This window comes from Triticum urartu, chromosome 3 (assembly GCF_003073215.2).
Source record: "Triticum urartu cultivar G1812 chromosome 3, Tu2.1, whole genome shotgun sequence".
Taxonomy (NCBI): domain Eukaryota; kingdom Viridiplantae; phylum Streptophyta; class Magnoliopsida; order Poales; family Poaceae; genus Triticum; species Triticum urartu.
The window spans coordinates 565,534,379-565,606,467 of record NC_053024.1 but is presented as its reverse complement, the minus strand read 5'-3'; positions in this window follow the sequence as shown (position 1 = coordinate 565,606,467).

The window sequence follows — 72,089 nt, the reverse complement described above, 5'->3', positions numbered from 1 at the left end:
TAAATCATGCTCTGACTTCTTCACATAACGGTTCACCATACGTGCATGCTATGGGAATCACAAACTTTAGAACAAGTATTTCTAAAATTCACAACTACTCAACTACCATGACTCTAATATCACCATCTTCATATCTAAAAACAATCATCAAGTATCAAACTTCTCATTATTTCAATGCCTTTTTATGATAGTTTTTATTATACCCATCTTGGATGCCTATTATATTAGGACTAATTTTATAGCTAAGCAAATTACCATGCTGTTCTAAAGGACTCTCAAAATGATATAAGTGAAGCATGAGAGATCAATAATTTCTATAAAATCAAACAACCACCATGCTCTTAAAGATATAAGTGAAGCACATAGAGCAAAATTTTCTAGCTCAAAAGATATAAGTGAAGCACATAGAGTATTCTAACAAATTCTGATTCATGTGTGTCTCTCCAAAAGGTGTGTACAGAAAGTATGATTGTGGTAAAATAAAAATCAAAGACTCAAATCATACAAGACGCTCCAAGCAAAACACATATCATGTGGTGAATAAAAATATAGCATCAAGTAAAGTTACTGATAGACGAAGACGAAAGAGGGGATGCCTTCCGGGGCATCCCCAAGCTTAGGCTTTTGGTTGTCCTTGAATTATACCTTGAGGTGCCTTGGGAATCCCCAAGCTTAGGCTCTTACCACTCCTTATTCCGAAATTCATCAAATCTTTACCCAAAACATGAAAACTTCACAACACAAAACTCAACAGAAAATCTCATGAGCTCCGTTAGTATAAGAAAACAAACCACCACTTCAAGGTACTGTAATGAACTCATTATTTATTTATATTGGTGTTAAACCTACTGTATTCCGACTTATCTATGGTTCATACCCCCCGATAGTAGCCATAGATTCATTAAAATAAGCAAACAACACATGAAAAAGAGAATCTGTCAAAAACAGAACAGTCTGTAGTAATCTGTAAGTTTCGAATACTTCTGTAATGCCAAAAATTCTGGAATAAATTGGTGGACGTGAGTAATTTGACTATTAATCATCTGCATAAAGAATAGACCTAATCGCACTCTCCAGTAAAAAATGGCAGAAAATCTCATGAGCGCTAAAGTTTCTGTTTTTTACAGCAAGATCACATAAACTTCCCCAAGTCTTCCCAAAGGTTCTACATGGCACAAACACTAATTAAAAGCATAAAAACACATCTAAACAGAGGCTAGATGAATTATTTATTACTAAATATAACCAAAAATCAAGAAACAAAAATAAAATTGGGTTGCCTCCCAACAAGCGCTATCGTTTAACGCCCCTAGCTAGGCATAAAAACAAAAATAGATATAGGTATTGTCACGATAATGATAGGGCAAATCACAAAAACTCATCTCATCCTCCCTACGTTCAGCGGAAAGTTTTCTTTGTGGCAAGCAAAAGTAATCAAAAGGGCTAAATTTAATGGGACAAAAGGCCGCAAGATCAAGCTCGGGAGGTATTGATTCCTCCTTTGGCCCCTCATATTGCTCAACCAATTCATCATTATAAGCTAAATTTAATGGGACGAAAGTCCCCAAGATCAAGTTCAGAAATCCTCTCAACTAGCACGTTGGTAGAGACCTTTTCTCTAAGGTTTTCATTAAAAGCAACATGATCTAGAGATCATAAATGCATTATGTCTTCTTGATAAAAAAAGATTGCTTCTATGGGGGGACGGCCGGCATCCACCCTGTCGGTGTCAAAAACGGCGGATCTCGGGTAGGGGGCCCCGAACTATGCGTCTAGGATCGATGGTAACAGGAGGCAGGGAACACGATGTTTTTACCCAGGTTCGGGCCCTCTCGATGGGAGTAAAACCCTACTCCTGCTTGATTGATATTGATGATACGAGTATTACAACAGTTGATCTACCACGAGATCGTAGAGGCTAAAACCCTAGAAGCTAGCCTATGGTATGATTGTTGTATATGATCTATCGACTAGCCTGGCCTCGGTTTATATAATGCACCAGAGGCCTAGGATAACAAGAGTCCTAGCCGAATACGCCGGTGGGGAGTAGTCCTTGTCTTGATCACCAAGTCTTGTGGAATCTTCCATGTATGCGGCAGCTGTCCGAACTAGCCCATGAGTATACAACCATGGGGGTCCTCGGCCCAATCTAACAGATCAGGAGACGATGTGGTGAGTACCCCCTAGTCCAGGACACCGTCAGTAGCCCCCTGAACCGGTCTTCAAGTTAGGGACGCTCCTCGATTCTTCCGAACTGTTCTTCATCTTCGGTTGTCGGTCTTGAAAACTGGTTCAACAAATCTTCTCATCTTCAATCTTGAGGATCGCCGAAATGCATTCAACGAGTTTACACGTCGGGTATCCGAGGAGCCCCTTTAAGTTTCCGGCCTTTATCAATGCCTTGTTATTTTTATGCCACACCTCGGGTTTGAAGTTGTTCCCGGGAGGCAGTGTCCTCTTGCGTCCAAGCTCTAACGCCGGACTGCATTTGAGGTATCTTTTGCAGCCGAGCACCAATGTCGGACTGCTTCCGAGCTCTAACGCCGAAATGTATCCGAGCTCCAACGCCGGACTGTGTCCAAGCTCCAACGCCGGACTATATCCAAGATGTGATAGATCATCTTGGTCCAAAAAAGTTGAAGGAGTTTAGTCGAGATTAATGCTAGAAATGCACTCTATGGAGCCAGCCACTAGCGCCCGAGCTTTATGTCGGACTGCTTCCGAGGTGGTGCACCACCCCGACTGTGGGCCAATTTTTTGTCAATATTTTTTATTGGTGTAATTTATTCTCTGCCGAGATATATTGCTAGTAACCCTCAATGTGTGTATTGGTTTAAAACCCGAGATGCACTTGAAGGATGATGTAAGACCACTGATCCCAGTAGTCGCTGAGATTCAGGTTGATTTGCAAAATCGGCCTGAGGATCAAGTCCTAGCTCGGCAGAATACTTCGGGATACAAAAAGCGGCGTGCTCAGTCCTCGAGACTCAAGTTGGGTGTGGTCGACCAACCTGAGGATCATAATCTCCTCGGAAACTGTATTGCACTTAAAATTTTCTGCATTGGACAGGCAATGAAGTAGCCCCCGAGACACTGGTCGGGTGGCAACACCAGATTAGGGGATCGATGTGCCCCTTTAATATTTGTAAATAATAAGCCTGAAGCCCAGTAGCCCCCGAGCCTTAATGCGGGCACGGGTGGCCGAATTAAGGATCGATATCCATAGTAAAATCACAAATTATGTGTAATGACTCTATGTATCCAAGTACTTTACATCCTTAATGCTCGGATCCGCATTGTACAAAACTTTGTTGACCGACCATCGGCTTCCACCTCCTCGGCTAGTAGCCGAGGAGTGTTTGTCCTACTTTATAAAGCCTTTATGAGGGCAAAGATTTACGACAAACAAGGCAATCTGGCCATACGGTTTTATAAACAATGGTACACAGAGATATATGTTATATTACTGTTTAACATAAGAAATGTCTTCCAAAGAAAATAGTCCCGCTATCGGTTACTTTCTTTGGGTTGTCATGCTAAGCATGATCATGAAACCTCAGCTCTAATGTAAGAGCAAAATATTAAGGATTTAGTTTGGGAGGCTAGTTAATAGCCCCCAGTAGTGTTCGGCGACAGTCGAGGTCAAGCCGTAAACACTTCGGCCATTGTTATGAATGGCCCGTCATTTAACACCGTCATCGGATTGCTGACCAGTTTACGCTTATTGTGACAGTCAGTTTTCAGCTTTCTCCACTGAGGTGCTTAACCATGTGAGCTGGAAGCATAATCGCAGTGGTTCTCCCTTTGCACACCTAGCCGAACAAAGCAGAACATAGGAGGCAAGCGCAGGAGCCGGGTAACCCAACTATTGACCGAAGACACAATTCGAAACCAATGCATATATAGTGAGATCCGAGAATGTTTTTGCCGAATCTATGAAGGTGTCCGGCATTGCACTGTGAGACTTGTGCTGGAAACACACAAATAGTTTAAAAGTGCTAAAAAGCTTGGAAAACCAAAAAACGTCAGAAAAAACATGACGTCCGAACAAGATCAAGTGTTCGGTGCCAATCCGAAAATTGGAAGAGAAAGAAAAAATTGTGCTTCTATCGTGTTTTGACAATGACCAAGAAGAAAACACATTTACAGCTCATATATAAATGTTAAGAGCCCCCAAGTGACTTGGGTAAGAATTTTATGTATAATGATTGTATGTACCAAAGTACTTATATCATATGTGTGTTCACCCGAACTTTAAACGCGTCTTAACCGACCGTCGGCTTCTCCCTCTTCGGCCAAGGGCCGAAAAGTGTCACGTACTCCGCCTGTCGAGAGTATCGAGGGTGTTTCCGATGACCAGGCAATCAGGCCATAAGGCTGTAATAGACAAAGCGTGCTCAGGGAACTTATGCTATATTACTAACGAAGTGTAAGAAGCATCTTCGAAGAAAATAGTACCCCCACCGATACCTTTCTTCGGTGCTCATTATTACTATGAGACTTGTGCAATAGATTTTTTGTACTCATGAGTTCCGTTGTGTGCCGACCATGATTGAAAACAATAAGAGCGCTAGCTTTCGGCTTCACCCAGTCTAAGGTCAGAGCTCGGATGACCCAGTCGTGACAATCGCAGAGGTGCTCCCTTTACTCCCTAGCCGAACAATCGGAATGTAGGGGTAAGCACAGGAGCCAGGCAACCCAGCTTGCAAATTGCGTAGGTCAATATGGTGCATATTGTGGCGTAATACACGAACAAGGAACGAAGCCGTACAAGTATAATCATATGCATCAGGAAAAGCTCCATCAAGGGAGCCCCCAAGTAAATGGTGTATTTGAATTTGTGTGTCACAAACAAAGTTTTGACAAGGAGATTATCTACAAGCAATTTTTTTTCAAAAAGGTATAATGCTTGGTCGAACCGAACACAAGTTAAAAAATTATAACTTTGAGCATGAAGGCAACTTAGCTAGTTAATGTGTTCGGTATTGATGACGCGGCCCGAGCTTGATGCGGGACAAGGTTCCATCCCCCAAGCCGGTCCCAAGGTGGTGGAGCAAAGAGCTCGGCACTCCGAAGTGGTGACATAGCACGGTCAATGCGGGCCGGCAGAGTGATGCCGAAGTCCCTGGCATGGGGTAATGAAGTGTTGACGAAGCCCCCCGTCCAGCCGAGGTGACGTGGTATGTCAGTACGCCGAGTTGACGATACTGCCCAACCCGGATCATTTTCCTGTGCAAAAAAATAGTGCAAACCAGAGATAATAGTAATAATAATAATTAAAAAAATCGTTGCATAATAAATAATTTATGCAAAGTGAGTAATAAAAGAAATATGGCTTGGCGCCGGAGTCAATGTCGAAGCAGGGCGTCGGCGTGATGAGGTAAAGGCGTGGCAAAGCCTGAATTCACAGGTCGGTCCGAGTTCCGGATGCGGCGTTCGCCGGACCATGTACGGAAACTGACCAAACCACCATGCGACCATCGTTAGCGGCCATCATTTGATAGACCTGTGTACATATGATGAACAAACCAGAGTAATAATTCCTCGGGAAAAATTAACCCGAAAAAGCAAAAAAAATACTAGGATTAATAGCACCTGGTTTATTTGTTGTAGCAATCCGAAGAAAGGTGATTTCAAAAATTGGGACTCGATCCTCACACCCATTGCCTGATGGGAGATAAAGCGATGGTATGGCGATGCTGGAAAAGGTTGGCTCGCTGAGGCAAATCCCTTGGTCCAGCTAACATGACAGAGCTGGTCGGCTAGTAACGCCGAAATCTCCGGAGTAGGTTGATGAAGAGATGGCGAAGCCCCCGGTCCAGCTGAGATGTCAAAGCCTCGATGTCAGCCGATGAGTCAAAGTAGGTCAGCGTGATGGACACCAGCTTGAAGAAGCAATAGTGCAGCCCTGCCCATGCAGGTCATGACGTGGTCGATGCCGGCTTGATGAAGTGACCGTGCGGCGATGCCAGTATGCCCACTCCGTGTAATCGGTGGGGAAGCGACGTTGGTGATGATTTATCCTTCACGATGCCAGACTCTTGTTCGGCTTGCCAAGACGATGATCCGAAAAAGTTGAGCTCGGCTCAACAAAGTGACGACGTATCTAGCGCAGGTCGGCAGCCTTGGAGCAATATTGCCGGACTGGTTTGACACCAGCATGATGATGAAGATGACCTCAGGGAAGGCTTAAAAATTTACGGGCACATGTTTAAAAACAACGCACAATACCCTAGAAGAGAATTCCTCTAAAAAGGTTGTCCAATATCACGTTCATAAAGAAACATGAATTCGGGTCAGATCCGTATTCACGCAGAAAACAGATCCGAAAATTGGTCCACTCATCGGAAGGTTTCCGGAGTTTGAACCGTCAGATCGAGCCGAAATTTGGAGGGGTGGTAGATATGGGAATTCCGCAGTAGATGAACGGCTGGATCTTCCAAAGGACCTCTGAGCCGAGCTCTGGAGACCACGCCCTAAATTCGTCCAGATTCTCGTCCAGATTTGACAGGGCTTCGGTATATCGTAGTTTGTCGAAGATTACTCTATGGAACTCGACGAAATTTTCCAGGATTGTTGTAGACTCGATTCCGCACAATTCCACTAAAGCGATCGTTAAAACGACACTCGAGGAGGCGGTAGCGGCAGATACGCTTTCGCTGTCCAGAAAAACAGCACGGTCGCCCAAGGGCAATGTTGACGTTGAGCCCCCGGGCTCCGTGGATGATTCCTCCATGATCTTGATAGAGATCAGAGTTGGTGTTGATGAAGGACCTCTTCCGAACATGACGATCGGAGGCAGGGCACAGTCCTCAGTCAAGCCAAGGTGACCAGTCGAGCCGGTGACGAAGATGTCGACGTCGTAGTTAATCTGCGGACGAGCCATCGATCCTTTTGTCGATCACACAGCGGAAACTCCAAATGAAAGCACCAATGTCGGTGTAAAACCGGCGGATCTCAGGTAGGGGGTCCCGAACTGTGCGTGTAGGATTGATGGTAACAGGAGGCAGGGAACAGGATGATTTTACCCAGGTTCGGGCCCTCTCGATGGAGGTAAAACGCTACTCCTGCTTGATTGATATTGATGATACGAGTATTACAAGAGTTGATCTACCACGAGATCATAGAGGCTAAAACCCTAGAAGCTAGCCTATGGTATGATTGTTGTATATGATCTATTGACTAGCCTGGCCTCGGTTTATATAATGCACCAGAGGCCTAGGATAATAAGAGTCCTAGCCGAATATGCCGGTGCGGAGGAATCCTTGTCTTGATCACCAAGTCTTGTGGAATCTTCCATGTATGCGGCAGCTGTCCGAACTGGCCAATGAGTATACAGCCATGGGGGTCCTCGGCCCAATCTAACAGATCGAGAGACGACATGGTGAGTACCCCCTAGTCCAGGACACCGTCACACCCTATAATGCATAAAAATTTCATTGGCTTCTCTTATTATAGATCTGAACTCATGAGCTAAAAAGATGGTAGCTGCTCGCTTAATAGAAGAATGCTCAATATTGGAAAATTCTAGAAAAATCTTTTGGATGCAGGGGTGCATATGAATAAATTCTCTTTCAAGTTCAACTATGAGCGAAGATATAGCATCCGCAAAACTACTAGTTCTATGAAGAATAGACCCTCCCATGGTGGGTAAAGCACCGGCACAACTAAAGAAATCTTGAATAACTCCTTTTCAAATAATATTACCACTACCGATCCTAAACCTTTTAGTATGCAAAATAGTTGGTTCTTCATGAGGATAATCAAAAGCATCAACATTTTCCATGTTATTACCACTATCCTTATCAACGATAACCTCCCCAATTTCAGACATGATGGCAACAAATTGCACAAAGAACAGGAAAAAAGCAAGAACAAGAGCGAACAAAAAGAGGGCGAATAAAATGGCAAGGGTGAAGTGGGGGAGAGGAAAACGAGAGGCAAATGGCAAATAATGTAATGCGAGGGATAAGAGTTTGTTGTGGGTACTTGGTATGTCTTCACTTGTGCATAGATCTCCCCGGCAACGGCGCCAGAAATCCATCTTGCTACCTCTTGAGCTTGCGTTGGTTTTCCCTTGAAGAGGAAAGGGTGATGCAGCACAGTAGCGTAAGTATTTCCCTCAGTTTTTGAGAACCAAGGTATGAATCCAATAGGAGACTACATGCAAGTCCCTCGTACCTGCACAAACAAACAAGAACCTCGCAATCAACGTGATAAAGGGGTTGTCAATCCCTTCACGGTCACTTACAAAAGTGAGAACTAATAAAAATAATAAGATAAATGTTTTTGGTATTTTTGTTGTATAGATTGGAAAATAAAGATTGCAAAATAAATGGCGACAGAAATAGCTTGTTGACAGCAGAATAATATAATGGAGAATAGATCCGGGGGCCATAGGTTTCACTAGTGGCATCTCTCAAGATAGCAAATTCTACGGTGGGTGAACAAATTAATGTCGAGCAATTGATAGAAAAGCACATAGTTATGAGAATATCTAGGCATGATCATGTATATAGGCATCACGTCTGTGACAAGTAGACCGAAACGATTCTGCATCTACTACTATTACTCCACACGTCGACCGCTATCCAGCATGCATCTAGAGTATTAAGTTCATAAGAACACGGTAATGCATTAGGCAAGATGACATGATGTAGAGGGATAAACTCAAGCAATATGATATAAACCCCATACTTTTATCCTTGATGGCAACAATATAGTACGTGCCTTGCTGCCCCTGCTGTCACTGGGAAAGGACACCGCAAGATTGAACCCAAAGCTAAGCACTTCTCCCATTGCAAGAAAGATCAATCTAGTAGGCCAAAACAAACTGATAATTCGAAGAGACTTGCAAAGATATTTAAATCATGCATAAAATATTTCAGAGAAGAATCAAATATTGTTCACAGATAATCTTGATCATAAACCCACAATTCATCGCATCTCGACAAACACACCGCAAACATAATTACATCGAATAGATCTCCAAGAGAATCGAGGAGAACTTTGTATTGAGATCCAAAGAGAGAGAAGAAGCCATCTAGCTAATAACTATGGACCCGAAGGCCTGTGGTAAACTACTCACACACCATCGGAGAGGCCATGGTGTTGATGTAGAAGCCCCCCGTGATCGATTCCCCCTCCGGCGGAGCGCCGGAAAAGGCGCCAAAGATGGGATCTCACGGGTACATAAGGTTGCGGCGGTGGAAATAGGGTTTCGTGGTGCTCCTGGATGTTTTCAGGGTATATGGGTATATATAGGAGGAAGAAGTACGTCAGTGGAGCTCCGAGGGGCCCACGAGGGTGGGGGTGCGCCTACCCCCTGGGCGCGCCTCCCTTCCTCGTGGCCTCCTCGCTTCTTTCTTGACGTAAACTCCAAGTCTCCTGGGTCATGTTTGTTCCAAAAATAACTCTCCCGAAGGTTTCATTCCGTTTGATATTCCTTTTCTGCGAAACACTAAAATAGGCAAAAAAAACAGCAATTTGCACTGGGCCTTTGGTTAGTAGGTTAGTCCCAAAAATAATATAAACAGGTATATTAAAGCCCATTAAACATCCAAAATAGATAATATAATAGAATAGAACAATCAAAAATTATAGATACGTTGGAGACGTATAAGCTTGGTGACTCGCCCGAGCCCCCAACCCCCCCCCCCCCCCCCCCCCCCCGCCCCGCCCCCGGTGGAGGAGTTGGAATCTGCATCCCCGCTGCTCCGCTCCCCGCCTCCCGGCGTCTTGTCCCTAGAGGCCCCTGCTGCCGGGTTCTCCCCGCCTCCAGAGCCCTCAAGTCACCCCCTTCCGTGACCTCCGCCTTGCGTAGGCTCCTCAATCGTCTGTGCCAAGATGACCCTGCTCCCGGCTTCCCCGACGGTGGTGACTGTTGATGAGTCGACATTGGTGACTACTCTGGTGGTCCCCACCCCTCCCCTGCGGTCGGCCACCTACTCCAGGCGGGGCAGCTCATCCTCGTCCCCGGTGATGGCCTCCCACCGCAGCGCTCGGCTGGACATAGCTCGGCCGGACGGTAGCCCGGCCCTCCCCATCCCCGAGCGAGTGGAGCGCGAGGCTGCGGCTCACAACCTCGAGACAGGTACCCCCAGACACTCCTGCTAGCTCTTCTACTTGCCTATTCTCTGCCCTTGAGGTGGCCCCGCCCGGCCACCTTGCGGAAGTTGCGGTGGATGTCGCGATAGTTTTTCGGGGAGAGGTCGCCCCCCTTGTCCAAATCGAGGCCATCCGGGCCCGAGAGATCCTGGACGGTAGACTGGCTGAGGCCCACTCTCGTCTGCTTAACCCCCTCCCCGACCCCGGCTCCCTTCATAGACGTAGACCCACCTACCCAGCAAGGTAGGCCTAGTCACTGCCTCGTGCTTGGAGACTCAGAACTCTGCGGCTGCACCCGCTCCGGACGGTGGCCCTTCACGCGGTGAGCACTTCTCATGTCGTGGGGTCAAGCAGCCCCCCGATAGCCCCTTAGATGCAGACCTCTTCTGGAATATCCATGGCTTCGGCTATGATGGCCGCCGCTGCCAACTCATCGAGTACATGCGGGACGAACACATTGACATCGTAACCATCCAGGAAACCATGTGCAAAGAGTTTGCCCTGTCCAAGCTTGAGAGGCTTAGCCCCCACCTATTTGCGTGGCACAGGCTCCCTTCTAGTGGGATTGCTGGTCACTCAGGCGGCATCCTATTAGTTGTCAAGGATGCCACCTTCGATGTGGGTGGGATGGACAGGGGCGAGTTATTTGTTAGCATGGAACTCTTTGAGCGGTCAATAAATCTCAAGTGGGAGATTATTATTGTCTATGGTTCAGCGGACCATAGTTGATCTGCCTCCTTCCTCGAGTAACTTAGGCGGAAGGTGTCGGCCGCCCCCTTGTCATTTGTAGTGGGTGGCGACTTAAACCTTCTCCGCTTAGTGGAAGATAAGAATAATGACTGGGTCAACTTCGCTCAGATGCAAATGTTCAATGACTGCATCGTGGACCTTGGTCTTCGCGAGCTTGACAGGGTAGGTGCCAGATATACCTGGACCAACCGCCAAGCGAACCCAACCTGCTCTGTCATGGACCGGGTTCTTGTCTCGCCTGAGTAGGAGCTGCACTCCCCCCTTGCCTCTCTTCGAGCCATCACTCATATTAGCTCCGACCACATTGCTCTTCTTCTCTCCTCCGAGAATGATCGACCTCCACCCCCCTAGATTTCCGTTTGCAACATTCTGGCTCCACCAGAACGGTTTCACCAAGGCCGTCCGCGGTCGGTGGGAGGACTCACAGCTTGCCCCACACCGTGGCATGTCGGCGGTGGAAGACTGGCACTTCTGTGCCAAACGCTCACGACAGATCATGAAGGGTTGGGGCACTAACCTCGGGCGCGACCTTCGCGAGCGTAAAAAATCTATTCTCACTGCCATTCACACCTTGGATGTCCGCGTGGATTCGATGGGTCTCGCCCCTGATGAATGGCTCCTTCGTTATAACCTGGAGGACCAGCTTTCGGTCATTTAACGAGGAGGCTTATTGTCGCCTGAGAGGGGCCCAAAGTGGGTACTAATGGGTGATGCCAACACGGCTTACTTCCAGGTCATTTCCAACGGCCGTCGGCTACGTAACTCGATCGCACTTCTTTGGGAAGGCGAATCCCTTATTCAGCGGCTGGCCGATATCCGGGCCCATGTTGATGGCTTCTATAAAGCCCTATTCTCGGCCTCGCCTAGGGGAGGCCTCGCCTTAGCTCCTACTTTCGGCAAGGGGAGCAGTGTGTTTCGGCTGATGAGAATGCGGCCCTCACGGTCCCAGTCTCTGAGTAGGAGGTCTGGACTGCCATTAAGGGCATGAACCCCACCTCTGCGCCGGGCCCAGATGGGCTCCCGATTAAGTTCTTTCAAGCTTTTGGAATGTCATCAAACCGGAGGCGATGGCCAAATTTGAGGAATTCTCTATGGGTGCTTGTGATCTCTGCCGCCTTAACTATAGGGTCATCACCCTCATCCCCCAGGTCCCTAGCGCGGCGGATATCCGCCAATTCCGCCCCATCATAGTGATCAATGTGATCTTCCGCATCCTGGCAAAGGGGTACGCCAATAGGGTGACCCCTTTGGCCAACCGCATCACTCATCCGGATCAGTCGGCCTTCATACATGGACGTTTCATCCTTGATGGAGTCCTTGTCTTTCACGAGGTCCTCCATGAGGCCCGGTCCAAACACCTCAAGGCTGTCTTCCTGAAGATTGAGTTCCATAAAGCCTACGACACGGTCAGTTGGCCCTTCCTTCAGGAAGTATTGCTCCGGAAGGGATTTGATGACTGTTGGGTCACGAGGGTCATCCATATGGTCTCCTTGGGGAAAACCATGGTCAATATCAATGGGGAGATTGGCCCCTATTTCCCTACACTATGTGGTGTCAGACAGGGCGACCCTTTCTCCCCATTCCTTTTCAACATGGTCGTCGATGCCCTTGCGTCTATCGTCGACAAGGCAAAGACAGCCGGGCACATCCGTGGTATTGTTCCCCACCTTGTCGGCGGCAATGGGGTATCTCTGCTCCAGTACACAGACGACGCCATCATTATGGTGGAAGGGTCGATGAATGATATCATGAACCTCAAGTTCCTCCTTCGGTGCTTCCAGCAGTTCTCGAGTCTCAAGATCAACTTTGATAAGAGCCAAGTCATGGTGTTGGGTTACTCTCTGGAGGAGAGTCAGAGTATTGCCAACCGGTTCAACTGCCTGCTGGGTTCCTTCCCCACAACCTACTTGGGGATCCCCATTAGTTTTTCCCGGCTGTCAGTTGTGGATTTGCGCCCCTCGGTCCTCAAGCTTCAACACCGCTGTCGGTGTCGAAACCGTCGGATCTCGGGTAGGGGGTCCCAAACTGTGCGTCTAAGGCGGATGGTAACGAGAGGCAGGGGACATGATGTTTCACCCAGGTTCGGGCCCTCTTGATGGAGGTAAAACCCTACGTCCTGCTTGATTTATTCTTGATGATATGAGTATTACAATAGTTGATCTACCACGAGATCGGAGAGGCTAAACCCTAGAAGCTAGCCTATGGTATGATTGTCTGTTCGCCTACGGACTAAAACCCTCCGGTTTATATAGACACCGGAGGGGGCTAGGGTTACACAAGGTCGGTTACAAAGGAGGAGATATACATATCCGTATTGCCTAGCTTGCCTTCCACGCCAAGTAGAGTCCCATCTGGACACAAGAAGAAGTCTTCATTATTGTATCTTCATAGTCCAACAGTCCAGCCAAAGGATATAATCCGGCTGTCCGGATACCCCCTAATCTAGGACTCCCTCAGTAGCCCCCGAACCAAGCTTCAATAACGATGAGTCCGGCGCACAGTTGTCTTCGGTATTGCAAGGTGGGTTCTTCTCCATCTTCCGAGCGTTTGTAAAGCAATGTCCGGTCCCATAAATGTTTGGACCTCTTGGCTTCTGTGCCCAATAAGGGCTATCTCCCATGCGTCGAATGAATACGAGGCGCCAGGGCATTTTTACATTCACCCCCCTAGCCAGATAAATATATTGTCTATTAAAGGGATGGGGATCCTTAGATCCAATCCATACCCTCCTCCCCCAGTAAGAATCCATCAGAGCGCGTTTCAGAAAGATCCATTCCAGCATGGCCGACCTCTGCAGCTCCTCCTCCCGCCCCGTAGCCCTAAGCTCGGTGATTGGGAGAGGTGTTCAGTCCCGCATAGTCGATTAGTCGAACTGCAGACTAAGGGATTTCTCTCTCTGGCGTATATGGTGCCCGTTCGAGCCGGGCTTGCCACCTATAATGGCGGGGAGCAAGCGGAGAGCTTTCCCTGCCCCTCTATGGGGGAACGGGTCTGCCTTGTTCCCTATTCATTAAGGGGACTCGGATTTCCAATTCATCCGTTCCTCCGTGGGCTCCTGGAGTTCTACGGCCTCCAATTACACAATTTCACTCCCGCCTCCATCCTACATATCGCCGGCTATGTTGCTCTCTGTGAGTTGTTCCTGGGCTGCGAGGCTCACTGCGAGCTGTGGAAAAGGCTATTTTGCCTCGTCCCTCGCACACAGAGGGGGTCACTTTATCAAGTGGGCGGAGCCGAAATATGGCGCATCGCCGATACCAGATACCTGTCCGGTACCCCGAAGAAGTCGTCCAAAGACTGGCCCTCCGAATGGTTTTATATGGAGGACGTTCCCCTCCCGGACCCTGTTCGGCGGGGTCTTCCTGAGTTCAACAATGCTCCTCTGAAGAAACGCCGAAGTTGGCGGCCACGAAGCCCCCAGGTGGAAGACAATGGAGAAGTCCTCTATCTGATGAACTAAATTAAAGCACTGGCTCGATCAGGATTGACAGTAATCGAAGTTATGTCGATTTGTATAATGCAGGGAGTGCAACCACTTCAATATCGTGGACACCCCATGTGGTGTTTTAAGGGGGCGGATGATGCCACCCACTGTGGGCGTAAGGGTCCGGACAATGCTGCCGCTTTAGCGAAAATTCTATCCGAATTGTTCAAGGGTGAGGAAGAGGAGTTCACCAGCATCAAGCCACGGGATGGACTCTCTCTGTACAATCCTCCAAGCTGGGTAAGTTATATCTCCCTACTCCCATTTCTCCCGCATTCTTTGTCGTAAGTATTCACCTCTCCACTTTGCGGCAGGAACTGCGAAAAGCCATAAAGGAGGTCAGCAGCCCTTCTCCACAACCAGAGGACCCTGACCGGGCCCTCGACTCTAGACTTAAAGAAGATCTGGTTATATTCGTGGAGCTGATAGACCGGTAGTTCTATCAGTTAACCTGCGATGATGCCATGGTGGCCATTACGGCCGAATATCCCGGACTGCTCCCTGCGTCGCACGTAAGAAAAACCAAAAATCCCAACTCCAAAAACTAGGATCCCCTTTTAGACACTTCACCCACAATATACACATGGAATTTTTACAGGGAAGGCATTCGGGATGCCCTGCCGAACCCGCAGCAACTCGCCAGCAAGAGGCGCCGAGCCGGGTAGGCCAAAAAGGAAGGTGGTCAGGACGGAGATGCCGGCGCAAAGGTATGACAAAAACCCCGCTCCGTGGTTGTCGTCTTTCTCAAAATATAATGACGTCCGTGTTTCTTTAACAGAAAAAACGCTCGCCGGAATATGTCCGGCGATGTTACTAATCACGCTTCCACCAGTCGGTCGCCAGGACCGGACATAGAGGCGGAAACCGATATGGGGCGGGCGCCGGATACTCCCCCTACAGAGGATGCGGATAGATTATCCGCTACAAACTCAGAAGTGGAAAGCGCCATGAATCATAGGCGCCGTCGGGCCGTACTCCGTGACGCTTGTTTCTCACCAGAGGCATTTGATGCCTTCAATTCTGGAGAGGCGTACCTCCGAGCTGCTCAAGATGGTATAGCCAGGGCCACGGATCAGTATGTAAAGGATGTATAGGTAAGTAAATCTGACGATTTATATGTATCAGTAGCCCCTAAGACTTGAAACAGTTAGCAGAACTGATTTAAGGATCATATTTATTGTGCAGGTTCTTACAGAGAAGAATACTAGGCTGTCACAGGAGCTAGAGGAATGGAAGACCCAAATGCGGGCCGCTGTTGCCGCATTTCAGGAACCAAAAAAGTCACCCGCTGGTAACATTTACTTTAAAGAATGATGGTTACCATATAGTGTGCGGCGTGGCTGTAGATCTAACAATGGATGTTGAAGATGAATCCGGAGAAAATCCGGAGGACCAGCATGTTATGCGACAGCTAGAAGCTGGCAAACGCGTGCTGAATGAGGTTAGGCGGGAGAAAACAATCTCCAAGACGCCAATATCAAGCTGAGCATGGAACTAAAAGACATTCGAGCCCAGCTTGCAGACTCCATGAAGGAGAATATGCGGCTTCGGCGCGGCATTTTTAGTAAGTGCTTGAACGAATCCTTTTAAAGGAGTTCGGCGAAGAAGTCGACTAACAACATTGTGTCTGTAGGTATGCTGACGGGTCGTCCCGCGGAGGAAATGTCCGAGTTTGCGGGTGATCTTCTAGCCGAGCTCTCACATCTGCACGAACAAGTTTGGCAGGTGATGCAAGGTGTTGCCCAGGCTTTGTGGCCATCCGTCTCCCTGCCAAAGGGCGTTGCAGAGCTTACGGAGAAGCTCAAGGGAGCACGGTGGCGCTTCCGATTATGGAATATATTGGCCTATCGATAGGGTGCCAGAGAAGCCTGGGCCATGGTGAAGACGTGGTATACCAAGGCAGACCCAAATCACATGGCCGAGGGCGGACTTGTGGGGCCCGACGAAAAAGAGATCCCCGTTAGCTTAGTTTATGGGCAAGTAGAATTAGCCACAAAGTATTCCCAACAGGATTGTAAGCTAGACCGCCTGTTGGATGGTATAGAAGAGGAATTTAGTCGGTCTGCATGACTATGTAATTAAAGTTACATGTATAATGCCTTCTAGCCGGATTGTAGATCATTTGTCTTGGCGGACCTTTTCGCTTCAACCTCGGGACCCGACAGTCCAGAGTGTATCCGAATACCCGCTTAGTTATATAAGAACCGGGGTATGCGTGGAGACCAGGCGTAGGGGTCATTAGTGCTTGCACAGACAAGTGCCCAACTAGTTATGTTATATTACATGGGTAGTAAGAAACATCTTCCAGGGAGAATAGTTCCGTTAAGGGTTCCTTTCCGTGGGTAAGCATGCCCTAAAGTGCATGCCCGGACTGCAATAGGAAACACAGGAAAAACATCTGGGGGCAGATATGGACAATAAACAAAAATCATCTTTTGTTCACCGACCGAATATTCCCTTAAGAACGCTAGCTTTCGGCTTCACCCAGTCTGAGGTACACATCCGGCTGACCCGGCAGTAATAATCGCAGAGGTGCTCCCCTTATGCCCTAGCCGAATTAACGGGAACGTAGGGCATAAATACAAGAGCCAGGCAACCCAACTTGGCCAAAACTTAAGTCATATTGATGCATATAATGGCGAAAAAGGTACATGCGGAAGCATGACACATGTGCGGGGCCTGAGGCCCAGATAAATAATTAAGCTTCTATGAAAGAAGCCCCCAGGTATGATGAGCGCGGCTAGCGCATCTATAGTGTGCAAGCGAGGCACAAGTTGGCCCTTGAAGGCCTAGAGAAAGAATAAAAGAAAGGAAGAAAGAAAAACATGACAGATAATGTATGTGCAAAAAATGGACAAAGGGAGGGGACGAACATAGAGTCCGGTGCTAGGTGTAGAATCTTTGGAGCTTGGCCACGTTCCATGGATTCGGCTCGAGTCGACTAGTCGATGCATCCCGCAGTAGGTACGCTCCACCGGTCAAAACTTGGTCAATAATGAAGGGACCTTCCCATTTGGGCTCGAGCTTGTTCTTTTTCTTATCCGGCAGGCGTAGAACTAGTTCGCCAACGTTATAAGTTTTGGCCTGTACTTCTCTGCTTTGGTATCTGCGAGCCTGTTGCTGATAAAATGCGGAACGGGCTTTGGCTACGTCACGTTCCTCCTCCAGGGTGTCCAGACTGTCCTGCCAATTGAGCTCGGCTTCTCTTTCTTCGTACATGCGCACTCGAGGTGAGTCATGAATTATGTCACAGGGCAAGACTGCCTCTGCGCCGTACACCATAAAGAAGGGTGTATATCCGGTACTATGATTCGGCATGGTCCGTAGCCCCCAGAGTACGGAGTCGAGCTCCTCTACCCAGTGCGTGTTAGACTCCGTTAAGGAACGCACTAATCTGGGTTTAATGCCGCTCATTATAAGACCGTTTGCTCGCTCGACTTGGCCGTTGGTTTGTGGGTGATAGACTGAAGCATAATCGAGCTTGATGCCCATTTTGCTGCACCAGAGTTTTACCTCATCGACTGTGAAGTTTGTGCCGTTGTCAGTGATGATGCTGTGGGGGATGCCATAACGGTGTACGGCCCCAGATATGAAGTCTATCACTGGTCCGGATTCGGCTGTTTTAACAGGTTTGGCATCTATCCATTTGGTGAATTTATCCACCATGACCAGTAAGTATTTTTTCAAAGATATGAAGTCTATCACTGGTCCGGATTCGGCTGTTTTAACAGGTCCAACCATGTCAAGCCCCCAGACCGCGAAGGGCCATGTAATGGGGATTGTTTGGAGGGCGGTGGGTGGCATGTGGCTTTGATTTGCAAAGAGCTGGCAACCAGTGCAACGTTGGACCAAGTCCTGTGCATCTGCCCGGGCCGTTGGCCAATAGAATCCTGTACAGAAGGCCTTGCTTACAAGAGCCCGGGCTGCGGCGTGGTGACCGCCGAGTCCGATGTGGATTTCTACCAAAAGGTTCCGCCCTTCCTCTTCGGAGATGCACCTTTGAAGGACTCCGGTAGTGCTTTTTTTATACAATTCTCCCTCATGGACCCTGTAGGCCTTAGATCGCCGCACTATGAAGCGTGCCTCATTTTGGTCCTCCAGAAGTTCCTGCCTAGTTAGGTAGGCTAGGAATGGTTCTGTCCACGGGGCTATAATGGCCATCATTACGTGGGCTGAAGGTGTTATTTCAGTGGCGGAGCCTCCGATTGTGTCAGAGTGTTCGGTATCGGGCATTTTGGCCGGGTTTGGACTATTGTTACCGGTGTCCCCTTCCCATACTACGGATGGCTTGAACATCCTTTCCAGAAATATGTTGGGGGGGACCGCATCGCGTTTTGTGCCGATGCGGGCAAGGATATCCGCCGCTTGATTGTTTTCCCAAGCCACATGGTGAAATTCGAGCCCCTCGAACCAAGCTGACATTTTTAGGACGGCGTTTCGGTAGGCCGCCATTTTCGGATCCTTGGCATCAAAGTCTCCATTTATTTGGGATATTTCAAGGTTTGAATCCCCACGCACCTCCAGGCGTTGAATGCCCATGGAGACTGCCATCCGAAGACCATGCAACAGAGCTTCGTATTCAGCTGCGTTGTTGGAGTCTGTATACAATATTAGCAGTACGTACTGAACGGTATCTCCGGTTGGGGACGTCAGGACGACACCAGCCCCTAGACCAGCCAGCTTTTTAGAACTGTCGAAGTGCATCATCCAATTGGAGTATGCGCCGTACTCTTTAGGGAGTTCAGCCTACGTCCATTCGGCGACAAAGTCGGCCAATTCTTGCGACTTAATGGCTCGTCGAGGTTTGTATGTTATGTCGAACGAGAGGAGCTCAATGGCTCATTTAGCAATCCGGCCCATAGCATCGCGGTTGTTTATAATATCATTATGTGGCACTTCCGAGGCTACTGTAATCGAACACTCTTGAAAGTAGTGTCGCAGCTTCCGGATGCCATGAATACCGCATAGGCTATCTTTTGATAATGCGGGTACCGTGATTTGCATGTAGTGAGGACAGTGGATCCATAGTATACCGGCTTTTGAAAAGGGAATTTATGTCCGTCAGCTTCTCGTTCGACGACGAGCACTGCGCATACAACTTGATGAGTTGCCGCAATGTACAACAGCATTGGTTCGCCGATGTTTGGTGCAGCCAGGATTGGGTTGGTTGCCAAAATGGCCTTTATTTCTTCCAATCCGGCAGTGGCAGCGTCCGTCCACTCAAAGTGTTCAGTGCGGCGAAGGAGGCGATAAAGGGGTAAAGCCTTTTCTCCTAAGCGGGAGATAAAGCGGCTTAGAGCCACCACGCATCCAGTTAACTTTTGGATTTGTTTGAGGTCTCTTGGGGTAGCCAACAGTGACAAATCTTGGATTTTGGTCGGATTAGCTTCAATACCTCTACTGGAGACAATGAAACCCAGGAGCTTTCCAGCTGGTACGCCGAAAACGCATTTTTCTGGATTGAGCTTGATGTCGTATGTTCGGAGGTTGTCGAATGTGAGCCTCAAGTCGTCTATCAAAGAGTCGACGTGTTTGGTTTTGACGACCACATCGTCTACATATGCCTCTACTGTTTTGCCGATTTGTTTCTCCAGACATGTCTGAATCATGCGCTGATATGTTGCACCGGCGTTTTTGAGCCCAAAAGGCATTGTGTTGAAACAGAAGGGACTGTATGGTGTGATGAATGCCGTTGCGGCTTGGTCGGACTCTGCCATAATGATTTGGTGGTAACCGGAGTATGCGTCGAGGAAACACAATGACTCGTGTCCTGCGGTAGCATCGATAATTTGATCGATGCGGGGGAGGGGGAAGGGATCCTTTGGGAAAGCTTTATTGAGGTCCTTGAAATCGACACAAAGGTGCCAGGATTTATCCTTCTTTGGTACCATCACCAGGTTTGCTAGCTAGTCCGGGTGTTTTAACTCTCTGATGAATCCGGCCTCCAATAACTTGGCTAGTTCCTCTCCCATGGCCTGTCTCTTAGGTTCGGAGAAACGCCGAAGAGCTTGCTTGACCGGCTTGAATCCCTTTAGGATATTGAGGCTATGCTCGGCCAGCCTGCATGGGATCCCTGGCATGTCTGAGGGGTGCCAGGCGAATATGTCCCAATTCTCGCGCAGGAACTCTCATAGTGCGGCGTCCACGGCGGGGTTTAACTGTGCCCCGATGGAGGCTGTTTTTGTAGGGTCCGTTGGGTGGACTTGGAATTTGACTATTTCATCCACTGGTTTAAAAGAGGTGGACTTGGATCTCTTATCGAGTATCACGTCATCCCTGTCCACTATGGAGCGTAGCGTGGTTAATTCCTCGGCCGGGAGGGCTTCGGATAATGCCTCGAGGGCCAGTGCGGCTGTTTTGTTTTCGACGCGGAGTGCTGTGTCCGGATCACTGGCGAGGGTGATGATTCCGTTGGGCTCGGGCATTTTGAGCTTCATGTACCCATAATGGGGTACGGCTTGGAAGATCGTGAATGCCTCACGTCCTAAAAGGGCGTGGTATCCACTGCTGAACGGGGCCACTTGAAATGTAATTTCTTCGGACCTATAATTCTCTGGTGTACCGAATACCACATCTAGTGTGATTTTCCTAGCGCATCGTGCCTCCCGACTGGGTATGATTCCCCTGAAGGTTGTGCAACTTTGCTCAATGTGGTTCCAGTGTATTTCCATTTTTTGAAGAGTTTCCTCATAGATGAGGTTTAATCCGCTGCCGCCGTCCATGAGTACTTTGGTGAGTCGAAAGCCGTCCACAATTGGACTGAGGACCAGTGCGGCTGGTGCTCAGGCAGTTCGGAGTTTAGGTTCATCACTAGCATTGAAGGTAATAGCAGTGTCACTCCATGGATTTATTGCTGGTACGTGGCAGATTTTGGCCATGCTGCGGAGTGTTCGCTTGCGCCTATTATTTGACGCAAAGGTCTCACAGACTGTTAACACTGTATTGTTATCCACGGGATGGTGCTCTGTGGCATTTGGGATAAGAAGATCCTCACCACTTTTGGCCACCTACCAGAGTATCCAACATGCTCTAAGGCTGTGCGTTGGTATTGTATCTGCTGTACTATGAATTTTGCAGGGTCCGTTAAGCCATCCCTCCAGTATGGTTCCATGCCCTATAGAGGATTTTTGTTTCTTTGCAACTAGCTCGGGTGCCTTACGATAGTGCACCCTTTTACTTCGGACTGGGTGTGTATTCGGAGCCGGATTATCCCAAAATTTTGTTTCGGTTTTCCAGGCGTTTTCCATCGCACAGTACTTTCGTACTATGTACGCCAAGTCAGCGAAGCGTGATATGTCACGGCGACTTAAGGCGTTAAGGATTCCCTTGTCCGTGCAATTATTACAGAAAAGTGAGGCTGCATCTTCCTCGCGACAGTCCTTAACCTTGTTCATCACAAGGAGGAATCTGGCCCAATAATGATGTACTATTTCATGGGGCTTGAGGGAGTCCTGGATTAGGGGGTGTTCGGGTAGCCGGACTATACCTCCAGCCGAACTCCAGGACTATGAAGATACAAGATTGAAGACTCCGTCCCGTGTCCGGATGGGACTCTCCTTGGCGTGGAAGGCAAGCTTGGCGATGCGGATATTCAAGATCTCCTACCATTGTAACCGACTTTGTGTAACCCTAACCCTCTCCGGTGTCTATATAAACCAGAGAGTTTTAGTCCGTAGGACAACTTCATCATATAACAATCATACCATAGGCTATCTTTCAGGGTTTAGCCTCCTTGATCTTGTGGTAGATCTACTCTTGTACTACCCATATCATCAATATTAATCAAGCAGGACGTAGGGTTTTACTTCATCAAGAGGGCCCGAACCTGGGTAAAACATTGTGTCCCTTGTCTCCTGTTACCATCCGGCCTAGACGCACAGTTCGGGACCCCCTACCCGAGATCCGCCGGTTTTGACACCGACATTGGTGCTTTCATTGAGAGTTCCTCTGTGTCGTCGCCTTCAGGCCCGATGGCTTCTTCGATCATCAACCACGATGCAGTCCAGGGTGAGACTTTTCTCCCCGGACAGATATTCGTCTTCGGCGGCTTCGCACTGCGGGCCAACTCGCTTGGTCACCTTGAGCAGATCGAAAGTTACGCCCCTGGCCATCAGGTCAGGTTTGGAAGCCTAAACTACATGGCTGACATCCGCGGGGACTTGATCTTCGACGGATTCGAGCCACAGCCAAGCGTGCCACACTGTCTCGATGGGCATGATATAGCTCTGCCGCCGAACAGCGCCTTGGAGGCCGCACACGCATCGGTTCCGACCATTGATTCGGAGGCCACTGCACCAATCGAGGATCAGCGGTTGGACGCTGCCTCATGGGCTGCGATCTCAGAGGCGATCGATCCGAACTCCAGCCCCGCACTCTGCATAGCCCGTGACTCCGAGGAGCCGGATTCCTCTCCGAACTCCGAGCCCCCCGCGCCCCCGCTGATCGAATCCAATTGGGCGCCGATAATGGATTTCATCGCCGCGGACATCTTTCAGCACTCACCCTTCGGCGACATCCTGAATTCTCTAAAGTCTCTCTCTTTATTAGGAGAGCCCTGGCCGGACTACGGTCAGCAAGGTTGGGATACGGACGATGAAGAAATTCAAAACCCACCCACCACCCACTTCGTAGCCACTGTCGACGACTTAACCGACATGCTTGACTTCGACTCCGAAGACATCAACGGCATGGACGACGATGCAGGAGACAAACAAGAACCAGCACCTATAGGGCATTGGAAGGCCACCTCGTCATATGACATATATATGGTGGACACTCCAAAGGATGGAGATGTCGATGGAACAGCGGTGGACGATACCTCTAAGAAACAGCCCCAGCGTCGGCGTCAGCGGCGCCGCTCTAAATCCCGCCAAAGCAAAAACGGTGATTCCGGCACGGGAGATAATACTACTCCGGATAGCACCGAAGAACACCCCCTCCAGCAAAATTCGGCACAGGAGGACAGAGAAGCCAGCCCTCACGAGAGGGCGGCGGACCAAGAGGTTGGGGACGATAATTATACGCCTCCCTCCGAAGACGAGGCAAGCCTCGACGACGACGAGTTCATCGTGCCAGAAGATCTTGCTGAACAAGAGCATTTTAAACGCAGGCTCATGGCCACGGCAAGCAGCCTCAAGAAAAAGTGACAACAGCTTAGAGCTGATCAGGATTTGCTAGCTGACAGATGGACTGAAGTCCTTGCGTCCGAAGAGTATGAACTCGAATGCCCCTCCAAGAGTTATCCAAAGCGCAGGCTGCTACCCCGACTAGAGGAGGAAGCACCTACATCACCAGCGCATGACATGGCCGACCGGCCACCTCGTGGCCGCGACAGAGAGGCCTCTTGGCCCTCCACTCAAGCCATGCCCCGGCACTGCATCAAGCATACTAAGGCACGGGAAAATGCGCCCGACCTGCGCGACATCCTGGAGGACAAGGCAAGGCAAACAAGATCGATCTACGGATCGTGCAGGCGCCCCACGGCACGTGACGGTGATCGTCACTCCGGACGAAATGAATCCGGCCAGGCCGAACTCAACAGACAAAGCTCCTTCGAGTTGCGTCGTGATATAGCCCAATACTGAGGCGCCGTACACCCACTATGCTTCACAGATGAAGTAATGGATCATAAAATCCCTGAGGGCTTCAAACCCGTAAACATTGAATCGTACGATGGCACAACAAATCCTGCGGTATGGATCGAGGATTATCTCCTTCATATCCACATGCCCCGCGGCGATGATCTACACGCCATCAAATACCTCCCACTCAAACTTAAGGGACCGGTCCGGCATTGGCTTAACAGCTTGCCAGCAAACTCAATCGGTTCTTGGGAGGACCTGGAAGCCGCATTCCTTGACAACTTCCAGGGCACTTATGTGCGACCACCGGACGCCGATGACCTAAGCCACATAATTCAGCAGCCAGAAGAATCAGCCAGGCAATTCTGTACACGGTTCCTAACAAAGAAAAACCAGATAGTCGACTGTCCGGACGCAGAGGCCTTAGCGGCCTTCAAGCATAATATCCGTGACGAGTGGCTGGCCCGGCACCTGGGACAGGAAAAGCCGAAATCTATGGCAGCCCTCACGACAGTCATGACCCACTTTTGCGCGGGAGAAGACAGCTGGCTAGCTCGCAGTAACAACTTAACCAAGAACACTGGTAATTCGAATACCAAGGACAAAAGTGATAGGTCGCGTCGGAACAAACAAAAGCGCTGTGTTAACAGCGACAGCAACGAGGATACGGCAGTTAATACCGGATTCCGAGGCTACAAATCCGGTCAACGGAAACAGCCATTCAAAAGAAAAACTCAGGGCCCGTCCAGTTTGGACCGAATACTTGACCGCTTGTGCCAGATACATGGCACCCCCGAAAAGCCAGCCAATCACACCAACAGGGATTGTTGGGTGTTCAAGCAGGCAGGCAAGTTAAGAGCCGAAAACAAAGACAAGGGGCTGCATAGCGACGACGAGGAGGAGCCCAGGCCGCCGAACAACAGTGGACAGAAGGGATTTCCCCCGCAAGTGCGGACGGTGAACATGATATACGCAACCCACATCCCCAAGAGGGAGCGGAAGCGTGCGTTACGGGACGTATATGCGATGGAGCCGGTCGCCCCAAAGTTCAACCCATGGTCCTCCTGCCCGATCACCTTTGATCGAAGGGACCACCCCACTAGCATCCGTCACGGCGGCTTCGCCGCATTGGTTCTAGACCTAATCATTGACGGATTTCATCTCACAAGAGTCCTCATGGACGGCGGCAGCAGCCTGAACCTGCTTTACCAGGATACAGTGCGAAAGATGGGCATAGATCCCTCGAGGATCAAGCCCACCAAAACGACCTTTAAAGGCGTCATACCAGGTGTAGAAGCCAACTGTACAGGCTCAGTTACACTGGAAGTGGTCTTCGGATCTCCGGATAACTTCCGAAGCGAGGAGTTAATCTTCGACATAGTCCCGTTCCGTAGTGGTTATCACGCACTATTCGGGCGAACCGCATTTGCAAAATTCAACGTGGTACCGCACTATGCATACCTCAAGCTCAAGATGCCAGCCCTAGAGGAGTAATCACGGTCAATGGGAACACTGAACGCTCCCTCCGAACGGAGGAGCACACGGCAGCACTCGCAGCAGAAGTACAAAGCAGCCTCTCTAGGCAGTTCTCCAGTTCGGCCTTCAAAAAGCCGCACACTGTCAAGCGCGCCCGGAGTACCCTACAACAAGACCGCCTGGCACGTTTCGAGCTAGCGTAGCAATGTGGCCCCAACCCTAGCCCTCGCGATATAGCGAAACCAGCGCTTCGCGTACATAACTACGCTCTTGAAATACCATGGGCACAGGGGAAGGGGCACTATCACGGCACGCCCGAAATACGGCTTAAACCGCACCAGGGGCTGCTGGATTCCTTCTTTTTTTCTCTTACTCTCAGGACTCCATACTTCGGACAACCCGTTCGGCAATTCAACTGCCGCACAAATGATGCAAGATCCAGGGAAGCAGACAAGCCATGCCGCATTATAGAACTCCCAGGTGGTCTCTATTGCGAGCAGTATACCTGTTTTTTTAATATAATTCCACGGCCTGCCCCTGGCCAGGACATGTTAAATAGTCCAATTTATTTTGCCTATCACACTATTTGTATCATTCCGCTTTCATAGCAGCCTTTCTATAAACAATGCATAGCTTTTTGTCTATTTTTTGCATTACCCTCTTTTTATATATATGTTTATTAATAATATGCTGCATCCGTACACTGTGGTACGGCAAAATACGCCAGGGGCTTCAGTACCCATCAATATGGCATGAGAAGTCCGTCCACTTTCACAAGTGCGGCACCCCGAACTTATAGAACTATATGCATCGGCTTCGAATCATGATTTGGGTCAATAGTTGGGTTTGCCCGGCTCCTATGTTTTGGTGCCTTACGTTCTGCTATATCGGCTAAGGTAGCACTAGGAGAACCACTGCGATTGTGCCCCAGTTGAGCTGGGCCGAGCACCTCAGTGGAGAAAGCTAAAACTGACTGTCATGATGAGGCGAGAGACCGGTCGCTGTTCGAGAGGTTTTTCGAGTCCTTAAAGGCTTATGCCGCTTCGAGTGAGGAACCGGCTTTGTCCAGCCAAGGCGTGGATAGCGCCCCGAACTCGGTCTTCCAAATACTAGGGGCTTCGCCGAAATTTAAAATTATAGAGTTCTATGGCTAAGTTAGAGTGTTCAAGCATTATAGTCTGATTGCCTTGTTCGTTGTGCTGACCGCCTCCCTCGACGGACCCAATCATGGGAAAAAAAGAGCGCTCAGGTTTATCCCGAACACCCCAGCACTAGTGGCATGGGGGCAGAAGCCGACGACTGGCCATCTCTCAATTTTTTGATAAACGGCCGCACAGAAAGTAATATTTTAAATTCAAGCATTGCTTAGCGCATATGAACAAGTTTTCAGCGCACAGGATAACACGAGCGAGTTCATTCAAAAATTACATCCTTGGTACATTCATCCGCCACAAGGCGGGCACCAGCAAGAACATCCTTGTAATAGTTCTCGGGCTTGCGATGCTCCTTCCCCGGCGGCGGCCCGTCCTTCACAAGCTTCTCACCGTCCAGCTTACCCCAGTGCACCTTTGCATGGGCAAGGGCCCTACGGGCACCTTTGATGCAGACGGAGCGCTTGATGACCTCGAGCCTTGGACAAGCCTCCACCAGCCGCCGCTCCAGTCCAAAGTAGCTGTCGGGCAGGGCCTCTCCAGGCCACAGCCGAACTATGAAGCCCTTCAGGGCCTGTTCGGCCGCCTTGTGGAGCTCGACCAGCTGCTTCAGCTGGTCGCTCAAGGGCACAGGGTGTCCGGCCTCAGCGTACTGAGACCAGAACACCTTCTCCGTCGAGCTGCCTTCCTCAGCTTGGTAGAATGCGGCGGCATCGGATACGCTGCGGGAAAGATCTGCGAATGCCCCTGGAGAGCTCCGGATTCGGGTAAGTAACAAGTAGTTTACTTTTATATGTCTGCTTTGCATATAGAATGCCTTACCCGCCGCTATCTTTTTCACCGCATCCAATTCCTAGAGGGCCTTCTAGACTTCGGCCTTGGCAGATTTGGCAGTTTTAAGGGCCGCAGCAAGCTCGGACGCTCGCGTCTTCGAGTCGAGCTCCAAACTCTCATGTTTTTGCATGAGAACCTGAAGCTCTCCCCGCACCTCCCCGACCTGCGCCTCAAATTTCTCCCACTCGGCGCGCTCCGTGGCCGCTTTCTTCTCGGCCTCGGACAGCGCCTGCTTGAGGGTCGCCACCTCAGTTGTGGCCCCTACAATAAGCAGTATACTCCTGTCATTTTTTGCAATTGTGTCTTCCTATAGGCATTTTTTCTATAAGGTATCTCTTACCTTCTTTCTCCTCGAGCTGCCGTTTGGCAAGGCCAAGCTCTTGCTCGGTCCGCTCGAGGCCCTGCTTCAGGGCACCCACCTCCGCAGTCAGTGCGACGATGGCCAGCAGCGAAGCCTGCATACGTATATTGACTCCTTTTTAGTTAGAATCCTGCGATATTTAATAGATCCTCTATTCGGCTTTTCTTTCCGAATGCCAAACAGAGCATCAGGGGCTACTGTCTATACGGTAATATTTTTACATATTTTTACTTACCTCGAAGCCTGTTAGAAGGCTAGCACAAGCTTCATTCAGTCCGCTTTTGGCGGACCGAACCTTCTGGACCACCATACTCATGATGGCACGGTGCTCCTCGTCGATGGAGGCGCCCTTAAGCTCCTCCAGCAGATTGTCTGGCGCTTCCGGTTGGACGGAGGATGCCAGCTCAGTAGGCTTGCTCCTCTTGGCAGGAGTTCGCCTACCGCGGTCCGGAACCGTTGATGATTTCGGCGCAGTGTCCGGCTTAAAGCCGGACTTGGAGCCCAGGGGGGTCTTGTCCCCTTCACTCCTAGAGTCCGGGAGGTCGCCTCATGGCTCCTCCTGGACCACCTCCTCTCGCCCCGGAGCTTGTCGCGACGCCACTTCGGCGTCATCCGCAGCACAGGGGGAAGCAGCGGGCGGAACTGAATTCACGTCCGATGAATCCAGGGAGCCGCTCGACGACTCGTCGAGCCCGTCCTTGGGCGGTCTGCATGATTACATCCGACGTTAGGGAAAGCTGTGAAACAAAAGGAATATCACGAGTTACTCTGGTATCCGAACACTTACGATCTCGCCGGATGCTTGGCCCTGTCCGGCCACTCCTCTTCGTCCTCGTCGGCGTCGGGGACGTAGTCCGGTGGAGGGGTTTTCCTCTTCTTGGACCCCTCGGCTTCCCCTACTGGGGCGGCCTTCCTCTCCTCTCCTCCACCGCTGGAGGGGGAGAGGTTTCTTCTTCCTCCTCCTCGTTTTCACGGGAGGAGTGCGTCTCGGACTCGTCGGACGACGAGTCCGACACCACCATATGCCGGGAACTCTTTCGAGTCCCCGTGGCCTTCTTCTTCTTGGCTTCTTCTCCAGCAACACATAAGGTGCCGGAACCAGCAGCTTCTCTAGGAGAGCAGGGGCTGGGTCTTCGGTCAAGGGAGCTGTACAGTTAATCTGTCCGGACTTCTCCCGCCAATCCTGTCAAAGGTGAAGGAGTTTAGATCCCGCATAGAGTCAAACTATGGAAAAACTTAACATCCTGTAAAGGATGGAAATATCTTACCTCGCCAGCAGGACGCTGCGAGCTGAATCCGCGGTCTTCGGAGGCGGATGTGGGAGCCTCGGCGCCTTTGGTTAGCCCCCTCCAGACATCTTCGTACGTCGTGTCGAAGAGCCTGCTTAGAGTTCGGTGCTGCGCCGGGTTGAACTCCCACAAATTGAAGTCCCGTTCTTGACACGGAAGGATCCGGCAGACGAGCATGACCTGGATTATGTTGACAAGCTTGAGCTGGTTGTTCACCAGGGATTGGATGCATTTTTGCAGTCCGGTCAACTCTTCTTTGTTGCCCCACGACAAGCTCGTCTCCTTCCAGGACGTGAGCCGCGTAGGGGGTCCGGATCGGAATTCAGGGGCTGTGATCCACTTCGGATCACGTGGCTCGGTGATGTAAAACCACCCTGACTGCCACCCCTTCAAGGTCTCCACAAAGGAGCCCTCGAGCCATAGGACGTTGGCAATTTTGCCCGCCATGGCACCTCCGCACTCCGCCTGGTTGCCACGCACCACCTTTGGCTTGACGTTGAAGGTCTTCAGCCAGAGGCCGAAATGGGGGCGAATGCAGAGGAAAGCCTCGCACACGACGATAAACGCCGAGATATTGAGGATGAAGTTTGGGGCCATATCATCAAAATCTAGGCCATAGTAGAACATGAGCCCGTGAACAAATGGGTGGAGAGGAAAACCCGGTCCGCGGAGGAAGTGGGGAAGAAATACTACCCTCTCATGGGGCCTTGGGGTGGGGAGAAGCTGCCCCTCCTCGGGAAGCCGGTGCGCGATGTCTTTGGACAAGTATCTGGCCTTCCTTAACCTTTTGACATGGCCCTCCGTGACGGAGGAGACCATCCACTTGCCTCCTGCGCCGGACATTGTTGGAGAGGGTTGAGGTAGGAAGTGCGAACTTGGGCGCTGGATCTCGGGTGCGCAGAAGATGGATAGGCAAAGGAGGAAGAAGGCATAGGTAAAAAGGTGGATCCTTATCCCCTTATATGGGCGGATGCGACTATGCGTCCCCACCAGCCTAGTAAAACTCGCTTGCCTCCCAAGCGCCGTGATAAGTGGCGTGGTTGGGTTACCCACGTCCGTATTAACGAGAATCCCGTAAACAAAGGGGGCACGATCTCTGCTTTGACAAGACGTGCCAAGGAAACCGCCTCGCAAAACACGCTGAGGTGGAGAAGTGAAAACGATTCGAATAAAGGCTTGGCCGTAGTGTGATGTCACACTGCGGAATACGTCAGCAGATTAGATTTGTGTTAATATTATTCTCTCTATGGCAATACGTGGAAGCTTATTTTGCAGAGCCGGACACTACTCTTGGTGTTTACAAACTTTTATGAAGAATTTGGAGGAGGAAACCGCCTTGCAATGCCGAAGACAATCTGCCCGCTAGACTCATCGTCATTGAAGCCTGGTTCAGGGGCTACTGAGGGAGTCCTGGATTAGGGGGTGTTCGGGTAGCCGGACTATACCTCCAGTCGAACTCCAGGACTATGAAGATACAAGATTGAAGACTTAGTCCCGTGTCCGGATGGGACTTTCCTTGGCGTGGAAGGCAAGCTTGGCGATGCGGATATTCAAGATCTCCTACCATTGTAACCGACTTTGTGTAACCCTAACCCTCTCCGATGTCTATATAAACCGGAGAGTTTTAGTCCGTAGGACAACTTCATCATACAACAATCATACCATAGGCTAGCTTTTAGGGTTTAGCCTCCTTGATCTCGTGGTAGATCTACTCTTGTACTACCCATATCATCAATATTAATCAAGTAGGTCGTAGGGTTTTACCTCATCAAGAGGGCCCGAACCTGGGTAAAACATTGTGTCCCTTGTCTCCTGTTACCATCCGGCCTAGACGCACAGTTCGGTACCCCCTACCCGAGATCCGCCGGTTTTGACACCGACAGGGCTCTTGCCTGATGTGGGAAAGATCGTTTATGTTTGGGTGGGTGGGTGGATTTGAGTCCGAACCCCTACCCGATCTAAGACCCAGGGGCCGAGGAGTTTCCAATCTTGGAAGTTCGGGTTCCAGAGTGTTACCCGATAAGTCTGGCCTGCTGCCTGATTCTAGGTTCAGGGCTTGGGTGATGTCCTCCCGCAAGCGGGTATCCAGCTCGAAGAGCTCAAGAATCCAGACATAATTAGTCCTCAAAATAGAGGGAGAGTTGCCACATTGTTCCTCCACCACCGCAACGTGATGGGTGACCGGTGGAGAGTTAATCTCCCTTTGATCGGGTTTAAGCCCAATCCGATCATAGTCTGTAGCGACTCCCAAGGCGGCGATGCGATCCAAGAGTTCGTTTAGGGAAGAGAGCTCCATTGGATCCATCTTCTCGGCGACTTTTGAGCCGATGTGGAGGCTGTTTTTGATGACCGGAGAAGTCATCGTCGGTGCAGCGGCCGAACGGGCAGTCATGACGAAACTGCCTAGCCGGAGAGTTTGGCCGACAGCCAGAGCTCCCCCGGCGGTAACGTTGCTTTTAACAACGAGACGAGGCATCCTTCCTTACGGCGACGTCACAGAGGAACTCTCAATGAAAGCACCAATGTCGGTGTCAAAACTGGCGGATCTCAGGTAGGGGGTCCCGAACTGTGCGTCTAAGGCGGATGGTAACAGGAGGCAGGGGACACGATGTTTTACCCAGGTTCGGGCCCTCTTGATGGAGGTAAAACCCTACGTCCTGCTTGATTTATTCTTGATGATATGAGTATTACAAGAGTTGATCTACCACGAGATTGGAGAGGCTAAACCCTAGAAGCTAGCCTATGGTATGATTGTTTGTTCGCCTACGGACTAAAACCCTCTGGTTTATATAGACACCGGAGGGGGCTAGGGTTACACAAGGTCGGTTACAAAGGAGGAGATATACATATCCGTATTGCCTAGCTTGCCTTCCATGCCAAGTAGAGTCCCATCCGGACACGAGACAAAGTCTTCAATCTTGTATCTTCATAGTCCAACAGTCTGGCCAAAGGATATAATCTGGCTGTCTGGATACCCCCTAATCCAGGACTCCCTCAACCGCATTGAACCCTGGCAGGGTAGATGGCTTTCGAAGGCGGCTCGAACGATCATCATGAACTCCTCCCTGTCCAGCGTTCTTCTGTTCATCATGAGCTTCTACAGCCCTCATGAGACCCTTCACCATTAGATTGGCACGATCCAGGCCTGCTTCTTCTGGGCAGGCGAGGGAGACAAGCATAAATACCACATGATCTGCTGGCCTGCGATATGCAAGCCGCGCGACCAAGGTGGCCTCGGCATCATGTCCTCCAAACACATGAACATTGCCCTCCTGACTCGATGGCTATGGAGGATCGCCAACGGTGAGGGTGGTCTCTTGCTGCAGATTATCCGAAACAAATACCTCCGCGGTCAGCCTCTCGCCTTCTGCCAGAGGGCAGGTGGCTCCCAATTCTGGCAGTCCCTCATCCAGTTGCTCCCTGTCCTCCAGATTGGGACCTCCATCGATGTTGGATCGGGATCCTCCACGCTTTTCTGGTTCGACAGGTGGGCGGGTGAAACACCCTTTGCGGCGCACTTTCCAGACTTGTTCGATATTGCTATGGACCCTCGGGTCTTCGCGGAGACGGCCCTTATTGACTTAGGGTGTCTCGCGTTTCGATGGCCATTTGGGCCCACGGACTCGCATGCGTGGATCGAACTCCTGGACATTGGTGCTCTTCACGAGCCAGACCTCGCACGCCCACATGATCTCGTGTCCTGGCGCCTTGAACCTTCGGGCACCTTTTCCACCAAATCCCTATACCGGGCCATCATCCCCACTCTTGCTCCGGAGCCATTTATCGCGATCTGGGAGATCTGACTCCCCCTCAAGATCCGGATTTTCCTATGGCAATGGATCCGTGGGCGTGTCCCGTCCGGTGTGGAAGTGCTCAAACGCAATGGCCCCAGAGACGGGTTATGCCCCTTGTGTGGAACGCCTGAGGATTCCAATCACATCTTCTTCTCCTGCGTCCCGGCCCAGTTCCTTTGGAGTTTCCTCCGCGAGATGGTCGGCGGTCAGTGGTCCAACACCAACTTGCCAGACCTCTTAGTCGAGCTTCAGGCTTCACCCTCTTCTAGCCGCCACATTAGGTGGCTGGAGATTGGGGTCCTTGCCTGGACTTTGTGGACAGTTCAGAATAAGATTGTGATTCAATGTGCTCCCCTTCGACGTGCGACTGACGCAATCTTTAAAATGTGTGGTTCCTTGCAGCTATGGCGGTCACTTAGCCACCCTCAGGATCACGACGCCATCAATGTCATCATTATTTATCTGCGTGCGATGGATATTCGCTTGGCGCCACCGCTCCCTCCGCCACCTCTAGAGCCGGACTAGGCGGCCTGTCCGCGTCGCGTTGATGCTTGCTGTTTTTTCTTTTCTTTGGGCTTGTTGCGTTGTGCCCTCAGCAGAACCTCATACTATTTGTCGTGTTGAGACTCTCTCTGTGTGTGGTTGTGAACATTGTTGTACTCATTGGTTGTGGTGGTAGTTTGCTTTATTCATAAAAGTGGGGCGAAAGCCTTTTTTCGGTAAGTACATTGGAGGAGATCTTGTTTTTGAACCAATGCACTTTCTAGTTGCTTGTATTCATTTAGTGTTTTGTCGAAATGAATCATAATGAGTGTTAGCTAATTGCCCATGCGCTGCCACAGATGCATACATATTCTAGTGATTCAACACTAATTATATCTTAAATATGCCTTAACATCCATCATATTCTAGATTTTGGTAAGATTTAATTTGATTTGAGTATGGGTAGGGAATGCAAAGAAAGTATTGATTTAGTTAAGATTTTGGTAATATTTGATTTGATTTGGGTATTCGTAGGGGGAAGGAAAGTTTCGAGTTAGTTGAGATTTTGGGAAGATTTGTTGATTTGTTTGAGTTAATGCAGGATGTGATTTTGGTAAAGTATCGATTTGGTTTAGATTATTTCAAAATACTCTATTTTTGTCGATTTTAATTTTATGCGACATCGGTTGAGAGTACCATAAGTTCAATAGAAAACCAAGGAGGGAGGGATGCGTGGGGACGGAAAACCCGAGGGAGGAGGGCAAGAGCCGGCACCATCTCCCCTATAATAATAGAGATAAAGTAGCATCTATTAGCCTCACATGTAGAATGCATCCACGAGTCGCCTCAACCAAAAACTTAAGTTGGGTTACACACTTATACTTTGACATTCACCTTTAAGTGTGGCTCCCTCTCACAAATGTAGATAAAAAATGAGCTACACATTTTCTTAGTCTAAATTGGCCTCATGGCTCTGATGCCATGTAGAAGTGTATGCCCCAATCATTTCATACAAAACCTGATGCTGATAGAGAAAGGAGGGTTCCGCACTTATACTTCAACATCCGACGATGGAGAGGTTGCAGTGGCGCGCCATCGGCCCGTTCGGGAGAGTGAAAACGGCCGACCCAAAGATTTTGATGTAACATCTTTATTTTTCAAGGGCATTTGTACTGATGGTTTGATTAATAGAACAACATGATTTTTTGCCAAGAAAATATTATAACATTTATATTTCCATGTAATGTTATCATTTATAAATTGATGGTTAGAAACTATACTACGAACAATGCATGTTTAGTAATTATTTGGAGTTTTGCTTTTAGGATTCAGTGCCTTCTATTTTGCGACTTTGGAATGTTTAGTGTGTATGATCCATCTACAAAATTTACATGTAGCAATACTACATCAATTGTTTTTCCTTTAGAATATATTCTCACTAATAAATACTTAGTTCAATAGCAAACTATATGAAACACCACATGTTGTTGTGGGAATGTTTTCCAATTTATTTAAATGAGATTTGGTCGTATGAAACATGATTATTTGAAGTAATAATATGAGAACTAAGACTAAGAATACATATTAATGTGTTTGATTGTTGTATAGTTATAACATTTATTAAATACAAATCACAATAGAATGAAAATTCCCATGCATGTTTGCATGTTGAGGTGACTTTTTCTTACGCATATAGACTTTTTTCATGTATGTTGAATGTTGAGGTGGCATTCTTACATGTTGAGAAAAATATATTACTGGAGCTAGTTATTTAGATGTAGCAGATGCAACATTCCAACAGAAGATATATATACACTAGCATCCTCGTAATTTACTACGTAGTAGTTCATTTTGTGGTAACTAATATTATTCCGCTACTGAACAGTATTCTTATCCCTGTTGCATTGCACAAATCATAAAAAGGGATTATATGGTTATTAGTAATGACCTAATTAGAAATTGTTCTTCCGAGTTGCCTAATAGACCACAAAACATTTTCTTTATTTTAACAATAAACCAAGATTTAAAATAGTGGGCTATGACAAATCATGGTAGCCGTCCGAATCAACTAAATGGCACTATAACGGCTATAACTGTTATACTCCACTATTTTTTCCATGCAATCATCCAAGCTCCTTATTTATATAAAAAGGAACGTTTGTGTAAGAAAATAAAATTAAGTAAACCAGTTGCACATTTGTAAACCTAACTAAAACACATACAATTTCTGACACGATTATTGTTCATTTGATACTACAAGCGCAGACGAAAGTACAGTCAAAGATAGCTCGGTAGATGCGGCAATCATCGAACGACGGAGTGCTGCTCGACCAGCAAGCGCAGACGAAGGTAACGTCAAAGATAGCTTCTCAGCATGGTTGCTCGGCATTCTCAAAGAGAACTTGGCCAGAGTAGTAGTAGACTGGTGCTGGCGAGCATAGTTTTCAGCGTCCTGTGGCCGGCACCCTCCACTTCATCAACAAAACCATTCGAGTCAGTCAAAACCATGCCATGTTATTAGAAAAACTACGAAAAGCGGTATTAGGGACTAAAGTTATCTAGTTTGAGAAATTCAGGGCCTAAGTTTTGTTGGTTTTGAAGGTGAGAAACCATCTCTACACATTTGATAGAGTCGAGGGACTAAAAATATACTTATACCCCCAAAAGAAGTATTGACAAATCAGCGGTTATCCGGCGCGAATGACTCTTTTGGAGTGATACGATAGTGATCATTCACGCGAGTCGCGAGGTATGACGTGGGCCAAGGCCAGCCAAGGAGCGAGGCGAGATGGTTTCCAACGATTTTGTAAGCTTCCATTGGGTTTTGGGAAGCTTCTTGCCGGTTTTTTAGTTTTCTCTATTTCCTTGTTGGTTTTCTATTCGTCTTTTTTTACTTTTTTTTCAATTTTCCAATTCATGTTTTTTTGAAAAAAAATCTGATTTTTTTCAAATTTGTGAATTTTTAATTCAAGAATAATTATTAAGCTCACGAACAATTCTGAGTAGGTACATGTTTATAAATTCATGATTTTTTTAAATTCATGAATTTTATATAAAATTCGCACACAACTATTGGAAACTGTAAACATTTATAGAATTCATGGACATTTTGAATTTGTGAACAATTTATGAAATTCAGGAACAATTTTTTAGAATATTTTTTTGAATTCATGGACTTTTTGAATTCACAAACGTTTTGAATTCATGATTTTTTTCAAATTCATGAAAATCTTTTGAATTCATGAACTTATCCAAATTCCTGCACTTTTTTGAATACGAGATTTAAAAAAATAACAAATATTGTTCAAATTCTCAAACATTTCTTATCTTTATTTCACTGCCGAGCTTTTTTGGTTCTTCCTCTTCTTTTTCTATTTTTCTCTTTTGTATTCCTTAAAGAAGTCCAGCGTGCATTTTGAAAATTGTTCAGTATGTATTAGAAAAGAATTCGCCGTATATTAGAAAATAACGGTACTAGGGAAATGCTTATACACAGGAGCTTACCAGTAGCGTTTTTACAGACAAAGCGCTGCTGCTACTTAGCAGTAGTGATTGGGCTGTACAAGCGCTGCTAATATGAGCATAGCAGTAGCGCTGAAGCTGTAAAACGCGCTACTACTAAAACTGTCAGGCCGTTCCAGGGTATGCTAGGGGTACTAGTAGTGCTCATTGGAAGAAAGCGCTACTACTACTTATTTTAGCAACATCGCTTTTTACAGACCAGCGCTACCACTAAAAGCCCTTATCCAAACCGGCCCGCATGCATCCTCTCACTCTTCCCCTCACACTCTCATCGATCGTCTCTGTCGCCTCTGTCGTGGCCGTCGCCGCCGTCGCCGCCTCTGTCGTCGCCCTCCCCGCCGCCATCCTCCTCCTCCTCCACCCCAAGGTCGATCCCTCCCGCCTCCTCCTTCCTCTCCGCTGATGGCCCCCTCCTTCTCCATCTCCGGCGGCCCCCTCCTTCCTCCTCCCTCTCCTACTCTCTCATCCTCCTCCCTCCTGTTGGGGAACACAGTAATTTCAAAAAAATTCCTATGCACACGCAAGATCATGGTGATGCATAGCAACGAGAAGGAAGAGTATCGTCTATGTACCCTCGTAGACCGTAAGCGGAAGCGTTATGACAACGCGGTTGATGTAGTCGTACGTCTTCACGATCGACCGATCTAGCACCGAAGGTACGACACCTCTGTGATTTGCACACATTCAGCTCGGTGACATCCCGCGAACTCACAATCCAGTAGAGCTTCGAGGGAGAGTTTCGTCAGCACCACGGCGTGATGACGGTGATGATGATGCTACCGAAACAGGGCTTCACCTAAGCACTGCTACGATATAACCGAGGTGGATTATGGTGGAGGGGGGCACCGCACACGACTAAAAGATCAATGATCAAATTGTGTGTCTATGGGGTGCCCCCCTCCCCCGTATATAGAGTAGTGGAGGAGGGGGAGAGGCCGGCCCTCCTAGGCACGCCCCAAGGGGAGTCCTACTCCCACCGGGAGTAGGATTCCAACCCTTCCAAGAGTAGGAGTAGGAGAGAGGGAAGTAGAAGAGAGGGGGAAGGAAAGCCCCCCCCCCGCTCCTTGTCCAATTCGGACTAGAGGGGGAGGGGGCGCATGGCCTACCCTGGCCGCCCCTGCTCTTCTCCACTAAGGCCCAATAGGCCCATTACACTCCTCGGGGGGTTCTTGTAACCCCCCGGTACTCCGGTATTTGTCCGAACTTTCCCGGAACCTTTTCGAAGTTCAAACATAGTCATCCAATATATCGATCTTTATGTCTCGACCATTTTGAGACTCCTCGTCATGTCTGTGATCATATCCGGAACTCCGAACTACCTTCGGTACATCAAAACACATAAACTCATATTACCGATCGTCACCAAACGTTAAGCGTGCGGACCCTACGGGTTCGAGAACTATGTAGACATGACCGAGACTCATGTCCGGTCAATAACCAAGAGCGGAACCTGGATGCTCATATTGGCTCCTACATATTCTACGAAGATCTTTATCGGTCAAACCGCATAACGGTATACGTTGTTCCCTTTGTCATCGGTATGTTACTTGCCCGAGATTCGATCGTCGCTATCTCAATACCTAGTTCAATCTCGTTACCGGCAAGTCTCTTTACTCATTCCGTAATGCTACATCCCGTAACTAACTCATTAGCTACATTGCTTGCAAGGCTTATAGTGATGTACATTACCGAGAGGGCCCAGAGATACCTCTCTGACAATCGGAGTGACAAATCCTAATCTTGATCCATGCCAACTCAACGAACACCATCGGAGACACCTGTAGAGCACCTTTATAGTCACTCAGTTACGTTGTGACGTTTGGTAGCACACAAAGTGTTCCTCCGATATTCAGGAGTTGCATGATCTCATAGTCATAGGAACATGTATAGTTATGGAGAAAGCAATAGCAACAAACTAAACGATCATCGTGCTAAGCTAACGGATGGGTCAAGTCAATCACATCATTCTCTAATGATGTGATCCCGTTAATCAAATGATAACTCATGTCTATGGTTAGGAAACATAACCATCATTGATTCAACGAGCTAGTCAAGTAGAGGCAGTCTAGTGACACTCTGTTTGTCTATGTATTCACACATGTACTAAGTTACCGTTTAATACAATTCTAGCATGAATAATACACATTTATCATGATATAAGGAAATATAAATAACAAATTTATTATTGCCTCTAAGGCATATTTCCTTCAGTCTCCCACTTGCACTAGAGTCAATAATCTATTTCACATCGTGATGTGATTTAACACCAATAGTTCACATTTTATGTGGTTAGTTCACATCTCCATGTGACTAACACCCAAAGGGTTTAATAGAGTCAATAATCTAGTTCACATCGCTATGTTATTAACACCCAAAGAGTGATCATGTTTTGCTTGCGAGAGAAATTTAGTCAACGGGTCTGCCACATTCAGAGCCGTATGTATTTTGCAAATTTTCTATATCTACAATGCTTTGCACGGAGCTACTCTAGCTAATTGCTCCCACTTTCAATATTTATCTAGATCGAGACTTAGAGTCATCCAGATCGGTGTCAAAGCTTGCATCGACGTAACTCTTTATGACGAACTCTTTGTCACCTCCATAACCGAGAAACATTTCCTTATTCCACTAAGGATATTTTTGACGGCTATCCAGTGATCCACTCCTGGATCACTATTGTACCCTCTTGCCAAACTTATGGTGAGGTACACAATAGGTCTGGTACACGGCATAGCATACTTTGTAGAACCTATGGATGAGGCATAGGGAATGACTTTTCATTCTCTTTCTATTTTCTGCCGTGGTCGGGTTTTGAGTCTTTAATCAACTTCACACCTTGCAACACAAGCAAGAACTCCTTCTTTGACTGTTCCATTTTGAACTACTTCAAAATATTGTCAAGGTATGTACTCATTGAAAATATATCAAGCATCTTGATCTATCTCTATAGATCTTGATGCTCAATATGTAAGTAGCTTCACCGAGGTATTTCTTTGAAAAACTCCTTTCAAATATTCCTTTATGCTTTCCAGAAAATTCTACATTATTTCCGATCAACAATATGCCATTCACATATAGTTATCAGAAATGTTGTAGTGCTCCCACTCACTTTCTTGTAAATACAGGCTTCACCGCAAGTCTACATAAAACCATATGCTTTGATCACTTTATCAAAGCATATATTCCAACTCTGAGCTGCTTGCACCAGTCCATAGATGGATCGCTGGAGCTTGGTCACTTTGTTAGCACCTTTAGGATCGACAAAACCTTCTGGTTGCATCATATACAACTCTTGTTTAAGAAATCCATTAAGGAATGCGGTTTTGACATCCATTTGCTAGATTTCATAAATGCGGCAACTGCTAACATGATTCGGACAGACTTTTAAGCATCGATACTAGTGAGAAAATCTCAACGTAGTCAACACCTTGAACTTGTCGAAAACATTTTTTTGACAATTCGAGCTTCGTAGATATTAACACTACTATCAGCGTTCGTCTTCCTCTTGAAGATCCATTTGTTCTCAATGACTCACCGATCATCGGGCAAGTTAATCAAAGTCCATACTTTGTTCTCATACATGGATCCCATCTCAGTTTTCATGGCCTCAAGCCATTTTGCGGAATCTGGGCTCATCATCGCTTCCTCATAGTTCGTAGGTTCGTCAGGGTCTAGTAACATGACTTCCAAAACAGGATTACCGTACCACCCTGGTGCGGATCTTACTCTGGTTGACTTACAAGGTTCGGTAGTAACTTGACCAGAAGTTTCATGATCATCATCATTAGCTTCCTCACTTACTGATGTTGCAATCACTGTAACTAATTTCAGTGATGAACTACTTTCCAATAAGGGAGAACGTACAATTACCTCGTCAAGTTCTACTTTCCTCCCACTCACTTCTTTCGAGAGAAACTCCTTCTCTAGAAACGATCCATTCTTAGCAACGAATATCTTGCCTTCGGATTTGTGATAGAAGGTGTACCCAACAGTCTCCTTTGGGTATCCTATGAAGACACATTTCTTCGATTTGGGTTCGAGCTTATCAGGTTGAAGCTTTTTCACAAAAGCATCGCTGCCCCAAACTTTAAGAAACAACAACTTGGGTTTCTTGCCAAACCATAGTTCATAAGGTGTCGTCTCAACGGATTTAGATGGTTCCCTATTTAGCGTGAATGCAGCTGTCTCTAAAGCGTAACCCCAAAACGATAGTGGTAAATTAGTGAGAGACATCATAGCTCGCACCATATCTAGTCAAGTATGATTACGATGTTCGGACACACCATTACGTTGTGGTGTTCCGGGTGGCATGAGTTGCGAAACTATTCCGCATTGTTTCAAATGAAGACCAAACTCGTAACTCAAATATTCTCCTACACGATTAGATCATAGAAACTTTATTTTCTTGTTACGATGATTTTGCACTTCACTCCGAAATTCTTTGAACTTTTCAAATGTTTCAGACTTATGTTTCATCAAGTAGATATACCCATATCTGCTCAAATCATCCGTGAAGGTGAGAAAATAACGATATCCGCCGCGAGCTTCAATGTTCATTGGACCACATACATCTATATGTATGATTTCCAATAACTCTGTTGCTCGCCCCATTGTTCCGGAGAATGGACTTTTAGTCATCTTGCCCATGAGGCATGGTTCACAAGTACCAAGTGATTCCAGAAGTCCATCAGAATGGAGTTTCTTCATGCGCTTTACACCAATATGACCTAAACGGCAATGCCACAAATATGTTGCACTATCATTATCAACTTTGAATCTTTTGGCATCAATATTATGAATATGTGTATCACTACGATCGAGATTCAGTAAACCATTCACCTTGAGCGTATGACCTCAGAAGGTATTATTCATGTAAACAGAATAACAATTATTCTTTGACTTAAATGATTAACCGTATTGCAATAAACATGATCCAATCATATTATGCTCAACGCAAACACCAAATAACATTTATTTTAGGTTCAACATTAATCTCGAAGGTAAAGGGAGTGTGCGATGGTGATCTTATAAACCTTGGAATCGCTTCCAACACACATCGTCACCTTGCCCTCAACTAGTCTTTGTTCATTTTGTAACTCCTGTTTTGAGTTACTAATCTTAGCAAATGAACCGGTATCAAATACCCTGGGGTTACTATGAACACTAGTAAAGTACACATCAATAACATGTATATCAAATATACCTTTCACTTTGCCATCCTTCTTATCCGCCAAGTATTTGGGGCAGTTCCGCTTCGTGACCATTTCCTTTGAAGTAGAAGCACTCAGTTTCAGGCTTGGGTCTAGTTTTGTGCTTCTTCATGGGAGTGGCAACTTGCTTGTCATTCTTCTTGAAGTCCCCTTTCTTTCCCTTTCCCTTTTACTTGAAACTAGTGGTCTTGTCAACCATCAACACTTGATTCTTTTCTTGATTTCTACCTTCGCTGATTTCAACATCGCGAAGAGCTCAGGAATCGTTTCCATTATCCCTTGCATATTATAGTTCATCACGAAGTTCTAGTAACTTGGTGATAGTGACTAGAGAACTCTGTCAATCACTATCTTATCTGGAAGATTAACTCCCGCTTGATTCAAGTGATTGTAGTACTCAGACATTCTGAGCACATGCTCACTAGCTGAGCTATTCTCCTCCATCTTGTAGGCAAAGTACTTGTCAGAGGTCTCATACCTCTTAACACGGGCATGCGTTTGAAATACCAATTTCAGCTCTTGGAACATCTCATATGCTTCGCGGTGTTCAAAACATTTTTGAAGTCCCGGTTCTAAGCCGTAAAGTATGCGCACTAAACTATCAAATAGTCATCATACCGAGCTTGTCAAATGTTCATAACGTGTGCATCTACTCCTGCAATAGGTCTGTCACCTAGCGGTGCATCAAGGACATAATTGTTTTGTGCAGCAATGAGAATAATCCTCAGATGACGGACCAAGTCCGCATCATTGCTACTATCATCTTTCAACTTCTTTTTCTCTAGGAACATATCAAAATTAAACGGGAAGCTACATCGCAAGCTATTGATCTACACCATAGATATATAATTATTATCAGGACTAAGTTCATGATAAATTAAAGTTCAATTAATCATATTACTTAAGAACTCCCACTTAGATAAACATCCCTCTAATCATCTAAGTGATCACATGATCCATATCAACTAAACCATGTCCGATCATCATGTGAGATGGAGTAGTTTCAATGGTGAACATCTCTATGTTGATCATATCTTCTATATGATTCGTGCTCAACCTTCCGGTCTCCAGTGTTCCGAGGCCATATCTGCATATGCTAGGCTCGTCAAGTTTAACCCGAGTATTCCGTGTGTGCAAAACTGGCTTGCACCCATTGTATGTGAACGTAGAGCTTATCACACCCGATCATCACGTGGTGTCTTGGCACGGAAAACTGTCGCAACGGTGCATACTCAGGGAGAACACTTATACCTTGAAATTTAGTGAGAGATCATCTTATAATGCTACCGCCGAACTAAGAAAAATAAGATGCATAAAGGATAAACATCACATGCAATTGAAATATGTGTCATGATATGGCCATAATCATCTTGCGCCTTTGATCTCCATATCCAAAGTATCGTCATGATCTCTATCGTCACCGGCATGACACCATGATCTCCATCATCTTGATCTATATCAACGTGTCGTCACATGGTCGTCTCGCCAACTATTGCTATCGCATAGCGATAAAGTAAAACAATTATTTGGCGCTTGCATCTTATGCAATACAGAGACAACCATAAGGCTTCTGCCAGTTGCCGATAACTTCAACAAAACATGATCATCTCATACAACAACTTATATCTCATCACGTCTAGACCATATCACATCACAACAAGCCCTGCAAAAACAAGTTAGACGCCCTCTACTTTGTTGTTGCAAAAATTTGGAAACACTTTGCAAGATGTATGGTTATTATGAGGGTATGCTTGTCACCATGGATCTTGGTGATCCTGACATTGACCAAGACAATATGGACATTTGGGTCCTAGTTGATACGCTTTCAATTCTACCGCTATGTGAGTTTCTCAAATATAGTTATTAACTAATTTATATTGTTCATTTTCAAAATAGTTGAGAACTTATTTCCATTGATAGCTTATTTTCATTCTTCAAACAATGTGCGGAACATGGTAGACAGAACCTACTACACCAATGGCTCTGAGTTAACTTATCAGGAGAAAAATCATCTGGTCGCATTTTGTATTGGTCTTCAAAATTACAATATCTATTATAAAACTCCTTCACATTATGGTCAATACGTGCCACTAGTGTACGTGTTGAACTACGGTAACATCCATGAAGATGCCATGGTAAGATTTTTTACTATTACGACATCCGTGCATCTTTTGCATAAATTCTTTTAAAACTTAAATACATTGCTAACTACGAAGTTATTACTATGTTTTTCAACAGAAAATTCTGAAGGATTGTGTGCCTCATCTGATGTATCAGAATGGTGGCCTTGATATTTTGAACATACGGCCAGGTCATCCTACGAATCTCACCTATGCATATCGGATTTATAAAACAAGTGAAGACATGAAAATCAAAGAATGGAAAAAATGTATGGACAGTCGTAAGGAGGTACTTGGAAGCAACATTGTGCGAAAGGCAAGAATTGGAGACAGGATAATCTCCATTCTCCATAATGGCGAGTCAGGGCATATCTTGTTTTATGCTATTTTACCTAAGAGAAGGTAGTAGGTACTAATTAATAATACTCTTGATCATGTGCTAAGAACAACTAAATAGGATTGGTTAGATGACTATGATGATGATGTGGTATCAAGTAGAAGTTGTATGATCGATGATGATGAGTATGACTTGTTATTATGATACCAATGCACTAGTGCAGAACCGAGCAATAGCACCGGTTCGTAAGGCCCTTTAGTGCCAGTTTGGTAACCGGCGCTAAAGTGTAGGCACTAAAGCCCCCCCCCTTTAGTGCCGGTTCAGCACGAACTGGTGCTAAAGGGCAACCACGTGGCATGAGCCAGCTTCGGGGGCAGGGAGCCCTTTAGTACCGGTTGGTGTCACCAACCGGTATAAAAAGGTTGGGGGGTTTTGGGTTTATGATTTCTTTTTCATTTAATTTTGTTTTTTCCATTTAATTCTTTTTCATTTGCTGGTATTTTACGATACTACATATTGTACACGTTATGCATATATATAAATAGAATTTCTAGTAGAACCGATCATAATATATATATATCATCGAATGTCTCACAACCACCATTAATTAATTCACACATATATACACACATTTATATATATATACAATTTCTCCTAATTGGTGCCTTCGGAGCCAGTGGCATTAGCCTAATTGGTGCCTTCGGAGCACGATAACAATTGGAAGTGGTTCATGGGGGCGGTAGCGGGTAATAGTATTCTCCTTTGGGATCTATGACCTGGTCGAGCAAAAATCCCGCTATTTCCTCTTGAATTGCTTCTATGCGATCCTCTGCTAGGAGCTTGCCCCGCACCTCTTTGAACTATTAAGAAGGAGATCAATATGCATGTGTATTAGTTGTGCGACTAGATATCGATAATGGTGTAAAAATTGTGAATAGTGTTTTAACAATCGATATCATACCCACTCCTGTCTTTGAGATCTGCTCCTTTCGGACGCCATCATGTGAATGTTCTCGCAAACGTAGTATGCACATAGATCATTCCCCAGCGCCTGCTTCAGGGCCTTTAGGAGAATGGAATTTGATCAGATAATAATTAATCAAGCATGATAATTAAAGAGATGGCAACTAGCTAGCTAGTACTACTTAATTACTTACCTTGGGTCGATACCATTTCAGATTTTGTTTCCATGGGCCTGGAGTGGCCCTGATGAACTTTGCCCAAGCCCTGCCCACCGACAAAGAAAATGAATAAATGGGTTATTAAATAGTTGTTATCAGGAAATGACGAACTAATTACATAGGCCGAGATATAGTTAATAATGATTGAAATTACCTGTTGACTATCCCCTTCACGATGGTGTAGTCACTTACTTTCTTAAGTAGTGAGTCTAGTACTTCAACTGTTCCTTCATCAACTTTAATGATTAACAAGATCCAGTGAATTCTGCATGCACACACGTTTGCATGTCTTAATTAAGCGGGCATATGTAAGCAAAAACATGTAGCTAGCTAGTAGGCAAAAACAGAACTTGTAGTACAAGACAGTGTGACTCACTGGAAGTTGTAAGGAAGTAGTATATCTTCATTGTATTTGAGGCGCTTGAAGAACTCTAGCATGCTTTCCTCTACACTTTTTTCGTGATATGGATCTAATTTCCACGTGTATTCATTAATGGTATTTGGGTCAACGAACCCAATGCCATAGCGTCCACCTTTTTTCATTTCATAAATCTTCATCCTGCATAATACCACAGAAAAGAATATAGTGAGGATAATTACAGGTAATGATTGATTAAAATGATCACTATAGCTAGCTTGAGACTTAAATTACAGAAAGAAATCACTTACAGACAATAGCAACTGACGATAGATTTGACGAGTGCATCTTGATTGTATAGCTGAAATAGTTATGAATACTCAACGGTCACAGGTTTCTCATGGTAGTAATGATCCTTCTTGACATTCACCATGAGGGACTCTCGATTGGAAATCTTGGTAATGCCCATGTACCATTGATGCAATTCATACATTCTCGTTGGGAGCTTATTCACCTCGTCTGGCTCGACCAAAGGTTGGCCCCGGGCATATTTCCGTTTTATTTCCTCCTCTCTAGTCGGAGACATGGGCTCGATATCGAGGAGTTGTCCAATAGTGATCCCGATCTTTTCAGCCTGCGCAATATGCTCCTCGGTTATTACCACATCGCCCACCCCGGGAACGTTAACGGTTTGCCCACAATAATATTGGGCGCGCCTACTCTCATGTGTTGTTGGCACAACAAGCGGGGGGATTGATTGCGCCGCCTGTTCTCCCAGCTTGGGAACGGTTTTACCGCTCCTTTTGCCAGCTGATTTGCTTGAGCTCAAGCTCGCCTCTTTCTGTAGACGTGCTCGATTTAACTTCTTGATGTGGCGCTCATAGTCTGTGTCAACAGGCTTGGGAGCTGGTGCTCTAGCCATACGAATGAAGTGGTCAATCTTTTCCACATGCACTTTCTCCCTTGGCGGCGGTGGCGGTTTCGGTGCAAAATGGGCTTCCACCTCAACCTTCGATATGGCTATGTTTTCCTCCTCAGACTTGTCGTAAGGCCTCTGCGGAAGAGGCACGAGGCTTGGACCATATTGAAATCGCTTGCCTCCGCCTGTACCTCCAGTACTACCTCGACTTGTACCGCTACGCACCATAGCTGAGGCGGCTCTCTTTCGTGATTGCTGAGGCGGCAAAGACGGCTGACGTGGCTGAGTTGGAGGAGGAGTGGCCTGAAGCTGTGTCGGACTTGGAGGAGGAGTGGCCTGAAGTTGTGCCGGACTTGGAGGAGGTGTGGCCTGACGCTTTGCCAGACTTGGAGGAGGAGGAGTGGCCTGAAGCTGTGTCAGACTTGGAGGAGGATTGGCCTGACGCGTTGGTGGACTTGGAGGAGCGGGAGTCTGCTGACTCGGTGGCGGACTTTGACGAGGAGTCGGATGACGTGGTGTCGGTGGCCTTCGAAAGATGATGCAATCCTTTCTCCATAGGATGATACGATGGTTGGCCTCTCCCAGTGTGTGCTCATCGTCACCTCCAGGAATGTCAAGCTCTAGCCCCGAATATTGGTCCACCACCTCATCAACCAAGACACGAGCATAGCCCGCTGGAATCGGGTTGCAATGGAAGGTTGCCTCGGGGGATTTGTAAAAGCAAGGGCATCCGCCACCTTCATGAATATGTTCTTCATTTTGAAGTGTAGCTCGCAGTTAGTGTTCTCCATGATGTCATCCACTGGGTAGCTATCCAGCAATGCGTCGCCCGGGGCGAAACCCACGCTGCTTCTCGGCATGGATGGGACGGTGCTATCCAATGGTGGATCATCCGCTAGCTGCTGAGACCCCCTTTGCTGGCTAAGTGAGTCGATCTGCTCCTGCTGCCGCTGGAATTTGACTGCCAAGTCCGGGTGCGCTGATTCTAGGCCTTGAAGGCGTTCATAGTCTAGCTTCCTCTGCTCCTCCTCCATCTTCCTCTTCTCCTCCGCAATCTTCTTTATCGCACGGGTTCTGTAGTCGGTGTTCCAGTCCGAAAACCCCTCATACCACAGAATAGCGTCCATGCCTCATGTTCTTCCCGGGTGTTCAGGATTTCCCAGGGCACGTGTAAGCTCGTCGTTCTCTCTGTTGGGCTCGAACAACCCTGATCGAGCCTCTTCTATTGCAACAAGTAGCTTATCTTCGGCTCCGTCCAGACATGCCTTCTTTGAAACTTTGCCTGTCTTCGGGTCCAACTACTCCCCATGCGCATAGAACCAAGTCCTGCACCTGGGGGCCAGCTCAATGTTTCTGGAGTGACACCTGCATCCAGCATCTCTTTCTCAGACTTATCCCACTTAGGCATTCCCACCGCATAGCCACCTGGCCCCGGCTTATGGAACTTATCCTTTTTTGCGGCATTGGCCTTGTTTATTCTCGACCGTTCCTTGGATAATTCTGAATCCTTGAATTTCACGAAATCGTCCCAATGAGCATTTTGCTTCTCTAGTGTTCCCTCGAATACTAGAGTCTTCCTTCCTCCCTTGACGTACTTGGCCCATTCATGAATCTTGTGGTTCTTGAATGCAACCGCCATCTTCCTAAGAGCAGCGTCCTTGACTTTCTCCACATCTGCATCTGTGAAATGATCTGGTAGGGTGAAATGTTCCATGAGCATTTCCCAAAGCAGAAGTTTTTGTCTATCGTCAACAAAAGTAACTCCTGGACGTGGCTTTGCTGGCTCTCTCCATTCTTGAAGGGAGATCGGGAGTTGGTCCTTCACAAGAACTCCGCACTGACGAATGAACTTGTCCGCAATCTTCTTAGGCGCTAATGGTTCGCCATTAGGTTTGATGGCCTCGATATTGTACTTTACGCCCTCCTTCAACTTTTTGTTCGGGCCTCGTTTCCTGTTGCCTGAAGATTTGCTCGATCCGGATGGCTGAAAGAAGAAAGATCGATTCGTTAATATATCTTCAAGTCATTTAAAACATGTGATGATCACCAGATGCCTGCTTATATAAATATATATACCTCGCCGGTCTTTGTTGTTTCAAGATCAACATTTTCTTCGTCATGTTCATAGTTCATGACTTCATCAATTCGGTCGTCACGATCGAATATCATATCACCCTCCCCAGTGTTGTTTAGATATTCGGAGCCGTCATAATCTTCTTCATTCTGATCATCATCTGGCCCGCGAGGATTGCGTATGATATTGAACAGGGCCTCTTCTCCCTCTCTGCCGGTATTGTCCGCCATAGGTTTTGTTTAACTAATCCAAAAGAAATATATTCAAATTACAATGCATGGATGCAATCAATTAATAAGGAAAAACTGAATCAATCATAGTACATAATAAGCATCATCGAATATAATCTCGAATACGTCGTCTCAAATAATAGATATAATCTCGAATACATCGTCTCGAATAATAGATATAATCTCGAATACATCATCTCGAATAATAGATATAATATCAAATACATCACTAGCTAGCTAGCAAGATAATAAAGATCGAATACTACAGAGTAATCTAGGCCACTCACGGTTCCTGAGGTGCGGGCGGTGGACACCCAAAGAGAAGGAACCATCACTGGATCATAGCTCGAGTGATCTCCCAAAAGAACCTGCCACGTATTGGGTAACCTGACGTCCATAGCAGCCATGTAGCGATGGACGTGCTCGTCCTCCTCCCTGACACGGCGACGTACCACCTCCGGCGGGGCCGGCTCCCTCCGCGCCGAAAGTGGCCCACGCGAACGCCACCAAAGGAGATGAGGGTCGACGACGGGACCCGGGGCTGGGTTCCTCACCAAGCGTCGCGCCCCTGAAGGTAGCACCTCCCAGTGCCAGCCCGGCGGAGCCCAGTCCCGGACATGGGTCCTCTGAAGCAGGACGTCGTCGCGAACGGGTCGACGGCGAGGATGTGGGCCGGGCATCGTCGACAACAAATACTATATGCCGCAAAAGTAAAGTAACAATTTCTAAATGATGGATTGTGATTTCATATATGCAAATTCTAAATTTTATAACTAAAACTAACATTTCTAATATTTCTATAACTAAAACTAACATTTCTAATATTTCTATAACTAAAAAACATTTCTATATATAACTAACATTTCTATATAACTAACATTTCTAATATAACTAACATTTCTATATAACTAACATTTCTAATATTTCTATATAACTAACATTTCTATAACTAAAACTAACATTTCTAATAATTCTATAACTAAAAAACAGAAAGATTGCTAACAATTCTATAACAATGTGTGTGTGTGTGGTTGGCGGCCGGGGCAGGAGCTCACCGGCGAGGCGCGACGACGGTGGGCGGAAACGGGGACGGGGATGGAGACGGAGACGGCGACGGGGACGGGGCGGCGATGACGGGGACGGGGCGGCGACGACGGGGACGTGGACGGGCCGGGCGGGGACGACGGGAGGACGGGGCGGGGCGCGGCGACGGGGCACGGTGCGGTGACGGGGACGGGGACGGCGACGGCTACGGACGGCGATGAGGACGGCCACGGACGGCGACGGGGGCGGCGACGAGGGGCGGCGGCGATGGGGCAGAGGAGAAAGAAGCAGGGAGAGATGAGAAACTGACAATTTTTTTGAAGTGTTTTCTTATATAGAACCCACCTTTAGTACCGGTTGGAGCCACCAACCGGTACTAAAGGTCTGTTTTGGCCAGGCGAAGCGGCGGGAACCGCACCCCCTTTAGTACCGGGTCGTGGCGCCAACCAGTACTAAACCCCCCCCCCCTTAGTACCGGTTGGAGCCACGACCCGATACTAAAGGGTGTGCGCTGCCAGGCGAGGGGCGCAAAAGTTTAGTCCCACCTCGCTAGCCGAGGGGCACTCGCACCTGCTTATAAGCCCCGCCCGCGCTGCTGTCTCGAGCTCCTCTCTTAAGCAGGCCTTCTGGGCCTACCTCTGCTGCGATGCCCTGTTGGGCCTACTGGGCTAGCGGGCCTGCATCCTGGCCCAACTAGAATTTGGGTTTCTAGTCGTATGCAGGCCGCTGTGGCCCAGTAGGTGGGCTTTTTTTCTTATTTTTTTTGCTTTATTTATTTTTGTTTTATTTATTTTTGAGTTGTTTTTTGCTGTATTTAGAGTTTCTTTGTGAATATTTTTGCTTTAGGTACAAAAAATTACAAACTTTCTGTTAGTACCGGTAGTTTACAAATTTGAATAGTTTAAATTTTGAATTATTTGAAATTTGTGTGAATCACTAGTTTGTGAATGACTTAACTTTGAAAATAGATTTTTCAGTGATTCTTTTTTCTTATGTTTAATATTAGTGTGTTTTATCATTATATTCAATTTGGTAATGCTTAGGTTATTTAAAAAATGAAATGCCTTTGTAACGAATGAGTTTTCGTCCGTTACCCTGATACTTCGAAAGAGATTGTCCATTTTGTACATGAAGTGCATCCAGTTTTTGCGGTGACCCTCTCTACTTTTTTGCACATGGTATGTGGGTGAAATTATGATACCATGCCAACTTTCAACCTTTTCTGGGTTCATTTGAAATACTTTTCAATTTCAGGGTCATTTAGCTGAAAAAATCAGTAAATGCATGAAAGAATTTGCTTGCACATAAAATTTCTTCGCGTTTCAAATGCCAAAACACATAACTAGCTACCCTAACTATTACAGAGATTCCCTCCTGGGTGTGAAACACAGAAGAAAGTGATGATAGTGAAGCCGATCACATCCCAGATCTTTGGGTGTGAAACTTTTTCTTCGCGTGTGTCCCTTTGCGCCGTAGCCATGGAAAATCTTCATCATTTAACTGGATGCTCGGGTCAATATTCACTGTGAATGGAGCAATTTCATCAAACTTTTCATAATCTCCTGACATGTCTGTCTTGTCATCCACTCCCACGATGTTTCTCTTCCAAGAAAGAACTATGTGCCACTTTGGCTCATCGTACGATGCATTCGCTTCCTTATCTTTTCTTTTTCTCGGCTTGGTAGACATGTCCTTCACATAGAAAACATGTGCCACATCATTGGCTAGGACGAATGGTTCGTCTGCATATGCAAGATTGTTGAGATCCACTGTTCTCATTCCGTACTGCGGGTCTTCTGTTACCCCGCCTCATGTCATATTGACCCATTTGCACCGAAACAAAGGGACCTTCAAACCACATCGATAGTCAAGTTCCCATATGTCCTGTATATAACCATAATATGTTTCCTTTCCCGTCTTGGTTTCTGCATCAAAGAGGACACCACTGTTTTGGTTGGTTCTCTTCTTATCTTGGGCGATCGTGTAAAATGTATTACCATTTATCTCGTACCCTTTGAAAGTCATTATATTCGAAGATGGTAACTGGGACAACAAGTACAGGTCATCTTCAATAGAGGCGTCATGCATGGTATGTGTCTGCAACCAGCTGGCGAAACTCCTGGTTTGTTCACGTGTAATCCAGTCATCAGACCGCTCCGGGTGTTTGGAGCGTAGCAAATTCTTGTGTTCATCCATATACGGAGCCACCAAGGCGGAATTCTGTAGAACTGTGTAGTGTGCTTCAGTGAGAGAATGTCCGTCCATACATATTATTTGTTCCCCTCCTAGCGTGCCTTTTCCATCCAGTCTGCCCTTATGCCGCGATTCAGGAACACCAATCGGCTTAAGGTCAGGAATAAAGTCAATACAAAACTCAATAACCTCCTCATTTTCATGGCCCTTGGAGATGCTTCCTTCTGGCCTAGCACGGTTATGAACATATTTCTTTAAGACTCCCATTGTCGGTTTCAAAACCGGCGGATCTCGGGTAGGGGGTCCCGAACTGTGCGTCTAGGCCGGATGGTAACAGGAGGTAGGGGACACGATGATTTACCCAGGTTCGGGCCCTCTTGATGGAGGTAAAACCCTACGTCCTGCTTGATTAGTATTGATGATATGGGTAGTACAAGAGTAGATCTACCACGAGATCAGAGAGGCTAAACCCTAGAAGCTAGCCTATGGCATGATTGTTGTTCGTCCTATGGACTAAAACCCTCCGGTTTATATAGACACCGAAGAGGGCTAGGGTTACACGGAGTCGGTTACAATGGTAGGAGATCTACATATCTGTATCGCCAAGTTTGCCTTCCACGCCAAGGAAAGTCCCTTCCGGACATGGGACGAAGTCTTGAATCTTGTATCTTCATAGTCCAGCAGTCCGGCCGAAGGTATAGTCCGGCTATCCGGACACCCCCTAATCCAAGACTCCCTCAGTAGCCCCTGAACCAGGCTTCAATGACGACGAGTCCGATGCGCAGATTGTCTTCGGCATTGCAAGGCGGGTTCCTCCGCCAAGTACATCATAGAAGATTTTGAACACAAAGGTTGTGTCCGGCTCTGCAAAATAAGTTTCCACATATTGCCATAGAGAGAATAACATTTACACAAATATAATCTGCTGACGTATTCCGTAGCGTGACATCACACCACGGCCAAGTCTTTATTCGAATCGCTTTATTGTCCCACCTTAGCATGTTTAGCGAGGCGGTTTCCTTGGCACGTCTTGTTAAAGCAGAGATCGTGTCCCCTTATTCCAGGATTCTCATCAATACGGGCGTGGGTAACCCAACCGTACCCGTTGGTATATTTTCTCGATCAAAGGCGAGTCCCAAACGGTCACGGGGAAGGCCCTTGGTATTCAACCTCTTATAAAGAGACCAAGGCCTTACTCCTTTCTTTCAATCTCAAACGAGTTCGCCCTTCGCCTCGAGTTCCAACACCCAAGGCTCCAGATTTCAAGCGCTTGGGACCTTCGACAATGTCCGGTTCCGACCTTTGAGGCCGATGGATGCCCTCCTCCGTCACGGAGGAGGACGTGCTGAAGTTGAGAGAGGCCAGGTTTTTGACCGGCGAAATCTCGCATAGGCTGCCTGCTCAAGGGCAGGTCATTCCCACTCCCAAGCCCGGTGAGAGTGTGGTGTTCATGTCTCACTTCCTTCGGGGGCTAGGCTTCCTGACGGATCCCTTCGTGAGGGGGCTCATGTATTATTATGGGCTGGAATTTCACGACTTAGCCCCGGAGTCCATCCTCCATATTTCCTCATTCATCATCGTGTGTGAAGCCTTCCTCCATATTACTCCTCACTTCGGACTATGGCTCAAGACCTTCAAAGTAGAGACGAAGATGATCGAGGGACGGCACGCGGAGTGCGGAGGTGCTTTTATAAGCAAGAATGCTGGTACTCCATGGCCCGAGGGCTCTTCTCAAGAGGAGTCCAGCTTATGGCAACGAGAGTGGTGTTATATTACCGCTTCCAGGGCCCCTAAGTGGGTGGCGCCGCCTGCCTTTCGCTCGGGTCCCCCGCCACGACTGACGTCATGGGTCAATATGGGGCTGGACTGGGGGCCGGCAAAGGACGTGCCCCTGTTGCAGGGCCACATCCGAGATGTCCTAGAAAGAGACATTAGTCGGGTCGTGGTGACGCGGGTTATGTTAATTCGCCGAGTTCTGCCCTGCAAACGTTGCCCCCTCCGCCTATGGGAGTTCAACCCGGAGGGACCACGAGTTCTCCAACATTTTCTTGGCATGACGCTCGTGGAGATGTACAAATTGTTCTTTGGACCACAAGTAGTGTGTCCGGATTCTATGGAGGACGCAGGTCTGAGCTGCAATCGTCCGGATACTCAAGTAAGTAGCCTTGTGCCCGGACTCGCTATCCGTATATTTATCATAAAATTGCCCCTAAAAGAGCTTTCCTTTAAACAGGAGTGGATAGCGAAAGCAAAGCTAATCAGGTGTCCGGCCCCCCTCCCCGAGACCATGCCGGGTCCCATGCTAGTCAGGATGTTGGAGGTTGTGCCTTCAAAGGGAAGCGAGGGAGGGGACAAGGAAGCTACGGCCTCCTCAAAGGAGGTTGTCCGGAAGGGAGAAATCGAAAATTCCTCTCCTCAAGGGAAGAAGAGGACCGCCTCTGAAGACCCAGAGACCATGGCCTTAAAGCGGGGGAAGAAATCTTCGCCAGAGGGTCCTGTGCCAGGGGATACTTCGGCCGAATTATGCCCTCAAGGGGATCAGCCCTCCACCGAGCCGTAAGTAGAGAGGAGTTTTCTTTTTAAGAAATGAGAGAAATCCTTGCTTTATATCTGAGAAAAGTAATCAAAAATTTACCTTGTAGCTCGGACCTTAGCCCTTCTTAGCAGAGCTCGTCTTCGGGGGATCTTCTTCCGGAGATGATGGAGAGCGGAATGCCTCCCCCTGCCATACCGCCTTGCGAGGCGGGCGACCCTGAGGTATCGTCGCGGAGGGTTTCTCCAAATCCGGCGGGGCTAGAAGGTAGTCATATGGCCCCCCAAAGCCCTCTGCGTCCGGCCTTCGAAAAGGGCCATCGGACGAGTCCGGCGCCGTCTGGTGCGCGGTCGGAGGAGTTGAAGGATCTGCTAGGGCGAGCATCTATCTCAGAGGAGCACCGTGCGTTGATGGGTACGGTGATTGAGAGGATTTCATCCGCGGAGAGCGGATTGCACGAGGCCGTCAGGAGTTTACTGACAGGGTTTGAGGTACGCGAAATAATGTACCCTTTTTGGACAGTTGCGCATAAATAAGATGTGCCCTGTGTAGATAGTAGCCCCTGAGACTCTATGTGTTGTCAAAAGTGACGGCGCACAGAGGATCATAATCCCAGGTCTAATATGCCGCCTTTATACGTAGGTGGCGAAGTGTCCGGTGGTCAGCCGGACTGATGGATTTGCCGAGCTAAAGCGGCAACTTGACGTGGCAGATGCCGACATCATGCTTGTCAACAAGCGGCTTGACGAGGCACAAGGTATGTAATTCCTTTGGCGGTGCCTGGTAAGAGGAGCTTTATGCCAGTATCTTACAATGTGTGCGCTTGATGCAGATGGTGCTGCTGCCATGGAGAATCTTCGGGCGGAACTTGCCCGAGCCAAGGAGCAAGCCAGGAAAAGTGATGCGGCTGCCAGAAAGGCAATTGAAGTGCTGAAAGCCGAACAGGCTGCTCACTGCCGAAGCAAGAAGGAAATGGCCGAGATGGCCGTGAGGCTGAAGAACGCTGCTGACCGTTGCAAGCTTCTTGAAAAAGAAGATCAGGCGGAACAGACGGACCTAAAGAAGGCCGTTGCCGATGCCAAGGATGCTCGCTCTGCAATGAGAGCTATGAAGGAGGAGCTGCGTCAGGCCGAAGAGATCACGGCTGGAAAGCCCTTTATGCTGCGGAGGAAGTTCTGTGATCCTAAACATGATTCGTTAGACCAGATGTGGAGTACGGCGGACACCTATCTGGATTTAGCAGCGAGTGCCGCAGATGCGGCCGAACACTTCTGAGATCAAGAAGATCGTGAAGTGGAAAAGCTCTTCTGGTCGCAGCTCCACAATCCAGAGCGTCCACTGTCATTAGCCGATCGTTTGGCCGAATGGGCCGAGCTAAATAGGTTGTCCGGACTCGCCATGAAGTATGTCATGAGTCATCTGTGGCCAGAGAAGCCAGAGCCGAAAAGTTATTTCAACTTGGTGCAGCAGTTCCTTGGTGCGGCGCCGCATATCAATGCGATGAAGAGGTCAGCGTGCATAGAGGGTGCGCGGATGGCTCTTGCTCGTGTCAAGACATACTGGGCGGAAATGGAAGCCACCGCTGTTGCCTCCCCAGACTCGGATGGAAGCCGAGTACCTGCCGAGCGCTATTTTCAAGAAGTTCTGCAAGGCGCTCGTTTAATAGAGACGCAGTGCTCGAAGGATACTATATTCGAATAGCATGTATTATTGTAAAACAATATTTTGATAAATTGTAGAAGCTTTTTATACTTGTGCCTGCAAGTATTAGAATACCTCCTGTGCGGCCGTTTAACATATACGTATATATAATCTGAAAGATGGCAGTCGTCGGCTTCAGCCCCCACGCACATAATGCGGGGGTGTTCGCAGAAGGCGCATTTTCACACTTGATCCAACGTCTTGGTCCTACAAAGGAGGTGATAGCACAGCGAACTAGGCAATCGGACTATGATGCTTTATCACTTTCACTTAGCCATAGGAGTTTGACAGTGAGGCTACTTATATAGCCCCAGGTGGCGCCTGCGCTCGCCCGAACTCAGGGCGCGTATGTGCCTGGCCGGGAAACGGCCCTTCGTTAATGCGGAGGAATCCTAAAGATTTTGGTATGTCATCGAGTGGTTGACCAGTCTCACGCTATATCATGACAGTCAGTTTTCGGCTTTCTCTGTTGAGGTGCTCGCCTGGCCGAATCGGGGCACAATCGCAGTAGTTCTCCTGGTGCCGCCTTAGCCGATAGAGCGGAACATAAGGCAGCAAAACACAGGAGCCGGGCAAACCCAACATTTGACCAAAGACATGATTCGAAGCTGATGCATATAAGGCCAAACTCGCGACGCCGAACACTCCCTAAGGTATTCGGTCTTTATGAAGGCGGGCGGGATAACGCCCTTAGTAATAAGCCCCTAGTGTCCAGGTACGCGCAAAACTCTGACGTGGCCACATGACAAAACGCCAGCCTCCTCCTTGGTTATTCCAAGAAACCAGGGGATGTGTATCAACAAGAGACAATAAAAAAGGTTTACGCAGGGTCTTAATCTGAAAAGAATCCTTGGAACGGGTCCCTGCTGCACGTCTGTGCCTGTGTCTCTGTTGTGTCGTATCCTGGACGGGCGTAGCACGGTGTTCATCTGTAAAAGAGAGGAACTTAGTTAAAGAAAGATCGTGCCAAACATGAGTTATACTAAATAAACAAAGTATAAATCGAAATGGGTAAAATTGAGCTTTATTGTCTCTTGTTTTATATGCGCGGAGCCCCTAGTACAGGGGTATACGGCTATTAAGCCTTTATCAATTGTATGTTTATGCCGGACTCGTCTAGCCGTGTCCGTGGTCTTGACGACCTGTTTAGATGCTTTGGCTGGTGAAGCTGCTTTATTGTGGGGCTATCAAGGCAGCCGCACTGTTTTCCACACGGGAGGAACACTCAATGTTTTCCCTTTAATGAGATGATGCCTCGTGGACCGGGCATCTTAAGCGTAAGAGATGCATAATGTGGTATTGCGTTAAAGCGGGCGAAAGCTTCGCGTCCCAGCAGTGCTTGATAGCTACTTGAGAATGGGGCGATGTGGAAAGTTAGCTGTTCGCAACAGAAGTTATTGGGGGAGCCGAACATAACTTCTAGCCGGAGAGAACCCATGCAACGGGCATCCGGGCCCGGCGTTACCCCTTGAAAGGAGGTTTTGCTATGGCGAATTTTTGTTGGGTCTATCCCCATGTTGCGGATTGTGTCCTGGTATAACAGGTTTAAACCACTGCCGCCGTCCATCAGGACATTTGTAAAATGGAGTCCGTCGATTATTGGATCTAATACCAAGGCAATCCAGCCTGTGTTCTGGGTACTTCTAGTGTAATCCTGATGGTCGAAGGTGATCGGTTTTAACAACCATTGGCGAGACTCCTTTGGGATAGGCCGTATGGCGCGTATCTCTGGTGGCGCCGTTTTGTTTGTCACGTGAAGTAAGTGTACTGTTTTGACTTCTTGTGGGAAATCCTTTTGTTTTCTGGTGCTATGCTTGTGGGGTTCGTCATCGTCCTCACTTGGTGTGTCGAGCCCCTTGTGTTCGGCGTTGAGTTTGCCGGCTTGCTTGAAAACCCAACAATCTCTATGGGTATGGTTTGCAGGCTTCCCGAGAGTACTGTGCATTTGACATATCTTGTCCAAGATTTTGTTTAAGTTGGATAGCTCGTCCTCGTTATCCTTGAGGGGCGGCTTTCTCTGATTCTGTCGCGAGCTTCTGAATCCGGCGTTGACCTCCGTGCTCTTTGGGTTGTTTCCCTTATTCCGGCGCTGGTCCTTGCTGCGTCAGGGTTTTCCGTTTCCATCCCTAACTTCAGATGTACTTGGGTCGCTAGTGCTACATCTTGCCAACCAGCTGTCCTCTCCTACGAAAAACCGGGTCATGAGGCTTGTTAATGCGGCCATTGTTCTTGGCTTTTCTTGGCCGAGGTGTCTGGCGAGCCATTCGTCTCGAACATTGTGCTTAAAAGCTGCTAGGGCTTCGGCGTCCGGACAGTCGACTATCTGATTCTTTTTAGTAAGAAATCTGTTCCAGAATTTCTGGGCTGACTCTCCGGGCTGTTGAGTTATGTGACTGAGATCGTCTGCATCCGGAGGGCGGACATAGGTCCCTTGAAAATTTGCCCGGAAAACACCCTCAAGCTCTTCCCAACTTCCAATGGTGTTTTCGGGAAGGCTTTTGAGCCAATGTCGGGCTGTCCCTTTAAGCTTGAGGGGTAAGTATTTTATGGCGTGGAAGTCATCTCCTCTAGCCATGTGTATGTGGAGGATATAATCCTCAATCCAGACCCCAGGGTATGTTGTTCCGTCGTATGCCTCTATGTTTACGGGCTTGAATCCCGCTAGAAATTCATGGTCCAGCACCTCATCGGTGAAACATATGGGGTGTGTGGCACCCCTGTATTTGGGTGTGCCATGATGTTCGGATATTTGTTGTGTTGCATTGCTTACTAGAGCTTGCTTTCTTGGCCCGTATATAGATCTGGCTGGGCCGTCTTTTTGATGCGGATCCTTTGGTGGATCGCGTGCCGGCTTGTGTGCGGCGCCGCTTGCCGCTCCATGCTGGCCATGCGGTCGTCCATCCGACCGGATGGCTTTCCTATTTTTTGACTGCGGGGGCTCTAAGGCCTTTTTGATGCGGATCCTTTGGTGGATCGCGTGCCGGCTTGTGTGCGGCGCCGCTTGCCGCTCCATGCTGGCCATGCGGTCGTCCATCCGACCGGATGGCTTTCCTATTTTTTGACTGCGGGGGCTCTAAGGCCTCCTCGTCAAATTCAGGCAGTAGCTTTCGCTTTGGATAGCTTTTTGTGCGGCGACTGCCGGCATATTTGTCTGCGGTGTTGCGTACTTTGCTCCATCTAATTCCGAGTGCATCTTCCGCAGTTTTGAGCTTCCGCTTCTGCTTTTTCAGGCTATGCGCAGTGGCGACGAGCCTTTTGTGGAGGTTCTTCTGCTCCATGAGTTTATCCGGCGTAAGGTCATCCGAACTGTTGTTTTCGCCGGGGATGGGGTGTTCGGTTTGTTTATCCAAGTTTCCTTGTTCGGACGCTTGCTCGAAGGCATGTTCGTTGGGGATCGTTGCAGAAATTTAAAATTTTCCACGCATCACCAAGATCAATCTATGGAGTAATCTAGCAACGAGGGGAAGGAGAGTGCATCTACATACCCTTGTAGATCGCTAAGCGGAAGCGTTGCAAGAACGCGGATGAAGGAGTCGTACTCGTAGCGATTCAGATCGCGGTTGATTCCGATCTAAGCGCCGAACCATGGTGCCTCCGCGTTCAACACACATGCAGCCCGGTGACGTCTCCTACGCCTTGATCCAGCAAGGGGAGAAGGAGAGGTTGGGGAAGACTCCGTCCAGCAGCAGCACGACGGCGTGGTGGTGGTGGAGGAGCGCGGAACTCCAGAAGGGCTTCGCCAAGCACTATGAGAGACGAGGAGGAAGAGAGGTAGGGCTGCGCCAAGAGGGAGATGATCTCGCGTATGTTGCAGCCCCCAATACCTCAAGTATATATAGGGGAAGGGGAGGGGCTGCGCCCCCATCTAGGGTTCCCTCCCTAGGGGTGGCGGCAGCCCCAAAACCCATCTAGGGTTGCGGCCAAGGGGGAGAGAGGGGGCGCACCTAGGGTGGGCCTTAAGGCCCATCTGGACCTAGGGTTTGCCCCCTCCAACTCTCCCTTGCGCCTTGGGCCTTGGTGGGACGCGCCCCAGCCCACCTAGGGGCTGGTCCCTTCCCACTATTGGCCCATGTAGGCCTCCGGGGCTGGTGGCCCCACCTGGTGGACCCCCGGACCCCTCCGGTGGTCCCGGTACAGTACCGGTGATGCCCGGAACACTTCCGATGGCCAAAACCATACTTCATATATATCAATATTTACCTCCGGACCATTCCGGAACTCCTCGTGATGTCCGGGATCTCATCCGAGACTCCGAACAACATTCGGTAACCGCGTACATACTTTCCCTATAACCCTAGCGTCATCGAACCTTAAGTGTGTAGACCCTACGGGTTCGAGAGTCATGCAGACATGACCGAAACAACTCTTCAGTCAATAACCAACAGCGGGATCTGGATACCCATGTTGGCTCCCACATGTTCCACAATGATCTCATCGGATGAACCACGATGTCAAGGATTTAATCAATCCCGTATACAATTCCCTTTGTCTATCGGTATAGTACTTGCCCGAGATTCGATCGTCGGTATCCCGATACCTTGTTCAATCTCGTTACCGTCAGGTCTCTTTACTCGTTCCGTAACACATCATCCCGTGATCAACTCCTTGATCACATTGTGCACATTATGATGATGTCCTACCGAGTGGGCCCAGAGATACCTCTCCGTTTACACGGAGTGACAAATCCCAGTCTCGATTCGTGCCAACCCAACAGACACTTTTGGAGATACTTGTAGTGTACCTTTATAGCCACCCAGTTAAGTTGTGACGTTTAGCACACCCAAAGCACTCATACGGTATCTGGGAGTTGCACAATCTCATGGTCTAAGGAAATGATACTTGACATTAGAAAAGCTTTAGCATACGAACTACACGATCTTATGCTAGGCTTAGGATTGGGTCTTGTCCATCACATCATTCTCCTAATGATGTGATCCCATTATCAACGACATCCAATGTCCATGGTCAGGAAATTGTAACCATCTATTGATCAACGAGCTAGTCAACTAGAGGCTTACTAGGGACATGGTGTTGTCTATGTATCCACACATGTATCTGAGTTTCCTATCAATACAATTCTAGCATGGATAATAAACGATTATCATGAACAATGAAATATAATATAATAATAACTAATTTATTATTGCCTCTAGGGCATATTTCCAACATGTTCGTCGTCCGCCGGCTCGTCCTGCTCTATGGCTGGGTCTGTATGGCTGCTGTCTCTGTCGAGGCGGGGCTTGGAGCGGCGCTTAAGTCGCCGCTTTGATTGCTTTTCGAGTGAACGATCCCTCGCTACATCCCTGTGTTCCTCGTCATCGCTTCCTTTGGGTGTGTCCACCATGTATACATCATGAGATGAGGTGGCTGTCCAGTGCCTTATAGGCGTTGGTTCGTGTTCATCTCCTACATCGTCGTCCATACCGTCGATGTCTTCGGAGTCGAAGTCGAGCACGTCATTTAAATTATCGACAGTGGCTACGAAGTGGGTGGTGGGTGGGTTTTGAATTTCTTCATCATCCGCATCCCAACCTTGTTGACCATAGTCCGGCCAGGGCTCTCCTAATAAAGAGAGAGACTTTAGTGAATTCAGAATATCGCCGAAGGGCGAGTGCTGAAAGATTTCCGCGGTGGTGAACTCCATGATCGGCGCCCAATCGAGTTCGATCGGTCGGGGCGCGGAGGGCTCGGAGTCTGGAGAGGAGTCCGGCTCCTTAGAGTCACGGGCTTCACAGAGAATAGGGCTGGTGTTCGGCTCGATCGCCGTAGAGATTTCAGCCCCCGAAGCGGTGTCTAACCACCCATCCTCGATTGGTGTGATCGGCTCCGAGCTAGGGGTCGGAGCGGACACAGGTGCGGCCTCCAGGGCACTGTTCGGCGGCAGAGCTAAATCATGCCCATCGTGACGGTGCGGCGCGCTCGGTTGTGGCTCGAATCCATCGAAGATCAAGTCTCCGTGGATGTCAGCCGTGTAGTTCAAACTTCCAAATCTGACCTGATGGCCAGGGGCGTAGCTTTTGATCTGCTCCAGATGACCAAGCGAATTGGCCCGCAGTGCAAAGCCGTCAAATACAAAGATCTGTCCGGGGAGAAAAGTCTCACCCTGGATCGCATCTCTGTTGATGATCGGAGAAGCCATCGGACCTAAAAGTGACGACACAGAGGAACTCTCAATGAAAGCACCAATGTCGGTGTCAAAACCGGCGGATCTCGGGTAGGGAGTCCCGAACTGTGCGTCTAGGCCGGATGGTAACAGGAGGCAGGGGACACGATGTTTTACCCAGGTTCGGGCCCTCTTGATGGAGGTAAAACCCTACGTCCTGCTTGATTAATATTGATGATATGGGTAGTACAAGAGTAGATCTACCACGAGATCAGAGAGGCTAAACCCTAGAAGCTAGCCTATGGTATGATTGTTGTTCGTCCTATGGACTAAAACCCTCCGGTTTATATAGACACCGGAGAGGGCTAGGGTTACACAGAGTCGGTTACAATGGTAGGAGATCTACATATCCGTATCGCCAAGCTTGCCTTCCACGCCAAGGAAAGTCCCTTCCGGACACGGGACGAAGTCTTCAATCTTGTATCTTCATAGTCCAAGAGTCCGACCGAAGGTATAGTCCGGCTATCCGGACACCCCCTAATCCAGGACTCCCTCACCCATGAACCTCTCAAAGAGGAACATATTGTGTAGAGATACAGGACCCAAAACGTTAATCTCTTCACATAGGTGAACTAGGACGTGCGTCATGATGTTGAAGAAGGATGGTGGGAACACCAACTCGAAACTGACAAGACATTGCACCAAATCATTCTCTAACCTTGGTATGATTTCTGGATCGATTACCTTCTGAGAGATTGCATTGAGGAATGCACATAGCTTCACAATTGCTAATCGAACGTTTTCCGGTAGAAGCCCCCTCAATGCAACTGGAAGCAGTTGTGTCATAATCACGTGGTAGTCATGAGACTTTAGGTTCTGGAACTTTTTCTCTGCCATGTTTATTATTCCCTTTATATTCGACGAGAAGCCAGACGGTACCTTAATACTGAGCAGGCATTCAAAGAAGATTTCCCTCTCTTCTTTGGTAAGAGCGTAGCTTGCATGACCGTGATGTATGCCGTCTTTTCCGTGCATACGTTGCTGGTCCTCCCGTGCCTCAGGTGTATCTTTTGTCTTCCCATACATGCCCAAGAAGCCAAGCAGGGTCACACAAAGATTCTTCGTCACGTGCATCACGTCGATTGCGGAGCGGACCTCTAGGTCTTTCCAATAGGGCAGGTCCCAAAATATAGATTTCTTCTTCCACATGGGTGCGCGTTCGTCGGCGTCATTCGGAACAGGTTGTCCACCAGGAACCTTTCCAAAGACCACCTTCAAATCCTTGACCATATCATGTACATCAGCACCAGTACGGTGGCCAGGCTTCGTCCGGTGATCCGCCTCACCTTTGCAATGCTTGCCTTTCTTTCTTACGGGATGCCTGCTCGGAAGAAATCGACGATGTCCCAGGTACACATTCTTCTTACAATTAGCCAAATATATACTGTCGGTATCATCCAAACAGTGCGTGCATGCGCGGTATCCCTTGTTTGTCTGTCCTGAAAGGTTACTGAGAGCAGGCCAATCATTGATGGTCACGAACAGCAACACCTTTAGGTCAAATTCTTCCCCCATGTGCTCATCCCACGCACGTACACCTGTTCCATTCCACAGTTGTAAGAGTTCTTCAACTAATGGCCTTAGGTACACATCAATGTCGTTGCCAGGTTGCTTAGGGCCTTGGATGAGCACTGGCATCATAATGAACTTCCGCTTCATGCATAACCAAGGAGGAAGGTTATACAAACATAGAGTCACAGGCCAGGTGCTATGGTTGCTGCTCTGCTCCCCAAAAGGATTAATGCCATCTGCGCTTAGACCAAACCATACGTTCCTTGCGTCATCTGCAAACTCCTTCCCGTACTTTCTTTCGATTTTTCTCCACTGCGACCCGTCAGTGGGTACTCTCAACTTTCCGTCTTTCTTACGGTCTTCTCTATGCCATCGCATCGCCTTGGCATGCTCTTTGTTTTGGAACAAACGTTTCAACCGTGGTATTATAGGAGCATACCACATCACCTTGGCAGGAATCTTCTTCCTGGGGCGCTCGCCCTCGACATCACCAGGGTCATCGCGGCTGATCTTATAGCGCAATGCACCGCATATTGGGCAAGCATTCAAATCCTCGTACTCACCGCGGTAGAGGATGCAATCATTAGGGCATGCATGTATCTTCTGCACCTCTAACCCTAGAGGGCAGACAGCCTTCTTTGCTTCGTACGTACTCTCGGGCAATTCATTGTCCTTTGGAAGCATATTCTTTATCATTACCAGCAACTTTCCAAATCCCTTGTCAGATACACCATTCTCTGCCTTCCATTGTAGCAATTCCAGTGTGGTGCCCAGCTTTTTCTTGTCACCTACGCAATTCGGGTGCAACAATTTTTTGTGATCCTCTAACATGCGCTGCAACTTCTTCTTCTCCAAATCACTTGTGCAGTTTCTCTTTGCATCGGCAATGGCCCGACCTAGATCATCAACGGGCTCATCCGATGCCTCTTCTTCAGCTTCTTCCCGCATTGCCGGCTCAGCTTCTTCCCGCATTACCGGCTCAGCTTCTTCCCTCATTGTTGTATCATCGTATTCAGGGAACCCATGGCCAGGATAGCTGTCGTTGTCCTCTTCTTCTTCATTGTCTTCCATCATAACCTCTCTTTCTCCATGCTTGGTCCAAACATTATAGTGGGGCATGAAACCGGACTCAAACAGATGGACGTGAATGGTTCTTGACGTAGAGTAATTGTGACCATTCTTACAGCCAGCACATGGACAAGGCATAAAACCATCCGCCCGCTTGTTTGCCTCAGCCGCAAGCAGAAAATTATGCACGCCATTAATGAACTCGGGAGAGCATCGGTCGTCGTACATCCATTGCCGGCTCATCTTCAATACACAGCACCGAAAACACCAAATTAATACAATACATAAAGTTCATACATAAAGATCATACAACACTTAAATGCAACAAACAAATAACTCTCTAGATAAAGAATTTAAATGCAACAACAAATGCGATCAAGATCGCAACTAAGGTAACAATTGATCCAACAGCATAATGATACCAAGCCTCACTATGAATGGCATATTTTCTAATATTTCTAATCTTCAAGCGCATTTTCTCCATCTTAATCTTGTGATCATCGACGACATCGGCAACATGCAACTACAATTCCATCTTCTCCCCCTCAATTCTTTTCAATTTTTCCTTCAAATCCTCGTTTTCTCTTTCAACTAAATTTAACCTCTCGACAATAGGGTTGGTTGGAATTTCTGGTTCAACTACCTCCTACATACAAATATCTATGTCAACTTGATGGGCATAATTTGTCATAAACACGAAATGCAATGAATAGTTTTAAAAGAGAATATACCACATCCGAATCATAACCCAGACGAGGGCCGATGGGGACGGATATCAAAACCATGGCACTATGTATAACAAACAACGTATGGGTAAGATAATTATACGAGTAACTATATATCCAAATCACACAAACATCAATTTTTTATATAAAACTTCATGAACAAGAGGCTCACCACAAGGTGGTGCCGGCGACGGGACGTTGCGAGCGATCGACGGTGGTTACGACGGAGATTTAGAAGGTACTAAGTAAACCACACCTACATATGAAAACTAAGTGTTATTTTTGACCTCAAATTGCATATAAATCAAATACTAGCACATATATATAATTCCTCCCAAATTACTAAACTCAAAAATCAATCACTATATAAAGCATTGCACGAGCTAATCTAGCAATGAGAGATGAAAGGACAAAGTTGCTAACCTTTGTGATCATTTGAATGGATGGGGGCCTTCAAATCTTGACAATTTTTGGGTAAAATGTGTGATGAGCTTGAGAGGAAGAGGGAAAAGAATAGAGAGGAGAGGGGTAAGGGGAAGAACAGAACGAGCTCGGGTGGAGGAAGGGTCTATGTAGGACGACCTTTAGTACCGGTTCGTGATACGACCCGGTACTAAAGGTGCTGGAGGGGCCCCGAACTGACAACATCCTGCCACCACTCACTTTAGTACTGGTTCGTGGCACGAACCGGTGCTAAAGGTCGTCACGAACCGGTACTAATGAGAGCGGCCGGCTAGCCGTTGGAACCGGCACTAATGCACACATTAGTGTCGGCTCAAATTCAAACCGGCACTAATGTGCTTCACGTTTGACCCTTTTTCTACTAGTGATGATGAGTTATTTATTATTATGATCGATGATGCATGATACTAAGTTTTTATATGAGCATGATGAGTTATTATATATATATATATATATATATATATATATCACTAGGTGAAATGAATATGGATTAGATTCAAGTGGAGGCAACATGTGGTGCATGTCGAAAGTACTACTAATCCAAAATAGATCAAGTTTGGATTAAAGTAGTACTTTCGACATGCACCACATATTGCCTCCACTTGAATCTACTTCACGTCCATTTCACCCACTGTTATATATAATAAGTAATCATGGTCATAAAATCATATGATGAAAGTAATGTATATAAAACCACGCACGGAAAATAAGCTGTATTGTTTAAAATACAGAAAAAGTTAGCAGCATCGCTTTTTAGAACAAGCGCTACTGCTACTTGGTATAGCAGTAGCGCTCCCTTTCCAGCGTTACTGCTACTAGTTAGCTGTAGCACCTTAGTGGTAGCGCTGGTACCAACGCTACTACTAGCTATAAAACAAGCGCTACTATTAGGGTTTTCCCTAGTAGTGTAAAGTTCAGCACACATTGGAAAATGCTCACTATAGATAAAAAGTGTTCATTGTGTTTTAAATTTTGTTCAGTGTGTATTTGAAAGATGTTTACCGTATATTTAAAAAATTCTTCAGTGCGTAATTGAACAAATGTTCATCATATATTAAAAATGTTCAGTGTGTTGTTTCAAAAATGCTCACGCTCATCATATATCAGGAAAACATTTATAGTACAGAAGAGTATAAAATTAAATGGAAAACTTAAAAAAGAAAGAAATCAAAAGAAAACCATACCAAGAAGAGAAGAAAACTAAAGAAAGAAAAAAGAAAAAAAAAAGAAATCATACAACATACGATAGGCTATAGGGGTGTGCATAACGGGAGGGCGTTTTGCCTCTAGGGTGCATATGCTACCTAATGAATAGTAAATAAAATTAAAAAAACTAAGTTGTTTTGTAGATGTTCTTGTTAGTGTAACAAGCGTGCTTGACAATTTTCATGTGAAGCGGGCAGTGCTTTGTCGGTGAAAAAATAAAAATAAGTGTAACATTTGGAGGCAGCCTTAGTCACTTGACTTTTTTTTACACAGATCAAAATATAAGCTTTTCTCCTAAAAATTTGCAGGTAGCATTTTGGTACCAGCGCTACTATTAGCTATAAAACAAACGCTACTATTGGGGTTTTCCCTAGTAGTGTAAAGTTCAACGCACAATGGAAAATGCTCACTATAGATAAAAAGTGTTCATTGTATTTTAAATTTTGTTCAGTGTGTACTTGAAAGATGTTCACCGTATATTTAAAAAAATTGTTCAGTACGTAATTGAACAAATGTCCATCATATATTAAAAAATTTCAGTGTGTAGTTTCAAAAATGCTCACGCTCACCATATATCAGGAAAACATTTATAGTACATAAGAGTATAAAATTAAATGGAAAACTTAAAAAAGAAAGAAATCAAAAGAAAACCATACCAAGAAGAGAAGAAAACTAAAGAAAGAAAAAAGAAAAAAAACGTACAACATACGATAGGCTATAGGAGTGTGCATAACGGGAGGGCGTTTTGCCTCTAGGGTGCATATGCTACCTAATGAATAGTAAATAAAATTAAAAAAACTAAGTTGTTTAGTAGATGTTTTTGTTAGTGTAACATGCGTGCTTGACAATTTTCATGTGAAGCGGGCAGTGCCTCGTCGGTGAAAAAAACAAAAATAAGTGTAACATTTGGAGGCAGCATTAGTCACTTGACTTTTTTTTTTACACAGATCAAAATATTTAAGCTTTCCTCCTAAAAATTTGCAGGTAGCATTTTGGTGCGACAAAGGACACATGTATTTTTTCAAAAAAAAAATTGACATTTGCAAAAAATATTTTTGGTGGGCAGGAGCATATGCTCCCAAAAGCCAAATTGGAATTTCGCGTGGATAACGTACTTGTTGCTAGTGATCGGACGTGCTACCGGGGCTAGCCACCCCACTTGGTGAGACGCTCACCTAGCAAAGAGACGCTTGCGACGTGAGCGTGCTAATCACTCGAACCGATACATAGTATAGCACCTCCAATTATCGCGGGCAACGCCTTCCCAGCAGTTGTGCGGGGGCGCGTCGCATTCTACGCCCAGCCGGCATCACGTGTCTGCATCCATGGGAGTATGTCTTCGCTTATTGCATTTTTTGGGTTTTCAGATTTTGACTGATTGCCTTTAGGTTTTGCAGAAAAAAATCTATTAGTATTTGACTAATATTTCCCGGCGTGAAACACAATGTGTGAAAAGAATACTTGTGCTTCAAGGTGAAGCATATTGTGCCTCCCACAACTGTATTTTTGAAAAAGTGAAAATCACAGCTGTGCTTCTCCCTGAAGCACAACTATGCTTCCTGAAAAGTAAAAAAGGCCCAAACTATGTCTCCAGTTCTTTTGTTTCCGGATTTTTTTGATTTTTGGTCTTCGAATTCTTCATCCAGGTTTTTCGGCTTTCCTTTCTGCAAAAGAAAAGTTCATCCAAACTTATTAATAGAGGATCTAGTTTCGTAGATATTGATGCAAGAAACCCAATGATGAAAACAATCCATGAATCAGACACACGGTTCAAAAGATAAAACATTTTGAAAAAACTGAATCTAGAAAAAAAAACATAAAACGCTGGTGTCGCACATGCAGTGTGTCACTTGCGACCTTTACTCCCAAGAATAGTGCCCAAACAAAATTCTCGCTTATGCGAAGACAAATCTCATTTGCAGGAAACAAACAAACGAACCTCATTTTAGCTTTATTAAATTTAGTTCCATTGTTGGAGTTACACACAAATTAGATGAATGTGACATCCCAATAATTATTCATAATTTTATCGATAACTACAGGACGACGGACCCTGACTTGCTCGTAGCTCCACCAAGTATTCGGTGTCCATGATAGTGGCTTCTTGATTTTATCTTTTGTGATGGTTTACACTCGGTTCCTCAAATTGGTGTTTGCACATGGTTTGACGCATTTCTTATCAATATTTTTTTCGATTCTTCACAAATGGTACAAAATACATTACATGAGAAAATGGAACATGACGGTTTTTAGTGTATATTAGCGTAATATCAAGGTGTATTCCGAATTCCAATTTCAGATAATGAAGGAAATGGTGATGTGCATTTCAAACTTCATACTTTCCGTCCTTCTAGGTGCTATGATTACTCCTTGGAGATGCTTCGGTTATAAAACAATATACATTTCATCTTTTTTGAAATTGGTTGAATGTTTAAACGCCACCTTGTGAGGTCATATAATGTCCACATGCCAATTTTCACTTTTTTTACCACATTTAGATTTTTTAGCGAATGAAAAAACAAAAGGATGCAAGTTACGATTTGAAGTTTCCCAAGGATGTTTGAGTTTTTCATACTTTTTCTAACGAAGAGCTACATACAGTCATATGTACTTATTAGTGATTTTTTTCTATCCAAATACCTTTTTGTGCGTACATGTAGTTCAAATATTAAGTATATCCTATGAATACCTAGAAATTCCTTCAATGCATAAAAAACAACAAATGAGCTTAGAAAAGTGCTTACATCTGGCATCACACATTTAATCTACTATGTTGTCTATTGAAAACGATTGGACAAATTTAGGTCAATATTTTTTGAATTCAGCATACATAGTACCTCAAATCGGTGTTTCAAAAGTATAGTAATACAAATACATTGCACGTAAATTTTGTTGGCAACTACGTCTGATTATGAATTCCACACGATAAAACTGATCAAACCATGTACCCACGCATCTTCACACCGATGAATGCATTCATTAATGGCATTTTAAGAAGCATCACGAGTGAGCCCATTGTCTCTATCTATCTATAAAATCCCAATGTTGACGCCTTGCCGTCATCCACACATATTTCCCCATGTCGCACGTGTTGCCTTTCATATTAGAGCATTGACTTTGCTTGCACCCATCCCCCTCCTCAGTCGCATTGGACCAAAAAGATGCTGAGAAGCCTTGTCATTGTGTGCACCTAGCTTCTATGGTGGAGGCACCACATTGTGAGGGCACAACCAACATCGACCTCTGCGGTTTCGGCCACAACAAGCCCAGCCTCCTCCACCATGAGCACATACTCCATCTACCCTAACCCTGATGAGCTGGCGGAGGCGGAGGCCAAGATGATTGTCGAAGATGTCATAATGAAGGCCATGGAGTCGGCTAAGCCACCCCTCCTACTGGCCCGACCACTGACGCAACACCTTCTAGCCTCCAAATCCCCATCCCCTCCTCCAAGTTCCCTTCTTCATCACCCTGGTCCACCACATATTGTTGGGAGACTGAATAAGCATATGGCCGCAGAGAGGCAGATGGCCAACACATGTGCAGCAAGGTCATGGTCTCCGCCTTATATGTCTCTGATGTATCTAAAGTTCTTGTCATGTTCATACTACTTTTATATCATTTATACATATTTTGGACACTTCTTATACTGTTATACTTGACTACCTATGAATCCAGAGCAAACTTCAATTGTTTTTGCTTGTTTTTAGAAAATACGATTTGTTGTTTTCCTCAAACAGAAAAGGTCATACAATAATCACTACAAGAAATCTGTTAATCCATGACGGATTTCTGGTGATGTTCCTTTAAACCGTCATGAAAACCGTCACGGGTGGGGAAGAGGCGAACGACCGCCAGAACGGTAGCTACTTTGTGATGGATGTCATGGAACCGTCACGAAAACTGTCATGGATTAACTAGCTAGGCCGCGCCTTTTCCTTTGTTTATACACCATCCACACGGTCACGGGTGGCTTTTGCTAATGTGTCGTACGTGTTTTTTATTTGGCCCACATATTAGTGAGATGATTATATGTATATGTAAAAATAAAAGGAAAGGAAGGGCGCGCTTGAAATTTGAGGGCGCGACCAGGGCGCGCGCGAGGAAAGGAGGGAGGGCGCGCCTAGAATTCCATAGCGCGAAGTGGTAAAAATTTAGAGCCCACTAAAGCCCATCCGAACCATTCACCATATAAGACCTAACCCTAGGTCTCTGCCTGTC